This window comes from Rattus norvegicus, chromosome 2 (genome assembly GCF_036323735.1).
Source record: "Rattus norvegicus strain BN/NHsdMcwi chromosome 2, GRCr8, whole genome shotgun sequence".
Taxonomy (NCBI): Eukaryota; Metazoa; Chordata; class Mammalia; order Rodentia; family Muridae; genus Rattus; species Rattus norvegicus.
In genome coordinates this window covers 46,562,017-46,634,105 of record NC_086020.1, presented here as the reverse complement: position 1 = coordinate 46,634,105, position 72,089 = coordinate 46,562,017, and the positions used below count along the sequence as shown (strand labels likewise).

General features: G+C 43.1%; 2 protein-coding genes and 1 long non-coding RNA gene across 4 annotated transcripts; 2 read left to right on the top strand and 1 right to left on the bottom strand.

The window, feature by feature from the left end:
• Positions 1 to 16,114: 16,114 nt before the first annotated feature.
• Positions 16,115 to 24,853, bottom strand: Esm1 (endothelial cell-specific molecule 1). Its single transcript, NM_022604.2, has 3 exons — positions 24,416 to 24,853; positions 20,816 to 20,968; positions 16,115 to 17,608 (listed from the first exon to the last, which is right to left on the bottom strand). The coding sequence occupies exons 1-3, from the start codon at positions 24,714 to 24,716 to the stop codon at positions 17,508 to 17,510; spliced, it is 555 nt and encodes a 184-aa protein (NP_072126.1). The 5' UTR covers positions 24,717 to 24,853; the 3' UTR covers positions 16,115 to 17,507.
• A 576-nt stretch (positions 24,854 to 25,429) lies between these two features.
• On the top strand, positions 25,430 to 28,870 carry LOC134485841 (uncharacterized). 2 transcript variants are annotated; one of them, XR_010064093.1, is made up of 2 exons: positions 25,430 to 25,769; positions 28,365 to 28,870. It is a non-coding gene; the product is annotated as an uncharacterized LOC134485841 (long non-coding RNA). The 2 variants fall into 2 exon arrangements; XR_010064094.1 differs by having other exon boundaries at positions 25,633 to 25,769; positions 28,368 to 28,870.
• A 23,220-nt stretch (positions 28,871 to 52,090) lies between these two features.
• On the top strand, positions 52,091 to 60,109 carry Gzmk (granzyme K). Its single transcript, NM_017119.2, is given in 5 exon segments — positions 52,091 to 52,175; positions 52,413 to 52,560; positions 57,826 to 57,961; positions 58,701 to 58,970; positions 59,867 to 60,109. Coding segments are annotated over 5 exon segments (777 nt in total). The 5' UTR covers positions 52,091 to 52,114; the 3' UTR covers positions 60,029 to 60,109.
• The last annotated feature ends 11,980 nt before the right edge of the window (positions 60,110 to 72,089 follow it).

The window sequence follows — 72,089 nt, the reverse complement described above, 5'->3', positions numbered from 1 at the left end:
AAAAATAAAATCTTTAAAACTGTGAATATCCAAATATTACTCATCATCTTCGCCTTAAATGTATTATTCCTATTCTTAAATTTCATTCTTTTATATAGATTTGCTTTATGACATAACTTTAGAAGGCAAGGAGATTCATCTTTTTGTCAACTATGTAAGTACCTTTTAACTGAAGAATGGATAGTTCTTTTTCATTTATTATAATTACCAAGAAACTAAAATTTATTTCTCTCACTTTTTATTACATATAGGAGTGTGTGGGTATGTGTGTGTGTGTGTGTGTGTGTGTGTGTGTGTGTGTGTGTGTGTGAGAGAGAGAGAGAGAGAGAGAGAGAGAGAGTACATGATAACCTGAATTTGCGCCCCAGAACCCACAAAATGGAGAGAAATGATCCTTGCAATTGTCCTCTGTTCTCTACATGCACTCCCTGGCAAACCCTGCCCCACACAAATACAAAATTAATTAATTAAAAATTTAGTTTTACTTTTAAGATATGTATGCACAAACATGCAATTAATAATGATTTTCATAAAAAATTAATAGTTTCTCAACTTTTTAAAAACTTAATTTTTGTATGATTGGTTTTGTCTTTATTTCCATGTATTTCCTTTTCCTTTTATTGTAGCAGATGCATGGCAGTTCTTTTGCTGAGGATATATGAGAGGTAAGCTCCTTCCATCTTGTATGACTGAAACAGTTAATTTGTTTTCCACTCTTCATTAATAGTTGATCTAGGTATAAAAATGCTCATGGAGCTGGGTGTATTAGCTCACACTTTTAATCTCAGCATTATTCAGCCTGGCATTTAGTTTATAAACAGCATATTGCCAGGCAAGTGCTTTCTTTTGTGTTTAATTTTAAAATAGAAAATATTTATAACATAATGATCAAGACAAAGGCAGCAAGAACTCTTAAGTTCAAGGGCATCCTGATCTACACTGAGATTTGCAGGAAAGCCGGGGCTACAAAGGGAAAGCCTGTCTCAAACAACAACAAGGAAAGTCTTTTAGATTGATGTTTTTCTTGTACACTGATGTTATTTGTTTCTAGTACCATATTCTGTTGCCAGCAAGAAATTTACAACCAAAACAGTAAATATTCTAGATTAGTAACATTTCCATTGATAACATCTTTTACTTTGTAACTATTTTTTTTCCTGTCTGTAGTATTTTGCAGTCTAACCATGAGGTATCTAAATGTAGATTTGTTTTCAAGCCTTAATGTGTATTTTTAACCCGAGAGGTTACATCTTTTTGCTTTAGCCTTTGACTCTTCACTGTTCCTTTTCAATCTTCAACACCAATCAGAGAAAGACAGAATTTGGACACATTCTTTCTTCTCTTTGAGGCTTTATCTCCTTCTGCTTCTTTATTTCTAATTCTCCAAGAACCATCTACGAATCCATACTTCTACATCTAAATCCAGCCTAGACTATTTCCTCTCCTGATACTTTGTTTCAAAATCATCTCTTATATTTCTGGGGTTTTTAGTTTGTTCAATGTCCTAGTTCTTTGCTTTGAACACCCATCTTTTTGTTTGCACACATGTATTGTTTCTGTTTAAAGATTTAAGTCCTCGGTTTCTACCCCCCCTAAAAAAAATCTTATTTTTAGCAGAATTACTCTCCAATTATGCATTTTATTGTATTTTTTCTTGACATGTACTTTAGAAGGGTGTTCAGTCATATTGTTTGAGTGAAAATTGGGGGAAAGACATATTTTGTATTGTCTTCCTTCTCAGCATAACATTCTCGATCAATGGTTTTTCAATTTTCTCCATTAGGTGCCACCTGCTCTGCTTGGCTTCTAGAGTAGGACAGAAATCTTGGACGGGAGTACTTTATGCAGAGGCTACAGATCCAGCCATGTAGCCAAAGACCAGCTTAATTCCCTGGACAATGTTGGCAGTTTCCCTCTAATCCCAAAGCTTTCCTGAAGTTCCTGAGAGAGAGATCTCAACCTCCTTTCACACATGCAGAAGCCTGCCTGTCCTAAGCCTGCCCTGTCCTTTCATTTTGAGTCTGATTCTCGGTCTCTGTTGGGCATGGGTGCCTTGCTCATGATTGTCCTTAAAGAACCAAACCTCTATCTCTAACAGTACTCAACACTCTCGAGACTTCAGGCTTGTGCAGTCCAATTACCTGTCTTCCATTTTTTGTTCACAAGGATATTTATTTTGTCTTTTTTAACCTGACACTTCCTAAGTTTTGTCACGTTATGTGTTTGCAACAAAAAAAAATTACTTAAGACTTATAATATTGAGCTGTTTTGGCAGAAATCTGTTATGACTTCAACAATAAACATGCTTGCAATTTTTCCTAAAAATAAAACAAACAAAACAAAACAACAAAACCCACTTTAAGTCTTGTGGCTATTAAAACCATGAAATGGGAACTTATTTTAATTTGCAGTGAGTAACTTTGTATTAATTTTTTTTGAGTTTTTCTTCTAATAAATTTTTGTTATCTCTGGAGAGTTTTTTTAAAAAATGTTGGTGACATTGTGGTTTGACAATAGCAATTTTGGTTCTTGACTATTATAAATATTTTCTGTTTTTAAATTAAACACAAAAGAAAACACTGGCCTGGTAGAACGCTGTTTATGAACTAAACACCAGGCTGAATATTTTGAGTATAAAGTTAATGACAGGTTTAGAGACCCACAAAAAATTATGCCAAAGATCTTCCATTTAAACTAAACAGAAGGACAGGAAGAGGACATTTAGAATATGTCTGTCCATGGAACATTTGGTCAAACTCCCTCCAGCACTATCATTCTTTTCCAGACACTCCATCAGGTGAAAATTAGCAGTTCTCAAAAGCAATTTTTATCTTAATGGTTGATGTCAAACATATCTCAAAATTCTTTCTGCAATTTTGCTTATTTTGCATTTCTGCAGAGTCTTAAAAAAAAAAAACATTCTAAGCCCAAGTGTTAATGGAACACAGCTCACTTCCTGCACCTCGGGCAGAGGCAGGTGGAATCTCTGGGAGGGTTGGCCAGACGGCTTCTCTGCCTCCGAGACATCCATCTATATAGTTGCCTCTCTGACCCTTCACATGAATCCTTGCAGTCAAACTTCTAGTAAACAATCCTTGTGATTAATTTGGTAGACTTCTGTAGTTTGACCTTCTCAGATCAACTTAGGCAAACAGATGTAAGTGATCATGGGTAGCACAGGCACATTCATCATGACCACAGGTACTGCCATCTTCCCTGGGCATCCATTTTTAAGCAAAGCTAGAACATACTAGCAATGGTAAGGGGGGCAATAACTCTTCTATTAGATTTCCAATGTTTTCACCACTAAAGCGGGGAGAGAATAAGACTAACATCAGACAACAACTCTGCTAGTCATATTGTTCCCAAGCAACAAAGCTGTGCTTCTAACATCTCCATGGCCAATGGGTACTTACTTGTGTCTTAGACAGGAAGTGTATTATTTCATCGGCAGTTCCCAAACACCTTCCTGGCATTCAAATTTAAAGTTCAAATCCATCCTCAGGTTTTTACCCTTCTTTTGCCCCACGTACAACTGTAGTATGTAGTTCCTACCACCCTGCTTTAGGCTCTGGGTGGACCGGATCACACTACCAGCCCCAACGCAGGAGCCACTCTGGATCCATGGATGAAAGACACACACACACACACACACACACACACACACACACACACACACACACACACATACACTGGGTTATTTTTTATATGCTTTAGCTCAATGGCCGGGCTCTTCTAAGCCTTCTTTGGCTTTTGTGCTCTTCTTTTCACTCCCAGCCGAACACCTCTAAATCTACCCTCAGCTTAGGTGCAGTTCTAATCTCCCACTTGCTACCCCAGGTGCAGTAGGGGAGGCGACCAGTGGCCACTCAGCCCCCCAGATCTCACATGGCTGGTGGCTCTTTCTCCCTTTGAAGCATGGCGAGTCTTTCTTTCTCTCCCGCTCTGCTAGCCTGCCTGCAGGAACCTGGAAGTCCCGCCTTGCTGCAAGTACCACTTACTGTGCCCAGCCATTAGCTGCTCGAGTCTTTATTGATTGATCAAGAACCAATTGGGGAACAGGACTTTCAGTGTTCACATGCAGAGTCCCAATTACAGCATCAGAACCACCCCCCCCCCCACATACAACTGGTCACTAAATTCTTGTTGGTTGTGCCGCATAAGCACCTTTAAAATACGTTTTTATTGCGTGAAAGTCACAACAACAGCGTTCAGAGCTAGCCATTCTGTTTCTACTCTTCATCCATTGTATAGGTCATCATCACCAGCGTGTCATCTTTAGCATCTGTTTGCTACAGAAGAAAATTATCAGCCATCACATAACAGCACTAAAGACTTTCTGGAGTCCATATCAAGCCTTCCTCTAGAGCTTCATATTAAATTTTCCTACCTCTTGGATTCATTAGTCATATAAAATTACTTAAATTTCCCTCATGTGCACTGATCTCACAAATTCCCATGCTTTTTTCCTTGTTTCATTGCCTTCTCTCTGGTAGACATTATTCTCAGGTCAACTCTTCTGACTCTCTTCCATGAGTTTGAATCCCTGGAAGACTTGTACGCACCACCATTCTGACTATCCCCCCCCCCCTCTCTCTCTCCCATCTTTGTTTGGTTCACAAAAGGTGTTGATAAATGCAGAGGATCACTCAATCAGTTGGCAGGCAGCTTGTGAAACAAAGCAGGGTGGATCAATTGAGACAAGACTCATTCATTAATTTATCTATTCATAACTACGTAATTACGTGTCTTCTAACATGTAATTCATCAAGGCCAGATTCATCAAGGGGACACACAATGTCCTCCCTATCTTTAAGCTTGCATTCTACTTTCCATGGGAACAAAGAAATGACAATTTGAGGTAATTCTGAAAATAGTTCACTTTCTTAAAATCCTCTTTCCAAAAAAAAAAAAAAAAGTTTCCAATTTTTGCCACTTTGATGTTTTTGATATTCCATCCAGGGTTTCTTTGGTTTCTGATGGAGTTGTACCTTTTCTCTGGCTCATGTCAATCATTCACCCAAAGCTCATGTGTACAGTGGTGAGCTATAGCAATAGTTAGGTGTATGACCCTGGGAAACGCATGTTCATTGTGCCTAAGTTGCAAACAGCAATGGATTTCTTGGCCATTTTCCCATTATCTTAGGCGATACATTTAAATATAAAAGATTATTTCCATTTCACCTCGTTTTCTCTTCAGATTGACTGAAAAACAACAAACAAACAAAACCAAACAAGAACTGGAAGGGCTCAAGTTCTGGTCACTACCTATGGGATTTCCTTTTAGTTTATTTTTCCCCTCAAATTCAAGACACTGTATTTCACTCCCATCTTGTTTTCTTTCCCAGACATATTTTTTATCTCTTTTATAGTTAATCCAAAGTTAAGTGAGGTCTGCTCTCTGGAGATCTAGAGCTTGGGTTGGCAAAAGACACTCTCTGGAGGCTTGATGGTTGTTGCAAAAGAATAACCCAACCACTACACAAATAAATTATCAAGGTGGTTTCTCCCAGCTGATGAATAGCACAAAGGCGCCCCCTGTAGGCAGAAGGGAAAGGTGCAAAAAAGATTCCAGGCAAAGGATCACAGAATGGCAGCACTTGCAGCCCTGTACTTTCTCTACCAAGAGCCTGCATGTCCATTAACCCTCTAGGTTGGGCTCAACCTGCATTCCCTGATATGTAAAACACTATAGTTTGGATCTTGAATAAGCCACAAAAGTTCATCTTTGTTTTGATTCCAAACCAAAGATTTGGTTCCCAAATTATTGTGACATCTTTAAGAGGTGGGGCTTAGTAGAAGGAAGTCAGGTACAACCTTGAAGTGCATACCAAGACATCAGCCATCTTGCTCTTGAGAAACACAGACTTCTTCTATTATGTACTCCTGACCTGATCTAAAAGACTATCACAGACCTAAACAAGAGGGTCAAGAGACTCTGGACTGAAAAAATTCAGAAAACACACACACACACACACACACACACACACACACACACACACACACACACAGACAACAAACAAAAATATCACTCTTTCCTCTCTTTAAGTATCGCTGATATTTTATCGCAGTACTGGAAGGTTGCCTAACACACCCTAATTTGAAATTTGAGAACCAGGTGATTTAATGGGCTTTCCTCTCATTGTACCATATTCGGAATGGAAGGAGAAGGACAAAGGAGAAGCCCATCCATGACTCTCTCCACAATGCCTCAGAGGAACCTGCTGGGAGTCCTAAAGCTGGAAGAACTATCCAGAGCTCTCCAAACCAGGACAAGGGAACTGGCTGTAAAGATTCCTATGTTTGTATGCAGGCAGCTGTACAGAAAGATTGTCTTCAGTAGATATCCCAGTAGGCACAGCTGAGGGCTGGCAGTCCATGCAGCAAATGGACTTCATAGAACACTGGGGCTTCCGGGCCAGCATTGTGGCACCGTATCCATTCTTTTCAGCTTCTGATGGCTCTCCAGCATACCCTGTCAATGTCTCCCACAGCAGCGAGCTCCTCACCTCCCATGACTGTAGCTGAGATGTGTCAACACCCTGCCAAGTACAGAGCAGCTTCAGTGCAAACTTGCTCAATGTTGACCAAATACCAGGGCCCACACGGAGGCAACACTCAGAGAAACCACAAGTGAGTGTGAAGGAACTTGACTTGCAAACTCAAAATAAATAAATCATATTGTACGTCTTGGAAACCAAAGAGAAACGAGAGTCAAACAAAGAGTCTAGTGGAGACAGGATTTCTCAATTTTCTGGTGAGAAAGTAGGCAGAGCCTGTGGTGGTTACTTATTGTGATAAAATAAGTAACAAAGTAACTTAAAGAAAGAGGAATGTATTTCAGCTCCCAGTTGAAGGGGACAGTTCAACGCGAAGTAAATCATGGCCCCAGGAGCTGCAAACAGCTGGCCACATTGTATCTTCAACCAGGGAACAGAGTGTGACAAACTCCGCTTGCTCTCTCCTTTTTATTGACTCTGGGACTCCAGCCATGGAAAAGTGTGACCCAAATTTGGGGCAGGTCTTCCACTTCATTAACATAACGTAAAGGAATCTCCCAGAGAGTGATTCTAAATCCAGTCAAGTTAGTAATGAAGATCAAGCACCACAGAGCCCACGAACTAGAGTCTTTGGGTGAATAGAAAGGGTTCTGCTCATTTACTGAGTTTGGAGTGGCCGAGTGTTAAACTGAGCCCCCAAACGGTAGCAACTCCAACAAAAATAAAACAGAAATCCATTGGCGGTGAATGCTCTCCTGCCAGAGACAGCAGATCTAGACAAGGCTGGGGCACCAGCGTTAACATTCTCTGCCCCTACAGCTCTGCAATTTCCAGTTGTTCTTGGGTGTCCTTCTTTCTGTGGAAAAGTTCATCCCCTCTCTTCAGCCCAGGAAGGGGCTGAGTCTGTCCAGTCATACCACATTCTAGAACATTTCTTCCGCAGTGATCAGAGAAGTTCTGAAGTTATTAGATCAGGTGTCATCCCTGATTTCACCTAGTCCTGAGACACAGAGAGTGCAAGAGATTCTAACCATATATTGTAGCATCTGGATTCAGTCAAACCTGAGCCTGGCTGAACCCACCTATGTTATGTGAGTCAATCCAGATGCCTCTCTCCTTTGACTGGCATCGCATCTCAAATAAATTCATGGTAACTTGAGAATATCATTAAGTTGAGAATAAATATCTTACTTGCTAAACATTGTAGCCTAGCAACAGAGTGCACCATAAAGTATCAGTCATTTCTCCCCATGATCATGGGGCTGGCTGCACACTGCACAGTCGAAGGGAGGCTATTTTACCCATATGTGTCAGTATACCCATCTGAAAAAATGGGTATAAAGACAGCACTTGCCTCATGAGGTCATGAGAATTAACAGACAAAACACATAAAACATTCGGAACATATGTAGATCAAGTGCACAATAATCATTAGTAACTATTTTGAGTAGTATGTGATAATTTATTGCTATTATTTTCATTTTGTGGTGCTGGGGATTGAATCTAAAGCCTCATGTAGTCTAGGCAAACAGTCTAGTACGGAGCTATATTCCAAGCCCTGTCATTATTGTTGTTATTTTTAAGCAGAACTCACTTGATAGGCAGGAGGAGAAAGTGAACATAAAGAAGGTAACAGAAAGGGAGAAGGTAATTGAAGGGCCACAGAGAGTGAGAAAGAAGCAGTCATCTTAGTTCCCATAGGGCGATGCATGTCTTCTCTGCTGTATCTTTATAAAGCCCCTGTAACCTCTATTTTTAGGTGTTCTTAGATGGGTTTCTGTTCTTTGCAATCAATAAATTCAAATAAAAGCATCATGTCCACAAAACACAACGCAGCTCAAACCAGAAGGCCATCCTGTTTCTGTGTGCGCTCCATCCTTCCTTATTTACATTTTTTCTTGTTCATTCTTTCAGTAACTTACAGACAGACATCCATAACCTGAAAATGTTAAATGGAAAATTCCAGAAATACCATGTTCGGAGGTTTTAAAGGGTCTGTTGTTCTAATCCCTGGGACCAAACTCACACCACCCCAATCCCATCCTGGGCATCAGGATGCAAATCACCCCTTGCTCTAGCTTAACCATGCTGCATGCTATCTGCCCATTAATCCCTCAGTAGCTGACTTGATGAGCTGAGCCTAGTGTCCCCATGCTTTGTATTCAAACAATCCTTATTTTATTTAGTAATCGCTCCAAAGTGCAGGAGTTCAGTACTTAGTTGCATTATACTGTTACAGCCATTCTATTTTATCAATTAGTTACTTTTGCTTTCTTATTATGTTTAATTTATAAATCACACATATATCTATATAAAACATTAAAATATGTAGGAGCCAGTACTACCACGGTCTCAGGAATTCTTTAGGGTCACAGAATACCTCTCCTGTAAAGAAGGGGGACTGTACCCTACTTTTCCTCCCTAGAAATCCATCCTGTGCAAGAACAACCCAAAGGCAGATGCATCCATCTCTGCTGACAGCGCCAGCATCATCCCTGACACCCTTGCTAGGTTAAGCAAGGATTCTGGTCCATTAGTGTGTGGGAGGATAGTGGAGAATCCTCTCCACCTCTACCTCCTAACAGCAGGTAAGTCATTTTCTTTCCTTGGATGCTGCTTCGGGATTGCCTTGCAAATGGGAAGAGAGGCTCGGGCTCCCTGCTGTGTTCTATTCATAGAAAACCTTGGCCCTGCTCCAGGTCTGTGTCACATTGTTTGTGCGGAATGAGGATGTGCTTGGCTTTTTCAGAATAACAAGCCCATGTTTTCGAGTCATCAAGGGAGAAACTTTTCCCACAGCCTAAGGAGCGGAGTCCCCTTCATCACACCGAAGGTGTGTCATTCCAAAAGTCACAAAGGAAAACCGTCCCCCAAGAAGAGATTCCCAACGCTTTAACATTCCAGAGTCTTGGTCGTAAACAACTCGGTCTGGGAAGATTTGCCTGATGCCCTGACCCGGGTTCTTCCCCAGGAAGTGGATTCCTGCTTGCACGTTTTCTCTCCTCACTTAAAAACATACAGAGCACCAAGGAAGGCAGCTGATTCTGTATTGCGTACTCAAGGAAAAGAACACACACACACACACACACACACACACACACACACACACACACATTACACACCACACCACACCACACACCACACATGCACAGGCATTGAGGGAAATTTCTAACCCCACTTTTCCCACATGTTATGTTATGAAGGCTCGCCAAGAAATTCACACTTATCCTGAATTTTGAATTTCAGAGTTACAGCTACTGGCGGACACACCTAGGACCCCTCCTCAGTGTAGTTCTCCTTAGGGAAGGCAATAACTTAGCCAGTCCTTCCTAACTCAGCCTTCTTCTACTCCCCACTCCTCTTTTTTTTTTTTTGTTTTTTGTTTTTTGTTTTTTTTAAATCGGCAGGTACAGCTCTCATTGGCTTTGGACACATCCCAAACTGCAATTTACCTACAAGGAAGAGTATTCGTTCCAGTTAAGCTGTTCACTAGATGGGCCACCACACCTGAGGCTACCTTCCTGAGTATCAGAAAGGCTAGGGCACCGAGTAGTGTTTACTGGCTGGCAGCCCCCGGTGAGGGTGGGGGCCATCTGCCCTTCACCTCCTTTCAACCCTGATTTTCCAAGCCAGCCTCTTCAACATGTGGGTTTTTCCATGTTGTGAGGCAGCCCACACCCTACCAATAAATTACGTTTTTGTTTTTTTTGTTTTTGTTTTTGTTTTTTTTTAGAAGTCAGTATTTCCCCTTTCTTGTTTTGTTCTACTTGCTACCAAAGAATCATAAAAATAATAAAATAAAATAAAAAATTAAAAAATTTTTAAAAAACGAAAGAAAATAAAACGACTAAAAGAAGAAAAAGAAAGAAAAAAACCCAACTAAGCGCACTATTGGGATCTCCAGTGTTTCACCTCCTCAGGATCTCTGCAGCGTCAGGGACCATCAGGGCTCACACCATCACCTCCAACTGCCATGTTGTGCACAGTGGATGCTCCTCTGATGGGGTCACCTGCCTCACTACTAAAGATTAAATAGCTTCAGACTCACTAGCCTCTTTCCTTATTTTTAAAGCCGCGGGCTGTTTTGATATAAACCGACTGAAAACGGTTCATTTTCAAATCCCTCCTCTTAGCCACGAAAAAGGCTTTCGGTATCTTCGTATCTCTCGAATCTCTAATCCACGCGGGAGCTCCGGTGCATGAAATAACTAGAAAGTAAAGCAAGGTGCGAGAATTCCTGGGTTATTTTCAAACAACAACAAAAAAAAGTCCCCGTTGCCAAGAGAGGCCAAGGAGTTCCTGAGCAGGCCAGCATTCCTCGGTTTCCTTCAAGACCTGGGACTTTTCTAAACGGAGCTTAAAATGCATTATATTAGGAAGAACCCTCTGAATAAGCTAAGGGGAAGCCACAAAGGAAGCGAGCCAAGTCCCAAAATAAAAGGCAGGAATAGAAAACTAAAAATAACGCACAGGGACCTGGGCCACATCTGCAGGGCTCCTTCACATTCCCCGAAGCATTGTCCTTTTTTTTTTTTTTTTTTTTTTGGTTCTGTTTTAAGAGGCATATGCTAATAATTGTTCAGAGAACTAAATAAAACACTATTATTTGTCTTTAAAAATAGTCACCCCTTTGTAGAATTGTGAGCGTTTCTAACGATATTAACTGAATTTCGACTTGGGGCTATTAACCTTTAATGGGTAGCTTTAATTTTGTTTTGAAGTCAGTTTTCTATTTATTGTAAATGGGGGTCACTTTGAATGTTTCAGTCTTGCAGCAATGAATACATTGAATTTAAAGGAAGTAATGAGATTGGCTTGGATAATGACACCAATGCCCATCTGCTCCTGGGAGATTTGCTCTAAGGAAGGCGCCGTGGTGGGAGCCACGGTGGGAGCCACTGGATTGTGTAGAGCGTGCGTAGTGGTTGTTGCAACACTGACATAAGTCATTGTCCACACCTCTCACAGAGGACATGGAGGGGATGAAGTTTGAACAGCTTACCCGAGGTCACCAAGTGACACAGCCCTGACTCACTCTGATGCAAAACTTTCAGCCCTCTTGCCCTCCAGAAGAACTTTAAGATGTTAATTGTCCTTTTAAAAGTGTGCTAACTATGTGGTTAGCAAAGAGCTACAGGCAGGGTGCACAGTGCGTCCTGGCTCCATCAGTCTGTTGGCTTTCTGGGTAGATCCCATACACTGATAGGTGCCACTCCCCTGTAGATAACGCTTCCCTTCTGCCGTTCAGTTCCATGGATTATTCTAACAATGGTTTCTCTCTCTAGCGAAATCATTAGGGTAGATTTGAAGAAATCGAGTGTCTCACGCTGAAAACTGCCCATGTAGAGGTCATCCACAATGGCTGTTTGATGAGCACTTCCAAGTTGTTAATTCCTGTTTTCTCTAGACACAACAAAAACAGGAAATATTTACCAACTCCACAGGTGTCAGGAAATACTTTTAAAACCCTGGTGGCCCGAACCACCTGCTTGAAGCAGATAGCATAGGTACAGAAGGTGGATTGTGATTTTAAAAGTGCCCTTTGGTCTAAAGACCTTTATTTGCGCTTTCTGAGGATCCCCAAGTTTGCTTCTGTTGAGACAATATCAGCTCCCACCGAAAGCTACGGGATGTGCAGGGTCTGTGTGAACGCCTCCATCCATTTGGATTGAAGTTATTGTTTTCACAGCCCAGTGCCCAGGTGATTAAATATATCTCAAAACTCTTGAAGGATCAAATCTTAATAATCGAAAATAGAAATGATCTTATTCTTTTTCCCAATTTAAATGAAAAAAAAACTACATAAAAATACAAAGAATAAAACAAACATCACTGGTCTCATGAGTGGTCCATGCACATATTTTTGTGCAACATTTAGGGGTACTGGTAACATGAGCTTTTTCAACAAATATACAACAACAATGCTCTTTTGGATTCTTTTTGTGTTACTCTGTAGCTCTCACCATCTTCAAAATTGTGACCATCCCCCTGACCTAGCCCACCAAGGACCCTGATTCCAGTTGTGCACCGCCACACGCAGCTCCTCGGTGGTCCCCTCCAGCAGACTCCACTGAATTGTCTCACCCAAATCACCACACTCTGGCTTCACACTGTCCCGAGTTCACGGGGAAGTTGGTGACTACCCTTACTATCGCTTCTCACTGATGATCCTGCACACTGAACCCCAGCTCTCAGTTAAGGAGTGCGTAGGACAGAAAGAAACAAACTGCTACTAAGTAAAGTTGCCGTCCTGCTGTAGGCTTATTGCCTTCTGACCTTCCCAGACAGTCTTCTGGAAAAAGTGCTCATCTGTCATGCATTCCCGTGGTTCAGACAGAACTCCACCTCCTGCCCTCCAGTTCCCTGAGACCATTTCACATTCAGCTGTTTCTATGGGGGACAAATAACATGGCTGGCCATTCTTCTTCAGTGTCTTTCTTTCCATAAGAAAACAACTTATAGCTTCCTGAGTCTTTGTCTTCCACCCCATCATCTTTGATGATCTCCTATCTGTCCTTACAAAGCCCCCAAGTATCTCTGGTATCATCTCTTGTTTACTTTCTGAGACATTGCCTCAAACTTGAGATCCTCCTGCCTTAGCCTCTTTAAGCCTCTAGAGTTTAAAATTACTTGGACATTTTTTACTCCCTTTTTAAAAATAGTAAACCAAACAAACAAAACACTCCGCAGGTTTTTAATTGGGTACACCTTGCCAGAAGGAGTGCTTGATGCATGCTTTCAGTCCCGGCACTTGAGGGACAGAGGCAGGAGGATTTCTGTGGATTCAAGGCTAACCTTGTCAACCTAGAGAGTCCCAGGACAGACAGAGATACATAGTCAGACCCTGCTTTGAAAACAAAACACAAAAATTAGGTATACCAACTGCTTAGAAAATACAGCAACCTCTGAATGGGTGTTCCTTCTGCCTCTGTTTTAATCTTTGCCTCTCTATTCCCTGCCAAGGGTTTTCTTGTTCCCCTTTTAAAGAAGGAGTGAAGCATTCACATTTTGATCATCCGTCTTGAGTTTCATTTGTTCTAGGCATCTAGGGTAATTCAAGCATTTGGGCTAATAGCCACTTATCAATGAGTGCATACCATGTGTGTTTTCTGTGATTGGGTTACCTCACTCAGGATGATATTTTCCAGTTCCATCTATTTGCCTATGAATTTCATAAAGTCATTGTTTTTGATAGCTGAATAACATTCCATTATGTGGCCCATACATATACAGCCATCCAATTAGATAAGATGGATGAAGCAAAGAAGTGCAGGCTGACAGGAGCCGAATGTAGATCTCTTCTGAGAGACACACCCAGAATACAGCAAATACATAGGCGAATGCCAGCAGCAAAACACTGAACTGAGAACGGGACCCCCGTTGAAGGAATCAGAGAAAGAACTGGAAGAGCTTGAAGGGACTCGAGACCCCATATGTACAACAATGCCAAGCAACCAGAGCTTCCAGGGACTAAGCCACTACCTAAAGACTATACATGGACTGACCCTGGACTCTGACCTCATAGGTAGCAATGAATAGCCTAGTAAGAGCACCAGTGGAAGGGGAAGCCCTTGGTCCTGCCAAGACTGAACCCCCAGTGAAAGTGATTGTTGGGGGAGGGTGGTTATGGGGGGAGGATGGGGAGGGGAAGCCCATATAGAAGGGGAGACAGAAGGGTTAGGGGGATGTTGGCCCGGAAACCGGGAATCGGAATAACAATTGAAATGTAAATAAGAAATACTCAAGTTAATAAAGATAAAAAAAGGAAAATACAGCAACCAATTCACTTTTGACTTGAGTTATAGCTTATTTCATTTCTAAGCATCTAAATGATCCTCTATCAGTCATTCTCATACTATGGTTTCTAGAATCTTGAATCACCTAGGAGTGATTGAAATGGGCCCCATCCCAAATCCTACTGAACCAGCAACATGTGGTCTACTGAAGGCTCCAGAAGGTTCCAGAGACGCTAACTTTTGAGAGTCATTACTCTATACTTAAAATTACTTGGACAATTTTCACCCCCTCTTTTTAAAAATAGTAAGTCAAACAAACAAAGCACTCCACAGATTTTAAAATTGGTTATACCTTGCCAGGAGGAGTAGTTCTCTACATAATGCACCCTTTTAAAGTGGGATATGAGGTAAATGATTAGGGTAACCAAAATGAGGTAGCTGCGTGCTGTTGGATTGCATTTGTGGGTCCTCCACCTCCATGTAAACGTCCATGTAGAAGGAAGAATAAAACAGGAGAAGCAGAAGCCCTTCCGAATTGCCTTTTATAAGAAGTGGCAGTCTAATCAGGCTAACGCCAGCGTTGTCCTGAAATTATTGCTTGCACCTGGTGAGGTTCTCAGTGACAGGGAGGCGAGGCCTGGATTCCATGAATCTGAAAATTTCAGAGACCCTACAATCAGAATTAGTCAAAAGACTACAGGGCAACTTAGGATGCATGAATTCTAGCACCCGGGGTAAAGGTCACGACTCTGGGACCTTAGAAGGTGTGGGTGAAGTTAGAGTTGACAAGTCCACTCTTCATTTTGTTATCTATGGTCACGCTGAAGGCAGTGAACTCAGGGCTTAGATTTGAAGCCGAAAGTCACCTGAGTCACTTCACTCCCTAAGGGAATATCGTGAAACAGGGGGAGATAGCATAGGCTTTCACTTTTTAAATGTAAACTTAGTAAGAATATAAATATCTTTTTAAAATGCGACTTTGTATCTAACTCTCATCTAATTTCCACTATTTAGGAAAACTCAGGTAAGCTGGATCTCTAAAATATACAGATATTTCCCTACTATTGAATCGGCGTGCTTCGAATGCTTCTGTAACGAGAGGCAGAGTCACCAGTTCCTTCTGGTTCCGGTGTGGTCCTCACAGCCTTCACCGTGTAGGTCTCCTTCTCTCTTCTTCCAGAGGTACTGAAAGATCTGCCTTTGTCCTCATTTTTAAAAGGCGCAACTACTTTGAAAACCATTAGGAAGCAAATGAAAATAAAATGCTAATGTCGATTATGAGTAAGAGCACCAGCCGACGCTGACACTCAGACCTGCGACCTTCAGGAGTTAACAGGTGAACGGGACGGTTATTTGGGATTTTCTCAGTGAACCTGGAGCTAGGTGTAGTGGTAGTTCCATGGCAGTTTTCTACTTTTCAAAAAGGAACAAAATACAAAACAAGGATTTTGGCTGAGGTCGGTGAGTCACCGCTTATCAACCTCGATAATACTGGTACAGCGATCTACTCTATATGCTACATATACTGCAGCAGACACTACGTGTGCCACACGCCATGTGGCTAACGACTTACCAAGGTGTGGATTTCGTTGGTTTTGAATTAAAAGAGAGACAGACAGACAGAGCTTGAGATAGAAACATAAGCTTAAGAAAAGAAAAACAACCCAGAAGTGAATAAAACTATAAAAATGTCTGCATATATAGGGACCCACTTTTCAGGAGGATCACAGTCTGAATCAACCAAAGACAGAGATGTTCTACCCCTTGTGTTGGCTCAGAGATGCATCTGCAGCATAAAATTCAATTAAAGGGCCTGTCCTCTAATGTGAATTAGCTTTCTTACTGATCGAGTAAAATTTAAAAGAAAAACCAGTCAACTCGGAACAGCTGTGCCATTTTTATTGAACAACAATACACTGTCCTTTTGAAATAAAACCCAACAACCGGTTGTGCTTACATTCAAGGATCTTCCCACAAGTACATTCACAACTCTGTTGGCAAAGTTTGAGACTAAAATATAAGTAAATAATGAAATACTTCTTAAATAAGTTCTTCAGTCCAAATAAAACACTCAGGCAAATATCCCCCAGCCTCGGCCAGTACAACAGTTCTTCTTGCGCTAAGGTCCTTCAGGTGGAACCTCGGTTCCATTCATCAGTCAAGTGTGAAAGAATAAAAAATGAAAATGAACTATGCCTTAAAGCTGACACATTTCCAATGAAAACTAACTTTCCTTTCTCAAACTGTCTAAAAAGTTATATTCTGATTTATCACTTGAGATATAGTGGTTTTTAAAATTTCCAACATTTTATAAACCTAGAGTAACTACATTTTTATTAATATTAGTGCAATTGTTAATAACAACATTTCCATGTAGGAGTGTTTGAGAACCCATTTTAAACAAATAACATTTGGGCAATTTCTCTAAGACGGTGAGACATATAGGTGCTAGAGAAGCATTTAAATTATGAGATTTGTTTATAAAAATACATAAATATTCATCTTCATCCTGTTCTGTTTCTCAGGAGGCAAACTACTTCCCAGATCTTTCTCAAGGCCCACAGTGTTTAAACCATTGATGGGAAGTGATGGGAATATATATAATACATATAACATATATATATATGTATTCATTCCCCTGTCCACCTCCTCTACCCACCCCCACTCCCATCAGATATATGTAGCTATAATAATAGAATTTCCAATCAAAGTAGTTGTTTAGACTCCCATAAGCTTCCAATATCTCACTTCCTTCAAGGCTTTTCTGGACTTGTTTATTTCCTACAATTAAAACAAAATAATGACTTTTAATCTACTACAAGGAGGAGCCAAATATGATAGCCCCTACTTTCGCTACCATCTCCACAGTCCCTTACTCCAAACTCTTCTTCAGCCTGTATCTCAATAAGAACGTACACGCAAGTCAACAAACCCACAGTTTCCTCAGCTTTGATTGGATTACTCCTTGACAGTAAGACCATCTCAATTGCATATCAAGTTCCTTGGTGATGACACACACACACACACACACACACACACACACACACACACACACACACACCAAAACCATGAATTTAAATATTTGACAAATATCTAAATTGTTCAGTCATATGTGTCTCATGGGTTGTGTATAGCCTACATTTTTTTTTCTGAATCACACTTGATCTCCATAAATTACATGTCCACAGTCTTTGTTCTAGACGGTTCTTAGAATGTTGGCTGAAAGTTGGTCACTAAAGTGGAGCCTCCTCTTGGCAAATCTCAGCCAGGATCAGCGCGGATTTAACCATTTCATTACAGAGGGCCGGGCAGCGTTCCGGTCTCCAATCTCTTCTCTCACAGCATTGCCATCTCCAGAGGCTGCATCGCGCTCTGAAATTAGAAGGCACACAAATCATGTCCAAACATCTGTAAGTTAGAGGTCAAGGGTAGACTTGTCTTATTTTGGTTTTGTCTTTTAGTTGAATGTCTTTGATTCAAAATCCTCTGTTATCTCTACTGAACAGCTCCAGACCACTCTTCAACAAAGATAACGCCCTCACATCGTTTCTCTATGGACACCTAGCATCACCTCCCCTTATGGTTCACCTGTAGCCCAACCCTTCTTACTCTATCCCTAAACCGCTAACTTAACAAAAGCAGGACTTCTTTCCTTCGCTGTCTCTTCCACATGCTCACCTGTATCCTCAGCATGGATACCAATGCTCACAACGTGATAGTGTTCAATGTGCACTCAGGAAATGATCGGATGCTGCACAAAGATCTCTAACGGAGATCGTGTAAGAGATGAATTCACTTCTTGGTATCGCTCCAGAAGGCAGCTATCTTTCCTAAAGGTAGATCCTCCTGTTCCTCATATGGGAAAGGTTTATAACATTTAGAATTCTTTTTTAGAGTGAAATCTGCTCCTAAGAGGAGTGAGGCTGTGTTCACAGTGCACGTCACGCAAGACAATGGAGCAAGATTAGCATGGCGTGGTGGACAAATGGATTTGGAGCATTCCTAGCTTGAAACAACAGGACTTATGAATTTCCATGCTTGGACACTGGCTGCCAAAAAAAGGAATAAAATTTAAAACTGAGATGGAGAGGACCCGGAATCACACCAGCCAAGAGGACAATAGCTAGCAGCAGGTAGCAATTTGAAGAAGTTCCCATGCAACTGGTAGACCTAGGATGGTAGACTTGGGAGTTATTTGATCTGTCCTCAAAGGGTGGACTCTGATGGGTTAGTGAGGTGCTAATGGGAAGCCTGTGGCAGGACTGAGGAGACACACTCCTCCCTGCAGACTCTGGCACACAGAGAATTGTCCCAGGTGGACGAGGCATAGGCAAACAGGGTAGCCTGTCCTTATCTTTCAGACGCTGCTCCCTTCCTCCTGAACCTGAGCTTCACTAAGATTACACGAATAAAGGATTTTTTAAGTAGCATGGATCCAAAGCGAAAGAAAACCAACTGATTTCCTCTTCCATTTCTAGTAAGAACCTCCATTCCTCGCTTTTAATATAAATATTTTGGGGTCACAGTATATAATGATTATCTCGTAATACGTCTAACATTCTAGAATTTGTATAAAGCAGCCAAGACATCAGCGTCATTCGTAAGCAACCTGAAGAGAGTGGCAAACTTATATGAAGGAGGCTGCACAACCAAAGGGAGACTGCCAATGGGTCATAGCAGGAGGGACTTAGGTCTGCCAATCAAGAGTCCCCATCAGGGAGACTGTTGCAAGGAGCCATCGTCGCCTCCCAGACACTCCATCCCAAGTACCACCAAAGGGTCACAACAAAGTGCTGGAGATGTAATTGATAGTAGAACACTCATCCAGTGTATACCACGCCTTGGCCTCCGTCTCCAAGACTACAAAAATCAACCAACCAAAACAAAGCCAGCAAAGATCTGCAATATGGTAAGATGCTGCCCTTCAGAAAGAATTAGGTGCAAACCTCAATGACTGAAGGTTCAATGGTTATTTCTTCACAGCTTTTTATAACTATGGTCTTAATAGAGCAAAACAACTGTTGGAAATGGTGGCACACGCCCAACTCCCAGCGTTCAGGAGGGAGAGGCATGTGTTGCTGTGAGATTGATGCCAGCCTGGTTTACACAGTAAGTTCCAGATCAACCAAGGTTACATGGTGAGTAATTTTTAAAAAGCCTAAATTTTTAAAAAGAAAAAGAAAAGATAAAGGAAACTGAAAATGCTTGAGTCTGCAGGGTAAATTGAGAACACAGATCTCAAATCTCTTTCGTAAACAATTGCTTCAGAGCCCTCCCAGAACTGAGAGAGAGAGAGAGAGAGAGAGAGAGAGAGAGAGAGAGAGAGAGAGAGCAATTGGTATTTTCCATTGATAGTTTCCAGGTACTGGGAAGAATGTGAGGAAGAGGAAACCACTGAGTGAGTCCTGGCTTACTCAGAAGGTTCTAGAACTAGCTGGAGGTGGTGAATATGAAACACTAGATACACTGATGACCCTAAAGGATTTGTCTTCATGTCTTATATAAAACTCAGATAAAAGGCTATTCAAGGGGCAGGGAAAAAAGACAAAAAAGCTATTCAAGTCTTAAATCCCCTTTTTACTTTGTCAAAGATGACAAAGATAAATCACATGATTTAATCTGTTTATAATGTCCCAATTTCCAGACTCAATGTCCACGAAGATATTCATCTAGTAAGTTAAAATTTGGTGTATAAGACCACAGTCATACTTAAAACTATGAATTGACATAAAAGCACCATATCCAAAGATGGTAACAGAAAAAAAATAAGTGCATTTGCTGAATTTCATATGCAAAGGGGCAGAAGCACAACCTAAATAAAATGGACTTGAGGGCCTGTTTTCCACCTGGAGGAGGTATAGTTTATTGCTATCAGTGGGCAGTTGTTGTGGCTAAATGTTGAGAGTTTAAGAGTGAATTTCATTTTCTCCAAATGACCCTTTATAACTGTACGATCTTGAGCCTTGCTTTTTATTTTATTGTTAGTTATGGAGGGAGGGTTATGTGTACAACCAAACAGCCCGGACCTGTCAACCGCATGTAAGCATTGCTACAGTTTTATTATTCCCTGGATCTCACCACAGGGATTAATTCTTACCCGCTCCAAAATCCATAAACCCACAATTATTCCATTTTATTGCTTCCATTTGATGAAGGAGGAGGAGGGAGGGGAGGGGACGTAAAGGAGGAGGCAGAAGGAGGAGAAATGTTCTGTATCATTTACTCTTGCTCTTAAGGCTGATCCAACAAATACCTCACTGCTCTCTTTCTGTGTAGAGTTGGGAAAGAGATAGTTTTGTCTAGTGAGTCAACAGATCACTAAAGCGTTCAAAGAACTCTGCCTATCTTGGATGGATACTTTTCTTAAATGGCAGATTTGCCTTTGCTAATTCATTAAAGCTTTATGAGAATCCATGGTCTCCTCAGAATTATCAATGAGATTTGTTTTGAAAATAGCAAAGGCTACCAAACTCAAAGGCTGCCTGCCTTTCCCCTGAGGAAAACCAAAACGAGCTCATTTAGACCGATACCATATTCTACTCATAGTTTTTACTGAGGCCAAGGCCCCGCTTGACTTACCTGTTTGGGAGGCAGAGGTCCTGCTGGGCGACTTGGCTGCTGCATACTGGAAGAAGGGGAAGTCCAGACACCTCCCGGTCACCCTGTCACATATGCCCGACTGGCAATTGCAAGTCTCCTTGCAATCCATCCCGAACGTGCCGTAGGGACAGTCTGAGGGTAGAGAGAAGTTGCTTGTCAGGCACAGGGCTCCATCCTCCCAGCACTGGTGATAACTTTAGGATTTGAATCAGTCTCCTGGACTTGACTGATGAGTGGAAATCACTCCTCAAATCAACCCTCAAAAGGGTTTGAAAGTTGAAAGTTGGAGCCATAAATGTGAAACCGTACAGGACAACCAGATAACGCCTGCCTCAGGTTTTATTAATTAAAATCACAATTCGAAGCTTAAGTCAGTTATACAGAACAAATCTCCTTAGACCAGTCTTTAAAAATACTTCCCTCTCTTTTGTCCTTCCTTCCTTCTTTAAGTTTTCAGTGTGTGTGTGTGTGTGTGTGTGTGTGTGTGTACAGGCATATGTGTATGTATTTGCATATGCATGTGTTTATGGGCCTCTTTGTGTGTGTGTTTGTGTGTGTGCAAGCATGTGTGCAGTCATATCTGTGCACATATGCCAGTGGGCCTCTGTGTGTGTGTGTGTGTGTGTGTGTGTGTGTGTGTGTGTGTAACACACTCATGGAAGCCAGAGCACAACGTACTGAATTGGTTCCTTCCAGTGTGGGTTCTTTCTCTGGATTGACAACAGGTGCCTTTCCCCACCGGGGCTTTTTGCCAGCCCCGCCCTTGGACCAGTCTTTACTCTATTTGCTTTCTGTACAGATGACACAGATTCTCACAGGTTTTCTTGGGCATGGCTCAGTGAAGATGGGAAATTAAAGAGATATAAGCATTACCTCCTCAACTATTTTGATTGGTGTGAGTATGTCCTTAATCTACACTAGAGCTAAGAGGCCTGCCAGCTCACCTGACCATGAAATAGTCAGTCCGAAATCTGCTTTCGAGCTTGTAAAATTCCTAATCTCTCAGAGTACTAGGCCTTCACTAACTTGCCCAGCTGCTAAGAGAGTCACTGACCAAGCTCTCTGCAAAGATACGATGCTAAGGGAGCAAGAAACCTCAGGATGGACACACCTGAGGATTTGCACACCTACCAAGGACGAAGAGCTCTTTCAGAGCCTAATACTTCATAGCCAGTGTTTAATTCTTAGGCTAACACATGTTGCAATGAAGTAAAGAGGCCTGTCTGTTATTGTAAGATTGAGTTTGTAGCATAACAGTTTCTTAGTAGGATAACTCAGCAGACTCTGTAAAGAACCGTGGTTCCCAACCTGTGGGTCGTGACCCCTTTGGCAACCCCCTCTACCTCCAAAAATATTTGCCATACAATTCATAACAGCAGCAAAATTACAGTTGTGAAGTATAAAAAAAATAATCTTGTAGATGGGGATCACCACAACATGAGGAACTGTACTAAAGGTTTGCAGCAGAAGGGAGGTTGAGAAGCACTGGTAGAAGATGCATTCTTTTGCTACCATATAATCACACCCATTGTCAGACATAGAGGAGTTTTAGCCACCCCACAGAACACCGAATGACCGTGCCAAATGTGTGTGTATCAAGTAAGTCTTTAAGGAGACTCAGCACTGTCACTCAAATGATAGGGCAATCTGATATCAGCCTGGGAAGAAAAGTCCTTAAGACAGATTTGGGAAAACTCTCTGGTAGAAAAGCACAGGGTTAGGATGTGGCAGTCTTCAGAGAAGCTCAAAATGGAAATCTTAGCCCACTTCCCAGATTCAGGTCCGAGGTGGCCCCTATTGTGCTGAGTGCTGATCAGAATTTATTCCATAAACAAGTGCTGGCTGCCCAATTTCTAGCAAGCAACACAGGAATCGAACATTGAAATTTAGTTTCAAACATTGAAACTAAAAAAAAAAAAAAAACCCAAACAAACAAACCCCAGTCATCTGGATGTACAAGCGGAAGTGCTCGGTTGTCACGTGGCCGAGGAGGGAATTCACCTGCAGCAGGGGCGAGAACTCCACGAGGCTGCCGAGGTGGTGAATACACCCTATTATTTCCAGCAGCAAGAAAACGGTTCAAAGCTGACCTCACTAGCTATACGGAGAGTGCCAGAAAGAGCAAATCAAAATAGATTCTTAATAGTTCAGTTCACTAACCACTGCCTCACCGCTGGATTCTTTACCCCGCTCACTGTCCATTCATAACCGCACTTACAAAGGTGTTTTTATGCCAGAGGAAAATCGGTTCCCCCACATGCGCTCGCTGGCTGTTTCATAGGACAGGGCTGCATTAACCACTTCCTCCCTAATTTCCTTATGTGAGGTGCTTTTTTTCTTGGCAGATAAGCCTTGTGATTTCCAGAAAATACAAAGCCCATTCAGTTGAAAGAAACATATATGTGTGTGTTCAGCAAAGAAAAGGTCCTTACTAGCCCACCTCTTGTTGTTCTTGATCAAAAAATAATCTGTGCAAAGAACATCTCCAGATTTTTTCTAGAATTTACTTCTGAATTTACTTTCGCTAGTTTTGTAGACTTCAAGATGGCTAATTTATGAACTGATTTCTAAAGTGACAATCAGTAAGATTATCTTAGTTCTTGATGAATGTCATCCAGGAAGGACTGTCATTGCATAGAGTCTGAGTTATTTAGAAATTTCTCAGAACCTGGCTCTCCAATTTTGGCAGCTTCTTTGTATTACACAACTGTATTACATGCAGGAATGGACACACTGTCTTTTAATCACAACAGCATATTGTGATGAGATTATATATCTATGGGCTTCTATGTATGCAGACTTTTAAATAACCTTTTCTTTTCTTTTGATACATTTAAAAATATTAATTTAGTCACCAAGTATATCAATGCACCATTTACTCTGTTTCTGACTTAATTATAATTTCATTTCTTTTCTTTAAATCTATAAAACAGCCACCTTAAAAAAAAGACTTTTAGGTTACTATTATTTCTGCTTATTTTACATCTCCTACTTTCTGCTCAACTGAAAATTTTTAAAAGTAAAACTAGATTTATTTTATACTTCAGGGGACTCTCTTGCAAGAACATGAGTTATTTTGTGGGCTGATTTAAGCCCACCTTATGCCATAAAGCACACCAGTGTTCATCAGAAATGCTTAAGCCTGAGTAAGGCGCTCCTCCCGCTGAACTCTTTCAAGATCAAAGGCTGGTAAAGTCTCAGGGGCTAGAAACCACTTTAAGAGGTTATCTCAAGAGGGCTTCTGCAATCATTAACTTTCAGAGGACCAGACACCAAACCATTTGTAACAGGCTACCCGTCAAGTTTCTAAAGCCTCTCAGAAAAAGAAGGCATACCAGCTACCGCCGCAACTTTTCCTTCTCAAATCTGAATGCACGCAGTGAACGGGATGCTGCAGCCCTCGGGGTTCCTGCACGCTGCGTTCCAAACCTCCCTGCCAATATCCTCTTCTCTCTATCAAACCCACCACCTGCATCCACGCATCCTCCCAGCAGTTTAGAGGAAGGAACACACCTCCCCAGGCCGACTAAATGCCCTCCGGGAGCCCTGCACAGTGGGAAGCAAGGAGTTGCTCCTTACCTTTACAGACACCAAACTCGTCACCGAAATCATCTTCCTCGCTGTAAAAGTGACACTTCAGTCCCGGACCACACTTGACACCGTCCATGCCTGAGACTGTACGGTAGCAGGTTTCCCCAGGCCCCGCAGCGCACACTTGGCAGCAGCCACAGTCATCCAGCACTGTCCTCTTGCAACGCAGGCTGCTTCTGCACTCAGTATTGTCACAATGTTCCGGGCAATCCACCGCATACTTGGCGCTCCAGGCCATGCCCAGGTGCAGAGGAATCAGGAGCGTGGTCAGTAGCAAGAGGCTCTTCATGTCTCAGCAGCTGGCCCCTGCCGTCGTGGTCTTTGCTGGCGGGAAGCAGCCGTCCAAAGTAGTAGCTGAGCTTCTGCCTACACGTTTTTGAGTTTTATACACTGTGTTGCCCGCATGCTTCCCCGTCATCAATTTCCTCAACCCAGCAGCAGCGCTGTGCTCTTGCCAGCCTCTCTTGTTTTAGTTTATGAAATCCAGGATGAAGGCTGGATTAACACGCCGCTGCCATCCAGGAATTGAAAAGCCCAAGCTGATGTCATCTGTTATGTTTAGATGGTTGTTTTGCATGAGGGCTGAAAAACTCCACGCACATCCGTCTCAGGGACTCAAGGACATCTGAGAAGGGGGAATAACGAAGGTTGCATAGCATAGCCCCCTTCTGCACAGGAATTGCTCTGACAGCAACATAACACTTACGATGTAGCTTTGTCTCAGAGTCCCTTAGCACAGAGGAGGCTGATACAGACAAGAAGCAAAACAGAAGCGTCTAACAAGTAGATGATGATGATGATGATGATGATGATGATGATGACACACATTTGGAGTTTTTCCTCAATAAATAGCTATGAGATCACTTGGAAGCAGAAATAGTTATATTGTGCTTTTATGAGACTTAGAAGAAGGAAAATATTTGGATAGAGGCCTTTTAAAGACTTCCTCCTTCCTCAAACATTCCTCCTCGGTTGATATTTCTAAAGCACTTTATGCAATCCATGTTCAAGCCCGTCCTTGCTGTTGCTGTGTTTAGTCAGACATGCTGCAGCTAAGTATTTTCTTTAATCAATACAAAAGAGAGAGATGAGGTTGTCCTGGCGCTGTTTCTGAATTACTCAGTTCTGGTAAAACTTATCAGTTGGACTGCTCCTGACCCAGCCCCCCTGGGGAGAAGGCTCATCCATCACCGTGTCTGTGTGTCCAGTGACTGCATCCATCCGGTCCTTCCTCTCACCTCCTGGCATCTATCAGAGCTCTTGGTTCAAACTTCCCAAACAAGGCAGTAAGCCCAAAGAAACAAGTGAGCCAGCGGGGAAATCGGAACACTGCTCCAGAGAGGTAAGTCATGGGGAAGGGAAAACATTACCCACCAGGGAACCAGGTCTTAGTGCTATGGAGGGACACAGAGTGTGGCCCCACCAAGGAAAACAATAGTCCTCTCAAAGTATTGGCTGGCCCAGGACCTTGTATAATAAGACTTGTGCAAGGAGGAGATGCTAGATGTCAGAGAAGACAGGAAAGTCCTCACACTAACTGTACACTCCATTTTAAGCTCCCGACCCAATTGTCAACATAAAAATAAAGTCGCTACCACTTGGTAAAGAAATGCACTGGTGAAGTGGGTAACTCCTCTCTGTCACAGACTACAGAGCTCTTCGCCCTCTGTGGAGAGCCCATGGTGTCAGAGTGTTTGACCTCTGAAAGTTCTGTAACATGATCTCTAGGCTTTACCAGGGTCCATTTTGGGGAAGTGTGAAATAAAGGCAAGGCTTTTTGCTTCCCAAATTTCCCCAAAATTTCATGACGCTCTAACTTGAAATATCCTGTATTCATCTCTCCAGGAGCAAACATGTCTGTAGCAGGTGGGACCCTCATCGTTTATGATAGTTTTAAGGTCTACTGAGTACATAGCATGTGCCTAGTGCTGTTCTCTGTGGATATTAATTGCATAAAATCATCCATTATGTAGTTCATACACAAAGTGATCCATTTTGACATTCCCATACGTGGGATATACTTTGCTTATATGAAGTCCTCCGATTTCCCAATCTTTTAAAAATATATTTTTATTAATTCACCCCTCATTCCTCCCTGTAACTCCTCTCTACCCCTCACATACCCAATGCCTCCCAAATTCTGTTTTTTGTTTATTTGTTTGATTGATTTTTGGTTTTTTTTGTTTTGTTTTGTTTTGTTTTTTTTAGCAAGTCTCTGACCCAACTCATGCTTCCCATGTACTCATAGGTATGGGAGCATTCCCTGGACTCAGGCCAACCTAGCAGGAGCCATATCCTTAAAGGAAACTAACCCTCATTCTACCAGACATCAGCAATTGTCAGTAGCTCCTCAGCTACAGGGGTGGGGGAGGAACTCATGTGCCTCCTCCCTCCATACTGTAATATTGGCTGGCTTGATCTTGTACAGGCAGCCATAGCTTCCATGACTCCAGTGTCTGTCTCACTCCAATCCTCTCTGACCCCTGACTCCTACAACCATTCTGTCCCCTCTTCCACAGTGGTCCCTGAGCCTTGGAGGACAGGGATGTGGTATAAATGTCAGTTTTGTGGCTGAACTCTGCTCTTTTACTGTTTGTGAGTTTCTGCATTACCACTACACTAAGAGAATCTCTGAGTGGTGTGGGAATCTATGGATTCTATTATTTTTGCTTTTTCCTCCTTCCAGTCTCCCTTTTCCATACCCAGATACCCAATACCAATAGTCTTCCACTTGCTTTCACGTCTTTGTTTTCTGCATTTCACATACCTGGGAAAACAGGGATTTGTCTTTGGGAAACTGTCAAAGTGTTGTTCTTAATTTTTTTATTAACTCCCATGAGCCCTCACCAAGTATTAGGAATCCACTTCACTCACGTTTCAGATGAAGAGACAGAATTAAAAAGAGATTTAAGAATCTGGTCATGACTTCTGTGGTGAGTTGAACAAGTATGGCTCCATAGATTCACAGGTGTGAATGGCTGAGCATAAGGAGCAGTGCTGTTAGGAGATGTGGCCTTGTTGGAGTAGGTGTGTCTTACTGTAAGCCAGCCCCGATTCAGTGTTTTCCATTGTAAGAGTCGCCATGGTCATGGAGTCTCTTCACAGCAATGAAACCCTAGCTAGGACAGACTACCATACTGTTTGAGATTGACTAGAATTATCTCAGTCTAAGATCAGAGCTCCCCAACCCCCGTTGTTCATTGCAACTCAATTACAAGACGGTGAATAATGATGCCAGTTGTACGGTTCATGATTTAAGCTGTTTCCTGTTCAGATTTTGTTGAGCATCACCTTCTGAGAAATGGTTAACTGGGAGTGAGGCAATAATAATAGTTTTTATAAAGATTTAACTTATGGGGCAAACACCAAGCTAAGCGCATTACACAGGTTAGCATATGAAAACTTCAAAACAACAGGAGAACTAGATATTAGTCACATGTCCATCATCTGAGGAGAAAAAAGTTACTTAGAGAGGTTTGATAACTGGTCTAATATCACATAGTAAATAATTTAAGTTAGGACTTCAAGCCATGAGAATTCAGCTCTGGATAATAGAATACAGATTCCAGAATCAAATACATAGAGGTGACAAGTGACCTGGGGGAGTGAAGCACTGAACTGTGCCAGAAGAGGTCACAAAATAAACTTTTTCACTGTGCAGGACAAGTAAAGACTCCCAGGATAAATGCACTGGACAGAGAGAAAGTGCACATTAAGGGCGCCAAATCTGTATCACTAAACCGAACAGTCCACAGAGGATAGCAGAAGATAGGATGCACAGAGCTCATCAACGACGACACTATCTCGAGACATTAATAGCTAAAAATTTATCTGGGGAGGACTCATCACTACTTCTGTCTAAGATCCCACAATACCCCCTTTTCCCAGTAATGCTGACAGAATTGTTTTATATGTCTAATTTCTCCAACTTTTCAAGTAGGAAAATTATCAATGAACCCAAAGGCAATTGGGAGATCACCGCATCGCTTGTCAAGATGCCACCTTTAATCATCAGCCAGCAAAGAAAAATTAAGGCAAGGACAAATCTACTGTTGAGTGTCTAAGGTCTGCCTGGCTGACTAACTTTGTGCTGGAATCTGCCACATCCTAACCCTGCTCCTCCTGTGCGTCATTCAGCTGTCAAAGAGCAAGCAAGGAGATGCTCTCACAGCTCTAAAAATGCAAGTTCAAGTTCAAGTGTGTCAGTCCAAATCACCTCTAGATCCAAGGGTTATAGGAAGCGGTCTTCCAGAAGCAAACAGAGAGCTTCTCAGCCCAGGACATCCTGTACACTCCAAGAGTCACTGTGATTCTTTCCTTGAACCCGTGGTGCTAACTAAGAAAATAAGTTGATGTAGTGTGCGGCGATAATCTGTGTTTTGTTTTACACGTCATGATTACTTGTAATAAAATACCAAGGATTTATTTCTGGAAAAAAACCAACATCTAGTGGGAATTGTCCTGTGTGGCTTCCAAACTCAAGAGATAGTTCATGGTCAAGTCCAATGTACCCTCATAATAAACTATCTCTACAGCATAGTGTCGATTTAATTTATATTACACTTAAAGAAAAGTGTTGCCAAGGAGAAAGTGGAAATACTCATAAATAGATCTTGAGTATATTAGAATTGCTTTTATTTGTGTGTGTGTGTGTGTGTGTGTGTGTGTGTGTGTGTGTGTGTGTCTGTGTCTGTGTGTGCGAGCACACGCACATGCCATGCGTAGACTGGGGACATCTGAAAGTCTCCCTGTTTTGATACAAGCTATAGCATTCCTACAAGTGCCTAGTGCAAGGCCTACCACATAGTAAAACCGACTTAGCACATAGTAGAAACTACTAAGTATGTAAACGCAGACACCTAGTTCACCCTTTTCATTTATTTCTACCGAGAGATGCAAATTGAGGTTCTTAATCAGTCTGAGCTGACCCACAGAACAAAGCTCTTCCCCCAAAAGGAAGGAGAGAGAGGCTTCAAGAAAGAAGCCATTGGGGCTTAAATGGAGTCAGACTAGATTGTGATCCAATCATGTCAGCTCCTGTGTAACTTCCTCGACCTTTTCCTCTTGACATTCCAGTCTTAGAAGTTCATGAGAGCTCTCATGAAGAATACCTGCCAAACAGCCGAGAATCATGGCAGCCAGTTCAGTTGTGTAAGTCAAAGGCATGGGAACAGCTTATGGGGGTTCTAGAAATATCCTAAGTCCTACCAAACTGTTTGATAAGAAGCAAGTCACATGCCAGATGATTTAGATCTCACTTCACTTCCCCAACAAAGAGCTAAGAAGACTAAGCAGTAGCAGGAGCCATGAAAATGTATGACCATTATAATCGAATCTAGTTTCTGAAGATTTGCTTAATTCTTTTTGGGTGATTATGCATGTGCATGTATGAATATGCATGTGCTATGTGTAGTAGTTTATGTGTACACAAGTGCATTTTTATGCAAATGCATATAAAGATCAGATGATAACTTCGATTACCACATCTCAGGACTGCCTACCTTATGTTTTGAGATGAGGTCTCTCACTGGCTGGGCTGGCTAACCGGTGGGCCACCAAGAATTTTCTGCCTCCAATCCCCAATACTGGGATTACAATCCTATACCACCATAGGATCATTTTCATCTGAGTGCTGGGATCAAACTCAGGTCCCCATGAATATGTGGCAAGCACTGACTAAGCTATCTTCCCAGCCCAAGCTTTGCTTCATTCATCAAAAGTGAACTTATGTACTGGAGCAAATATTTTCTGAAAGATGATCTCCAGTCAACAGGTTTTGATTTTTGAGAAATGCATTTTTCAAGACTATGTGCAATTTTCAGACTATTCTCAATAATGACGTCTGCCTACATAGAAGACTCAAGTGAAGTGAAGCATCTTGATTAGGCTTCTTGCCAGAATTCTGGCTCTCTGATTGGTCCTAATGGGTTGGTCATTACTGTAGACAGCTGAATCACAGTGACTTAGGGCAATCAGCCCTTCAAGAACCATAAGCATGAAGGTCTATGAATGAACACGGGAAAATAAGAATTTTCAATCTATTGGACTTAAATATTTCGATGTGGTGGCAAAGAGCTCAGAGATCCCTGGTTGAGTTTTGTAGTAGGTGTTCACTCTACCAGGGATCTCTGGATACAACCACATCCAGATAACTAAATCCAATGAAATCTCTGGAAACAGCAAGGAAAGCAAGCTGTTCATTTTTCAACCCCCGAACAGTCTAGAAACTTAACTTTTCTCACAAGGTTCTTTCAGGGGCACATGGTCTAGACCTAGAAGCATATAAAGAGCTGTAACTGTTCACAAAATCCTATTTTTGTTCCCAATTCTGACAGATTCTAATCTAAAGACTTAGGGTACATTTCTCCAGTAACTAGTTCTTTTTCCGACTTTGAGTGTTAAGTTCTTTCTCAGTGGTAAAATACCCGAGAAAATCAACTTGAAAGAGGAAGGATTGCTTTGACTCATGGTTTCAGCCCCCAGCAACTTGGCTGTGTTGTTCCTGGGCTGTGGTGAGTCAAAACATGATGACAACAAGCTATGGTGAGACAGAGATGTTCAACCCTTGACAGCCAGGAAGCAGAGGACAGAGGTATCAGGAGCAAAATACACAGTTTAAGAGCAAAGCTTATTTTTTTCCAAGTAGGTCTCATCTTTCGAGTTTCTGCAACTTTCCAATATTCCACTTACCTACAGGGAGTGTCAGTGTCACCAAGCCCCTCGCTTCCCAAAAGTCACAACTCTGAGTACAGCTATGGTAGGAAGCAAATATTCAACACAGCTTTTGGGGGACAGATGCAATCCAGTCCTTGATACATCTGGGCTTATCTTATAAAAGATTCCAGTCACATAGTGACCCTGCACATCCAAATATGGACCCATATCCAGAAATCACAAATGCTGCTCTAACACACAGAAAAGATGTGATATCAACAGCCGTGTATCTCTGAATGACCGTGTGGCTCTGACCTTAGACACCCGAGTCCAAATGTCAGTTCTTCCACTTGTCTGCATAGGACATCAACCAGCTTTGCTGATAGACATGAAGTCTCCTTCCTTTTTCTCAGTAAAACATAAGACATAGGAATTTCCTCCCCTTTCACAAAGAGATAATGGGAAGACAAAGGGAAAGTGTAGAAGTACAGTTCAACTCTAATTTATTATATTTTTCTTACAAATCACACGGTACTGTGAAAGGCAATGAGCATACACCCAGGCCCATCCAGTCCTCCATTTATCTCAGTCCCTGTAAGATCACTCCCTCGTCTAAGAGTTCACAGAGGACCACGGTGACCTGTTCAGGATTCCCCCTCAGGAAGACTCAACCACCTCCTAGAGGCCCACCTCACCTCGTTCAAACACAGCTCACCCAACCTCTGTGTTAGTTTAAGAGAGTTTGTTTTGTTTTGCTTTGCTTTTAATACCACCATTTCCCTAAATGACTGAAGCATTAGTTTAGGCTCTGGAAGTCAGCTCAACATTAGAACCATCTGACACAATAAAATACAGCCTTCATGAGTCACGTTAGAGGCTGCTGCTAAGATATTTGGAATGTTTGCTAGGAATTTTGGAAAGACTGAGAGTTCTGATTAACCCAAGTATCATAGGAAACAGTTAGGCTATTTGTCTCTCTAATAATGTGGCACTTCCTTTGCTCAGCTTTGAACCGACCCCTTTACAGTATAGTAAAATCAGGGCCACCTTGAGTAGATTGGTCAGCTTCTTTTGTGACAAGGGTCTTGGCCTTTTATATGACATGGGCAAAATAAATGATTGATGTAAAAAAAAACTTAAAAAAAAACCCCCAAGGTCTAAAGCCAACCACTTGGAAAAAGAGGAATAAAAATAACTTCTAAGCCCTTTACTTAGGATGAACTGGCAGCTTCAGACTCATGCTTTAATCTAATGTCAAATTATCTTGGCTCCTTTGCTCCTGGGATGTTTATAATGAAGGACCAAGGACCATGTTGTGGCTTTAAGAGAAAAAAAGAGGGGAGGGGAGGAGGAAAAGAAAAAAGGCAATTTTTTTTTCTGTCAGCTGCCATGGTTGTTGTGAAATTTGCACGACTATAATCTCAAATCCTGGTCAACACAGCACCCAAGGGTGTTCCAGGGCACTGTGTCTCGGCCAGCAGGCTGTCCACATCACAGCAAGCTGGGGAACTTGTCAGAAACAGCCAAGGATTCCAGCTTGGCATGCCTGCTCTAGGATTGGGGATTGAAGTTTTTAAATAAATAAACCAATTAATTCTTAGAAACTCAAAACTTTGAGAAACCTCCAAACTAATCATTTTTTTTTTTTTACCAATCATACTTCATCCTTTTAGGAGGACCAATTCAGGGATCACTCCGGGGATTTCTGACAGAAAAACAATCTGTCTATAAGAGACCCACTTAGGATTTCTAATTATATTATGCTCACGATATTTTGACATGTCACTGACTCTGTGGTACATTTTCACACTTCCACTGGCAATACGTGCACGTTTAAAACCATCAAGATGGGTGTCAAGTACTCAGAGGAGTCTCAAAGGGACCAATGGAATTCCCACTTACGGAGTGCTCTGACCTTGTAGCCAGGGCATCATCTACTTAAACATAAGTAAGTAAATCAATGAGACATTCATTCAGAAGGCTGGATACGAAAGCTAATCACCTCAGGAACGTTCGACCTGTTGCTAAATTTATGTTTCATCTTATGAGTTTACAAATGTCACAGAAATAATAAAGAAAATCTTTGTCAAAATAAGACAAAAAAAGTGTTATTGCTGTTGTTTTTGTTGGTTTTTTTTTTAAGATCCAGCAATATGAAAGTATTATGTCAGAGTGCAGTTGGGTGACTATTTTCCTTCCTTAACAGATACACGGAATAATAACATACACCTTAGGGTCAATGAAATACGGTAGTTATTGGCTTGCTTAGCAGTAGAATGCATTCCATTCTATCCATCTCTAATCTCTTCCTACTACATTGTGAAATCTAAGACCTTACTCTTGCAAGCTGCCTGAAAACCATCATCCTAACTTGATCTGACTAGAAGTATTTTGGGGTTAAGATGCATGTGCTGTAAAACTCAACTTTAATAGCCCACTCTCGGTTCCAAAGCTCGCGCACACATGCCAGCTTACGTCTCTATCAGTAGACCAGGAGCCTGAGTCCACGCCGCCATTTCCCAGACAGCATGCTGAGCCTGCCTTCCTCTGTAAATATATTTAGGAAGTACTCTCCAAATAAAACACCAAACAGTGCTCTTAGGAGTGAATGGAATCCAGTAGTTCTCAAGGTGGCAAATCAAAATTCCGACTTGTATGTGGTCTAGTTTAGAAAGCTGATCTGCCGGAGACCAGCCATTTCTGCACAGGATTGCCTTGTTGAGTACTGAATCTTGCTATTTTTCAATACTACTGGTTTATTTTTTTTTTAATTTAACATGACAAAACCTTAAGGCTATGAGTGACACCTTCCAGGTTACCTCCTCCCCTTTTCTGTACCCAAAACAAAAAAATTAGGGTACATGACCCTGCCAGGGAATACCTGAAGGGAACTTTAAAGAGGCTGGAGAGAAAGCCACTGCGCAGCACTGTTTAAAAGGGTGATAAGTGGGAGGGGCTCAAGGCATCAAAGTTGTCCATTGGATCCATCTGTGACCAGAAATAATTCTGATTTCTTTCTCCTTAATAGACAGAATGCCTCCAAGGGAGGGTGGTTGAATCTTTCTCAGAGGGGGAAATAAACTAGATATTGGAAGTGGATGGAGAGAAGGAACTGGATGAAAGAGAGGGGGAGGGGAGCTGAGTCAGTGGAAAGATCAGGTGTAAGAATAGCAGCAGGGAGAGGATGGAAATTGGTGTGTGTGTGGGGTGCATCTCTAGGACAGGCCAGAGACCTGGGACAGACGAGGCTCCAGGGTGTCTATGGGGCAACTCTAGCTGAGACTCCTAGAAGTGGGGTATGTAGATCTTAAAGTGGCCACCTCCAGTAACCCGGCAGGACTCCCAGTGGAGGGATAAAGACAGCAAACCGCCCACAAAACCTTTGGCACAAAATGTGTCCTGTCTACAAGATGTGCAAGGACAAAGATAGAGTAAAGACAGAGGGAATGGTCAGCTAATGACTGCCCCAAACTAAGATCCACCCCATGGGTCAGAACCAACCCCTGACGCTATTATTGGAATTCTGTTATGCTGCAAACAGGAGTCAGCATAATGGTCCTATGAGAGGCTCCACCCAGCAGCCAATGGAAACAGATACAAAGACCCACAGAGCTCTGGGAGTCTGTGGAAGAGTTGGGGAAACTACTGAGGGAACCAAAGAGGACAAGGACTCCACAGGAAGACCAACAGAGTCAACTAACTTGGACCCTTGGTGGCTCACAAGAGACTGAACCACCAACCAAAGAGTGAGCATGGGCTGGACCTTGCTCCCTCCCCCTGTACATATGTAGCAGAAGTGCAACTTGGCCTTCATGCAGGGTCCCCAATAACTGGAGCGGGGGCTGTCCCTGAATCCATTTATCTATCTGTGGATACCATTTCCCCAACTGGGCTACCTTATTCTGGCCTCTATGAGAGAGGATGTCTTTAGTCCTGCAGTGACTTGATAAGCTGGGGAAAAGGGTGTATGGACGGATGCTCAGAAGGTCCCCTTTCTCAGAGGAGAAGGGGAGAATGGGGGAAGGATCTGCCGAGGGACTACTGAGAGCCTGGCAGTCATTCACACTCAATAAGAAGAGCTGGCGACTTCAGGGTATCAAGTGATGCTTTCTTCCACGTACATTGCCACACTGAGGGCGGTTAGAATAAGCAGCTAATAAAAACCTTTAGTACCTGAAGAGAGGACACAGGAAGCAGAAAAGCTAGACCTACATCATCCTTAGCCCTAAATTACCCTAGCTAGAGTATATTCAACTCATAAAAACTGTCGTAAGAAAAGCCTCAGGGATTCAACTGACAAAAAGAAACCAGAGTGTGTGTTTGCTTGCTTGTTTGTTTGTTAATCGACAACTTGAAACTTTTACATTCATCTTTTTAAAATATATAACTTATTTTTATGTAAAACAAACCCTTTACACATAAAATCATGTACATCTAAAATAAATATTTTCTTTCTTTTTTTTTTTATTAACTTGAGTATTTCTTATTTACATTTCGAATGTTATTCTCTTTCCCGGTTTCCGGGCATAAATAAATATTTTCTAAAGCTCTTAAGTTTTTCTTACTCTTGCTCTGCAGTGGTCACACAGCACTTATACATACAGTGTAAGAACACTGACAGTGTAAGATTTGCTTCCACAGACAACAATTAGGACATGCTGTGAGTCAATGAGTCCGAATTGCAGCCATTTTGGAGGCCTATAAGAAAGTGCTACAGACCAGGTTTTATAAGCAAAACTTTCTATCACACAGTTCTGGAGACTAACATTTCCAAGTTCAGCATGTCTGGGTTTTCATGAGTCTCTCTTCTGACTTGTTCATTCAATGCCCTCGTGTTTCAGTAATACCAACGACTTCCCCCAGGCCAGATCTCATCCCTCAGCATTACCTCACCAACCTTGCATGACATCTCTGCCCACCTTACATAGCCTCTCTGTGGCAGGTTCCTTCTGTTTCCCACTAAGAGAAGCCACTTTTGTGATAAATGTCATGGTCCTCGAAATGCCTGGCTCAGAACTTACGTACCCCAGAAGGTCATGGCACAGCATAGCCTTTAGGGGAAAAATATATGCAACTGTCAGAGGGTAGCATGAAAACCTCAGCCTTCCGTGTGACAGGGAAAGAGCTGTTGGCACCCCAACTTTCATGCAGCAGCACAGGGGTTCCGGGAATGGTGTGTCAGGAATGCTCTCTCCCTCTGTGGGGCTGTGCACCTGGGGCTTTTCAAAGGAGATCTCTGGTCCTGCTAGGTGCTTTGGTTCTGGTGAAGGGGGAGAGAACTCAGGCAGGGAGGGGGGACTGCTTCCACCTCCCCCACTGTTGGTACTGCTTCTTTCCACCGCTGCCTCTTAGGTTGCTTGGGCCAGGCTGAGCCAGCAGGAGACTGACTAGCCATCAAGGGGTACAGGGGAGCTTCTAGTGGTGATTTCGGGAGAGCAGATCTCTTCACCAAGTGACAGTGTTACAGCTCTTAAGCATGATTCTTAAATGCAGTTTTTTGGATGGATGGGTCAGTGTCTGATAGCAGGTACTTCCTATTGCTTTGGCCTGAGAGCTTGGGAAGACCTCGTCTACATAGTCGGGTATGTGGTCCTGCTTCTATGACCAATCTGTCTTGAGTTTACATGACCTGTGGTCACCACCTTACCTGTGGAGGAGGGGCTTGGGGCGTTGCCCAATGTGATCTGTCTCAAACCTTTCTACAGGGGTCTGTGGGAGCTGAGAAGGCCCTGATCTCCTGGAAGACTGGGAATGTGCTTGCCATCCCTTTTAGGGTCCCCGAGAATTCGACCTATCTCAACCAGGAATCAGGGTACTTTTCACACCCGCTGCCCTCCATCCCTCCATCCCTTTTCAAACAAAAATGCTAAAGGCCACCGCAATGCCATATTGTTGCACATTCCTGAAAGCTGACACATGTACTATCTGTGTATTCTTATTCTTCCTCCCCACTGCACTGAGACCGTCACTCAGGGAAACAGGAGCAACTGATTTGTCTCACCGTATAAAATACATGCCTTGGAGCCAAGACTACTCAAGTGTGAACCCTGGGTGCACAGTTGTTAATAGTATTGTTTGTATCTGAACCTAGATCTCCCAGCTGCATAAAGGGACACATGAGTGCACCTGCTTCCTAGAGTTGATCTCACAGTTCAGCGTCTGGCAAGTAGTAATCACTCAAAATATACTGATGACAATGTGGGCTCTGGCTAGGACTCAAAGAGACTTCCCTGATGTTCTGGTTCCTTATAAGCCCATGATTCTTGGTGTCCTTAAGGTACCAAAGTGGATGGACATTGAGAAAGAAAGAAGAAGCAGAGAAAGTCCTTGGATGTGACAGATGCTCAGTCTGTGTCCTCATCCACTAAACCTCATCCACTAACAAATTTTCTGGGGCAGGAGAGGGTGGACAGAGCTCAGTCCACACACAAAAGCTTGGTGTTATCTCAAGCCACTGCGATGGTTTATTTTAATAGACTCAGCATACATATATGGAAGCTTCAGTATTGCCCCAGGGTTTGGGGGGTTGGGGAGACTACAGAACCCAGCTGAGAGCCTGAAGGCCAAGAGTGGGCTTTATTTACAACACCCCAACAGTTTCCAAGGGAGCAGAATAACAAGAGCTTGTGTGAGATTGGTCACACAGATTCACAGGATCAGTGAAGTCAGTGAGGATCAAAGGACGGATGAGCCTTCCAGCTCACTGCCCCTCAGAAACGAAAAGACTCATTTCACGGAGATTTCTCTAATCTGTCCCAACTAATTTTTCAAGGATTGAATCAAGAAGAAGATTCAACAGGAGACTTAGTTGCTAAAGCCACTTGGATTTTAGACAATGGGGATTTCAGTAGCATAATAAAGTGCCCTGTTTTATAATACCTTCCCCCAAACAAAATGAATGAAAGTCGAAGCCCCCCCTTAGGAGGGAGGGATGAAAGACACAGTTGAACAATTTCCAAAGCGTACAGAAATAAATATAGACATCGCTAAGCATCACAAGGAACTAATCTAGTCAAATGGAGTTGCATAACTATGTGTCTCGTGGGCATGTCTGTTTGCTTTTTCTGTTTGTCTGGCCCATGATGACATCTGCCCACAGAGATCCAATTAGATGTGATGTTGATGTCAAATGTGGTGGTCATAACTTTCAACGTTTGTCTCACTCATTGCCTTCCATGCAATGAAGGGAAATAAGGTTCAGTGGGAGTGGCCTCATGAACCGACAAGCAAGATGATCACTGAGACTGTAGAGAGCGGGTTGAGGAAGAGAGAACTATCTGTGTCTTCCCCTCCTCTACGTCTCAGATCTTGTAGTCAGTAAAGCTAGTATAAAGGGAAGTACACCTCGTACAGACCAGATCTGACAGGTCAGGATTGGCTGAGAAGACAGATGGCTTCCCCAGGACACATCAAAAGCAGTATAGAAGCCAAACAAAACTAGAGTTGGGACTTCACAGCCTTCCAGCAATTTCCATGGTGTGAGAAGAGACTGGACACAGGGTTAGACAGTCTGTCAATACCTCAAATCCAGCCCAATCCATCAATGCAGCAACCTGTTCTTGGGAGACGCTGACCTTCCCTGATGTGATGGGAGCTGAAGACTGAGTCTTGTGGCTCTAGGGTGCCCCAGCCAGCTGCAGAATCCCCATGTCAGCATTCTTGCTAGGGGAACATCAGCCCTCTGCTGGTATAATCACAATAGGCCAGGATCGATCCCCCAAAACATTGAGAAATCCACTGGTCACCTTTGCTCTGGGGGTGGGAGGGGCTGGCAGCTTCACTTCTCCAGGGTGAGCTACTTTTACATACAGTCATGTACTGTCCACGAGAACTGTCCACCTGCTCCCTCTCTGTAGTCAGATCAAGAATTTATAGTGTCCCGTCTAAGTGTAAAGTATGGCTTTCTTATGTGCTGCAACGGGTTTTTTCCACTTGACATGTCCCCATCCTAAACATAGTCTCTCTTCTTTCCTGTCCTGTTCTGTGCCTTGTATGTAGCATTTTTACCCAGAATCCCTTGCCTTCCAGATTTTTGGTAGCTTGGCATGGGAAGAAATTGAGAAAATATAAGGAGGAAAGAGAAAGCCCATGATAGTTCTTTTCTGGCTTTAATCTTCTTCGTCCTGTTCTGCAGCCCCTCCTTTTGGTGGGAAAGCAGCAGCAACAATAGCCTCCTTTTACCCTGTGTCCCTGAGTGCCTGCGTCACTATATCTTCTGGGACAGAGCCCTTCATGAACTTGTATCCATTTGAAACACCTGAGTGAGATCAGTGTCTTGATAAGAATTTATTGAAGTAGGCACTGTTCCTTGTCAAGATCCTGCTAATTCTAGACTTGTGATCCAAGAAGGATGTTAAAACATCCTGAAAGAAATATAAACATTAAAATTAGGTGAGAAATTCTGCTTCCTGCTCCCCAAAAATCATCCATGAGTTATTTCCTTAACTCAGGAATTTAGAGTATAAAAAGATCTGTGAAAAATTAATTGAATCTATTTATATCAAATTAACTAAACAGTTACCTTGAAAAACTTATATGCTTTGAATAAAACAATATGATTTGGGTTTGGGTGAGAACATTGCATTCACTCATTAAGTGGTGGTAACAGAATATGATTATCACGTCAACTGTCTGGGTCTTTTTCTTACACTGTCTACATTCAGGTACTCCTTGCATGTGTGTATGTGTGCATGTGTGCATGTGTGCATGTGTGCATGTGTGCATGCATGTGTGCATGTGCGTATGTATTCTCTGCTGATACTGATTCACAACCAGGACTCCATTCTCCATCTATAAAATGTACTTTAACAAGGACTAAGCCTTCATTACTAAATTACTAAAGAGACTTGTATTCACTCTAATCCACTTGGCAAAATGTCGCCTGCCTGCTGTTTTTGTCTCTTGCTTTCCCACGGGAATAGTAATCTCATTTAGTAATTTCAATACATAATTCACAATGTCAGCTGTGGCCAACAGTTAGTGTTGCTGCTTTTAAAATTGAGAATTAAGATATCTGTCCCAGAAAAAAAATATTTTTAAATAAAATACCATTTTACATGGTATTAGTTTTTGACCCACAGATTTTTCCATCAATTTTCTAAGCCTTTCCTCTAAGGAAGAGGCATATAATCCCTCTCATAGTCTCCCCTAGTTCCTGATTACTTCTGGCATATTCACAAAACAACATCCTGGGGATCAAAGGCTTAAGACTACACAGTGAAGAACGTTCTAGATGTCTGGAAATGGAAAGCCTACATCCCTCTTGGAGAGTTTCCCTTCTAACTGAATCCTGACTTGCTAAGCCCTCCTGGCCTTCTGGAATGTTGAACCTTCTCATCTGGATTCTACAAGCTTCTGTGGCTTGGACTTAGGCTGACTTCTTAGCATGAATAGTTGGTTACCTGGTGCTGCTGCCTACTTGTGTGTGTCCCGAGGCCGCTCCTCTCAGACTCATGGCTCAAAGACATATGGCTTGCTTCTGAAACCAATCTAAGGTCACAAAGGCAATGCCACTGAGCGGTGGTCTTTCTTCCTAATCTGATTCTGTGTTATTATGCAACTTCTTATAGTTTTCTTGTTTATTATCCCCATAATTACATGTATGTGTATGTGTACGTGTGTGTGTGCAGTGTTATCTGTAGAATAGAAGCCCCATACTGTCTCTGTGATTTTTGCTTCTTTACAGAGATATTTAGCATAAACAGTACTCCCTGAATAAAGACTACTTTCACAATCACCTCCCCATAAAGCAAGCACATATTAAACAGAAACCCATCTGCTTTAGCATCTCTAGTGTGACCATTTTTTAAACATCCTCCTAGCTAGAGCAGCTCAAAGCCTTCTGCCTTATCTGCAACCCGACAGTGTGCATAATCAGAACATCATTCTGCATCCAGCCTATGTATGTGACAAATATTTCCCAAACTTCCCAAAACTTTCCCTTCCCAAACTTTCTCCATCTGTACCACCACAGCAGACACCTCATCTCAGAGGCTTCCTCTACATCTTCGAAGGAAGTTTTCAATGCTAAGAAACACCAAGAGGACTTTAAATGAGAATTCACTGGAGCGTCAACACTTCAGCATGTTCTCTGGCCTAGGTGGTATTGTCTAACAATAAATCCTTGGAGACGGGAACAGGATGGCAGCTAAGAAGAACAAGAACCTTGAAACTAGAAGAAGAAAGTTCCCTATAACCAACTTTTCACCTGCTTCAGAACTTGATGTTGACTGGCCTTTATGAGTTTGTGCTTTTTGTCAAAATCCAGAAAATGTAGAGGGAGTTAAAGATATATACCAAGCTTCACTCTGTTTATTAAGCAAGGAACGAACAGAAGTAGATTTTGAAACAGTCTTTCCTGTTGACACATGTTCAAAGAATGTCTGAAGGAAATACTAAATTAAAATGCAGACGGATTCAACTATTGGCATCACATCTCTCACAGTGAAATATGGCTGCTATCTTGAACAAAACGGGAAAGAAAAGAAGGTTCTCCACATCAAATTTTTGTTGACTGAAACAATGAAGACCTTAATTTAGCATAATTTTTTTAAATGTTATTTGGATTTTATCTCTGTGAATTCCCTTGGAAACATTTACTCAAAATGACTCTAGTATGTCTCTGGTTCCTGATATTATGGGCGTAAAGAAATAAAAGACTAATATTTAAAGTTGAGAAGCAAATGCTCTAAATAAACAACTATGAATATTATTATAGTGTATTTTTAATTTTCTTCATAGATTCAGGAAGGGTAGTAGACATTATAATTTGTAATCTCTTGATTAAAGGTCTAATTTGGCATAATTGTCTTACCATCCTTTTATTCTCTTGCAAATTTATAGAGGAAAAGATGAAGTATTCTCTTGGGAATTTTCTAAGATATTGGGGTGTAGTGTACACACTCCAACTTCACTAGGAGATCCACAGTTCTGCTCAGGCGAAGAGCTTTTCTACAATTTGTCTGCATCCTGCCACTTTGCATGATGGTAGATTTAAAGGCGGTGCGGTAACTCAATATAGGAGGACATTTCAAGGCAGTCCAGCATTTGGACTATAAAGTGGGCCTTGATGGCTGCTTTTACCCAGAATCGCATTGAGAACTATGAGGGAAAAATGGAACAGAAAGGTTTGAGACATTTGTAGTTTACACAGGAATAAAAGGTGTGCACAGAGATGGGATCAAGTAAAGCGTGACTGCTAAGAGATACTAAAGTTACCATAAAGCCAAAGGTTTTAAATCAGGACAGTAGAAAAGATGGCCTATGGGCGTCCCAGGAATTGGCCAGACCCCATCCACTGTAGGCTCAAGGATATGGAGTAAACTCCTTGAAAAGATGCTACCTGTAGAAAGAGCACCTCTAGCCTCTAGAGATCTAGGGTGTCTTACTTCACTGGGCTGGTCATGAAGTGCCCTCTCCAGGATATATTTCCCTATCTTCAGTTGTCCAAGCATGTGGAGGTCAATGTGTCTTTGGTCCCAGGAGTCCCAGATTTCACTCAAGCCAGCAACTGACTGGTGGTTTCCATGTGATGCTGGTTTTAAATGCATGTTGTTCTGGTTAGGTGGGTGGCTGCTGCTGCTACTGCTGCTGTTGTTGTTGTTAATTTGACACAAGTAGAGTTAAATCTGAACAGGAATTGATTTTTTTAAAAGGCATTTATCAGACTTAGAGGCTCGTCTATAGGCAAGCCTGGGGCATTTGATTGCTAATTGATAGAGGAGAGCCCAGTCCACTGGGGGGCAGTGGCACTCCTGGGCAGTGGCACTCCTGGGCAGGGCTTCCTGCGTTGTAAGAAAAGCCAGCTGAGCGAGCCAGGAGAAGCAAGTCAATATGCAGTTTTCCTCCTCTATGGCCTCTGCTTCAGTCCCTGCTCCCAGGTGCCTCCCTCCAGGTTCCAACCAAATTCCTGCTGACTTCCCTTCAAGGACTACAAGCTATGAGGTGAAATAAACCCTCTCCTCGCCCTTAGATGCTTTTGGTCAAGGTATTTTATCATGGCAATAGAAATCTAAATAAGACACAAAAAGGACGCAAGAGTTGCAAAGTCTGGGAGTTTCCACACAGATTTCAAACAAAAGGACATCTAGAGGCCTGGCATGGCAAACTCAGAATCACTGCCCTGAAGATAGCAAGACCTCCCGGATTGTCTTTATTATTGGAAGAAAATACTGTTCCTTTGTTCTGTGAGTGCCTGTATGTGATTCATTTCTGTCACCTGCAGCTTGAGACATTCCTTTCTGGTACGATACACAGATGCTCATGATGGCTAATGTCAGTGGTCGACTGGATTACAACAGGAAACAAGGAAAACCCGAGCTTCTAGGCACTCCTTTGAGGGCAGTGACTGGAGAACACTGTCAAAGTCTCTGTGTTCCATAACTGAATAATTTGTACAAGAGCGGAAAACTTTATGCATACAGAATTACCACCACAATTCAAAACACTTCAGACTTGAGCGAGTGGAGGTGTTGTAGGCAGGGTTCCTTGGCTCTGTGCGCCAGGGTGGCATGCTTGGTTCAAAGCACACATAGCCCAGGCTGCATTGTGGTCCAGTGCTGCCGGAAACAGCTCCTCTCACCTCATGGTTGACTTTTGAGTTAATTATCTTGGTTGTTGCCTCTCTCCAGGCACCCTCTAGGACTCAAGAACCGAATTTTAACGCATCTAGCCTTGTGGGCGGAAGGCCTAGCAGGTTTTTGGCTTTTCCAGGCTGAGACAGACATTGTTCAGGCAGAGAAATACTGCCATCTCCCAGTATTTAAGTGGAAAATTAGTCTATTTTTCAGATGTACTGGGCTTGATTTTTGAACTTGCTGTTTGAGTTTCCAACTTGAGATTCATAAACACGTGACGTTTGGATTGAGATTAAGATAGAATTTCCATTAATTTCTAGATTAACCCTACATGGACTTCTGTCAGCTCGTACTACGTATTTGTGTGCAGTGGCCTTCTCAGGACTGAAAATTATAAAACCAAACTATCTGCAACTCTGAAAATACACAAGACACTCATATTAAATATTCAGCTGATATTAAAATCTTTATGTAAAGAAAAAATTACATCAATCTCCTTAATATGACAATTTTCTTTAGATCAAATCACAAATATGCTAAAGAATTGTTTTAAAATCTTTTCTTTCTTTTTTTTTTTAAAGATTTATCATCAGGGCTGGAGAGATGGCTCAGCGGTTAAGAGCACTGACTGCTCTTCCAGAGGTCCTGAGTTCAATTCCCAGCAACCACATGGTGGCTCACAACCATCTGTAATAGGGTCTGATGCCCCCTTCTGGTGTGTCTGAAGACAGCAACAGTGTACTCGTATACATAAAGTAAGTTTTTAAACATTTTTAAAAAGATTTATCATCAGTAAGTTTTATAAAAGTTCTACTTTAAAACCTAGTGTCAGATGAATTTTCTCTAGCAAAAAGGGGTTGCATATTTACTTTTAAAATGTGGGAGCTGTGAACTGAACTCAGGTCCTCTCCATGAACAGTAAATGGTTTTAATTGTCGAGCCATCTCTCAAGCCAGGAGAAAAGTTCTACAGTACAATGATTACCTTGCTCTCACCCTAATAGGATAAGCCTATGGCTTCCAGCAACTACGTGCTTTCAAGTAAAATCTGAGGAAAAAAAATAGCAAAGTGATTTAGAATTAGCTCTAGGTAGAAGGTTCAGAGATGGGAGAGTTGAAGCTGGGTCGTGCTATGACTGGGAAGGGTGAAAAGCATAACCCCATTGGTCCAGTCTCCGTGAGCTCCTATGACCCCAGGTTAGTTAAACATTGCTTTCGGTTTACCATTTCACTTAACATCTATAATGAGTTAATTCCTTCATAGAAAGTATTCAGCCTATCCAGAACTATCTGTGATAAAGAGCAGGGTAGGGGGGCTGGGGATTTAGCTCAGTGGTAGAGCGCTTACCTAGGAAGCGCAAGGCCCTGGGTTCGGTCCCCAGCTCCGAAAAAAAGAACAAAAAAAAAAAAAAAAAAAAGAGCAGGGTAGGGCTCAGTGCCGTGACCTATGCATGTGATTCCAGATTCAGGAGGAGGGAAAGGAAAAAGAACAAGTTGAAAGCTAGCTTGTATGTGGGAAGTTGAACGTTAGCCTGTGTGTGTGTGTGTGTGTGTGTGTGTGTGTGTGTGTGTGTGTGTGCGTGTGTGTTAGCAAACACACTAATCTGTGTGTGCACTCACATGTGCATTTGTGTTACTTGGCTAGCCAACAGCCTTTGGGAATGTATGTCCATCTCACATGTTCCTTACATTAATAGACAAGTGCTCTCCTATAGCGCCGTACTCCACAGTTCTGCCAACTATAATTAGAATTGCTTGGCAGTTTCTAGATTAATTAATTCCCAGTGAAAGTGATGAAATGCTAAATGAGTGAATGAATAATATTTATTGAGTTTTGGCTTGACTATAGTAATTACTATGTTTCCCTCGGTGGTAAACTTATCACCTTACTCGCTCCTTTTACTATACCTGTTCCTGTTATGAAATGTCACCATATTTTGTATGTGAAATATGGGACATATCTCACATGTCTGAGCTGTTCAACTATAAGTGGAATTTATTCATTATAAGCTCTGCTATCTTTGATTGTTTCCTTCTTTCATTGATAATGTGCTTATTCCTTTCCTCCCTCTTAATGCCTGTGCTATCTTCTGTTTTTCTTTTCTATTATATCAATTTTCAAATTATATATACGCATATATACATACATATATGTATATATACATCATATTTACCTCATTCCCTCCTCCCCATCCTCCTTCTACCCTTTCCATACCACCCTTATGTCCTCTCAAATTCATGGCCTATTTTTCTTTTCTTTATTTCTCCATTAATTTGTTTATCTATTCACTTTACAGCCTGATCGCAGCCCTGTTCCTCTTCCCCTTCTCCCCACGGGCCCAGGTTAGTTGACTCTGTAGGTCTTCTGTGGTGCCCTTGACTCCTCCAGCTCCCTCATTCCTTCCCCTGACTCTGCCACAAGATTCCAAGCTCAGCCTATGGTTTGGCTGTGGGTCTCTGAATCTGTTTTCAGCAGCAGCAGTTGGATGAAGTCTCTCAGAAGACAGTTGTGCTCGGCTCCTGTCTGCAAGCGCAGCAGAGTATCATTAATAGTGTAAGGGGCTGGCTCTTTCCCATAAGATGGGTCTCAAGTTGGGCCAGTTATTGGTTGGCCATTCCTTTAATGCCTGCTCTGTATTTATCCCTGTACTTCTTGTAGGCAGAACAAATTGTGGGTTGAAGGCTCTGTGTTTAGGTAGGTGACCCCCTCCCTTCACTGGAAGTCCTGTCTGGCTACAGGATGTGGCCAGAGGATATCTCCATATCCCCAGCTGCTAGGAGTCTCAGGGTTACTCACAAAAACTCCAGAAGAAGCTGAGTAGCATGACTTATTTTATTATTTATACATATATAATATAATATATTATATTAATATATACATATAAATACAATATACTGAGTTCATTTAGTGATGCTCATATGTATATGGTTTAAGCATGATCACTTTGTATTTGAATAACCAATTAGAGGACTCAGCCAGGTGAAAACAAATTCTCCATCTCCCATCAGTTGTTAATTTCTCTTTATCTGGGGGCAGCACCCAGTGAGATTTCCCTCACCTGAATTGGTGCGTCAACTGATATTGGCATTGTTTGGGTCTTATTTAGTTAAGCATATTCTTGAAATTTCAGTATGTAGTAGTTTCCCTGTCAATATGGAAGACTCAATCTCATGACTGAGTTCCTGGTCGTCTGGCTCCTAAAATCTTTTCACCCCCTTTTCCATCATGTTCCCTCAGCCTTATGAGTAAGGGTTGTGTAGTAGATGTATCATTTAGGACTGGCACCATGTGGTTGTTCTCTGAATTTGACCAGTTTTAGGTTTCTGTAATGGTCTCCATCTGCTGAGAAAGAAAGAAAGAAAGAAAGAGAGGGAGAGAGAGAGAGAGGAAAGGAAGAAGGTGAAGAGGAGGAGGAAGAGGAAGAAGAGGAGGAGGAAGAGAAGGAGGAGGAAGAGGAGGAGGAAGAAGAGGAGGAAGAGGAAGAAGAAGAGGAGGAGGAAGAGAAGGAGGAGGAAGAAGAAGAGGAGGAAGAGGAAGAAGAAGAGGGGGAGGAAGAAGAAGAGGAGGAAGAGAAGGAAGAGGAAGAGGAGGAGGAAGAGGAGAGGAAGAGGAAGAGGAGGAGGAGAAAGCTTTTTTGATGAGGTGTGATAGCTACACTTCCCTATGAGTATAAGTGTTCCATATGTACACACACACACACACACACACACACACACACACACACACACACAATTAGTTTTTCTTACATCTTGACCCCAGTTTTCTCCCCAACACTCTGCTATGCCCAAATAATGTTCACTTTCCTCAGTGCAAGGCCTGTGTTCCAATAAAACCGGAGTTTGGATGAGAGGTCAAGGCTGCAGACCTTCTTTGGCAGTCATCCCTACTGACAGGATTCTCACATGTGTAAATCTTTTAAGAAAAACATTGCAGACAGTGTGAGCGACCTGCCTTGGGTCCAGTGACATCATAGGGACCACCCTCTGTGGGACTTTTCCCCATCTCTTTCACAACATTTGAACTCAGACAATGGAATTCAAGGCCACCCTGAAGAAGAACAGGAGGACGTATCATAAAGCAGCAGCTTGAAGGCTGGAGGAAGAAGTAGGCAGATGAGGAGAACCAGGCAGGCCGTTCCAACAGACATCCCACTGGCCAGGCCCTTGAGGTGTTCGCCTGTGGCTTCTGCTTAGGTCAAGACCTTCTCAGGGCAGGCAGTGTCTGTCCTCTTCCCGTTTAGTTCACAAGTGACTCGGAAAGGTCCAAGAGTGGAGGGTGTTAAAGTGTTCCTTGTATTTCTGAAGCAGTGGTGGAGGTTAGAAAATAATCCTTAATATTAAATAAAGATAATAGTGCAGAAATACGTTCTGCCTAAATGACGAAGTAGAGGAGGATAAAACAAGTTTCATCACCATGACTATCCAAGAGAGGACACACGGCAGCCTTCTAAAGCAGCGTAGGAAACGCCTTAACCCAGCCTCCAGCCTCTCAGCCCGATTTATACCAAAGTGCAGCTCTGACACTCAGGGCACACTTGTTTGTTCACCTTGATACGTTTTGTTTTTGTTCTTAAGGTCACTCATGTCAAGACCCTTGTGGGCAAGACGGCTTTTACCCGCTATAGGATTTACATTTTCTTAGGTCCTTTGAACATTGTATTGTAATATAGCACCCAGTGTTCTTCCCAAGTTCAATCGCCAAACCACAGTTTCACTATAATTGCTAACAGATTAATTAGACTATTGCCAAGTGAATTAATTAAACTGTAAGTTTAACTAATAAACAAATTAGTTAAACCACTACCAGACAGAGATCAACTCCGCCCCCCGCCACACACATACACAATGGAGGTCTCTAAGAGGGGGATGCAGTAAAATTCTACTAGCGCTATTCTCAAGAATCTGAGGCTGGGGAGGGCTGCAGAGTCGGGGACATGATGAGAGATTCTTTTAAAAGATTCTGAAGTATGTGTGTGCGTGGCGTGAAAAATGGCTAGTGGGTAAAGGCTTTTGCTACCAGTCCTGATACCAAGAGTCAACGTCTGGGTCCACATGGTGAAAGGAGAGAATCCACTCCCATAAGTTGTCCTTTCCACATATGCCATAGTGTGTGCAGACACACACACACACACACACACACACACCTTAATAAATAAATGGAATTTAAAGTAATTTTAAAAATGGGGCTCAAGAGATGGCTTAACAATTAAGAGAGCTTTCTGCTCCTCCAGAGGACCCAAGTTGAGTTCCCAGCACCCACGTCAGATGGCTCACAACCTCCTGTAACTCCAGCTCCAGGGCATCCGGTGCCCTTTGACCTCCTCTGACACCTGCATGCCCTGACCTCCCACATAGACAGAGCAGCTTTAAAAGGACACAGACAGGAAATCACCAGGAAGTTTTGACACTCATCTATTTCCAAGTCATGTCTTCAGAGCTTCTTCGTCCTATACTGGGGCAGGCCAGCAGTGTGTGTTGTAACTTGTTTTGACCTTTAGTCCATCATGGACTGACACTCTTGTTCAATACAAATGAGTATAACAATTAATTAAACAACAAAGGCATACAAAAGACATGCCTAACTTTTTAATATCATTGAGTAAACTATGTTTCATTTAAAAATCAATGTAAGGCCTTGTTGAATTGCTGGAACTGTTCAAATGCTGGCTTTCAGTTTCTGTCTTTGTCTAGCTCCTAATGAATCATAAACAGGTCTCGAACTGGCAAGTTTATCAGCCACACCTCAAGAGGTACAGTCCCTATATAGTGTGGCTTATGACTCAGCACACAGGTGACTGAGCCACAAAAGACATCCCCCAAGGGACAAACATGTGGTGTTGGAAGCATCAGGACAGCTGGTTTGTCAGGTAAAATACAGAATCGTCACAAACGTCTCTCAGAGCAGCTAACGGTGACAGCTAAACAACACAGCAGAGGACCGCAAGGCCCGGATGCGATGTGCGGATCCGGTCACAGGCTGAGCACCGTGCACTTGCTCTGACGAGTACAGCTGCCGTAAAAGCCATCCAAAGCAAACATAGCTCTCCCCACAGCAGACTCAACAGAATAAAAAAACCAACACCCAGAAATCAATGAGATGACCCAGTTCATCGTGTTACAGTCTTCAAATCCAGGATCCCAAATACAATCGCAGACGATACTATTAACTAGCACAGGGGTCTAGAGCCAAAACCCAGTAACTCATTATTAAAGACCTACACAATTCTCAGAATTTTCCAGGTCAGCAACAAAAAGAAGAGTTACAAGCCTCTCCTCTCAACTGAACTAAATCTCACCCATGTCTAATTGCAGTGTCCAAAGCTAAATCCTTTTTCCCTTCGGCACAGCCAGCTTACCTCCTGAAGTGTGTAAGCCAGGGGCTTCTTAGAGGGAACGGGGCAGACAGTGTAGTCAGGTTGAAGGAAACATGAAGTCTGGAGCCAGCGCATACGGGTTTAGGGGCTATCTGCTAGCTGGGTGATCTAGACCGTCTTAGCTTCAGTTTCTCCACCCATAAAACAAGGTGAAGGGGCAGCCACCTCCCTGGAAATCCAGATGAAACGTTTAGCCATCTGTAACAAAAGCTATGCAGGTGCGAGTCCTTACTGTAAAGAAGTAAGCTGGCAGAGATGTTTCAACCACGCCATGCTGAAACCATTCTTTACAGTTCACATCTTACTTGCATCCCAATCATTTTTACAAATCAACCAACCTTGTCTGTTCCCGGCATCAAGAAGATATGGTTAAGAACAGCTACAATCATGCCCACCTGGCAACTTGGGGAAAAGGCTCACTAGGGATCAGTAGAGGGAATGTCAGTAATACTGGAGGTCGGTTGACAGTTCGAGGGACATTTGGGTGGTGCTAACAGGTTTGGTTTGGTAAGCCTGTGGCTTTTCTCAAGCTCCCTCCCGCCATCTCACCTTTTTCTCTCTGAGTGTAGTAGGAAGTCACTGCCCTGGGTGTGCTCCTTTGGCTCAGTGTTTGGAAAGTTTTGCAGGGTTGCATGGGATACTACTTACCCAGTACTGACATTAGATTATTAATTTCCATGCAACTGCAGGCAATACAGGAGATTTGGCCCAGTTCCAACACTGTGGCCTTGGGCAAATGAACCTCTAGCAGTTTGCCTTTTCAAGTGTAGCGGACGTACAATTGCTGTCCCGTCTTCTTCACGCAGAGAGAGACAGGAAGATACAAATGAAAGAGAATTTTGAACATCCGCTTAAGGCATTCAACTTACCTATCATTAAATTATGCTATGTAATGTATCGATAATATTAACTTTCAATCTTATTTTCTTGTCAAACGAGAACAATTTTATAGGCTTCTCTTGCCATCTACAAAGCATAACAGTCTTGGTTTTAATACTTTTTTTTTGAAATCTTTAAATCTTAAAAAGAAAAGGCTAGGGCTCTCGTGCTTAATCTATGTAAGTACGCTTGAACCTACATTATAATGTATGAACTTGCATACTAAGTATGAAAATAATTCCGCAGAACCCTGAGTCTGATGGATAGAATGTTCATGAAGAGACCCAGCTTTGCATTGTCCTCTGTTCCTGGGAAGAACGAGGAAATGCAGTTCTTTTTAAAGAATTATTAAGGCCCTGGGTAAACATGTGGTCATTTTCAATTAAAATTGAGTCAAAGAGAGTTTGAATTAAAATATGTTACCAATATTCCTCTTTAATAACATTATTAAATCTCCAGAAAAAAATGTAACTAAAATTTAACCAAATCTGGTCACATTTAAAGGAAATGTGCATGCTACGAAACACATGGGTTTCCCTGGATGATAGTCACATGACAACTGAGTCACACCGGAAGCCATGAGGATCTGTGCAAGGCTCTGCCTTTCTCCATCACAAACCCGTGCCCAAGTGAGAAGCAGAGAGGAACTAAACCTGATAGGCGCCATTTCATGCTGAGGAGAAGAAGGCTTTAGAGCACTGGCTCTCCACCTCCTTGAGGCTGTGACCCTTTAATACAGTTCCTCATGTTGTGGTGACCTCCACCCATAAAATTATTCTATTGATAATTCACAGCTTTATTGTGCTGCTACTGTAGGAACTCATAATGCAAATATCTGACATGCGGGATATCTGATATGAGTCTCTCAAAGGTGTCATGACCCACAGGTTGAGAACCACGGCTTTAGAGCAAAGGATAGCTTTGGACTGTCAACAACTCGCTGGGGTCTCATAGCTTGAGTAGATTTTATACCTTCACCATTTGTACCAGGAACCCTCATCCACCACACACTGACAGCAACTAAAACTCCCCACCCCCAAACCGATAGATGCTTTGAAACCTGGGGTGTGAAAAGGCTCACGTCTGGGGACGTGAGGTGAGAAACTTGCAAGAACAACAAGAACCAAAACCCGTCTTCAGAATCTCCTTCATCAACCACGAAGCAGGCAGTTCTTCGGTGCTCCTCGACACCGAGGCCCTGTAATTATGAGCTTTTCTTCATCTGCTCTGGTTTTCCTTGTGGCCGGGATTTATATGTCTTCAGAGAGTAAGTATCTCATATCCCCGGCTCGTGTGCACACGATGTGAGTCTTCAGTGATTATGTTGTAAACAGTGTTGTCCCTGTCTCGGTTTATACAACTGCTAACCAGGAGAAGTAGAGTGTTGAGTACCACCGCTGTTTTATTGGTCTTGGAACGGAATATAAGGATAATGCTGTCTCCTATCAGAGGAACTAGATGCCATTGCTGGATCATGTAAAAATCTTCTGGCTAACTTTTGCAGGTTTCCATACTGAAATTATTGGAGGGAGAGAAGTACAGCCACATTCCAGGCCTTTTATGGCTTCCATCCAGTACCGCGGCAAGCATATTTGTGGAGGAGTCCTGATCCATCCGCAGTGGGTGCTAACAGCCGCCCACTGCTACTCTCGGTGAGTCCCCTGTGCTTTTCCATGTATGTGGTGGTCCATGTCCAGGATAAATGACACGCATAAGATAAAGTCTAGTCAAGGAACTGAGTACAGTAAGATTAACAATGGCGATAAAAGGACAATTAAATCAGTCTACTCTAATATGTAATTTTAAATGCATGTATCATTTGTCTCTGGAATATTTCATGTAATCTTTCAACAGCAGTTGACCACAAGCAACTGAAATTGCTGAAAGGAAGCCTGGGTGCAAGGGAAAGTTACTGTCTCTTTCTTGGTGCGGTTTTGAGACTTGGTGTTTTTATTTTTTAAGGTATTTCAGAATAACTGACACATTTAGTAAGCACAGATATGTTGCAGAGGACACTCTGCGTGTGTGCACTCACGATGGATTTGCAGATTCCTTACTTCCCCAGCCTTACCCTTCACCCTAGAATTCCTAGATTGGAAATCACAGCAGTAAGAGACAGCCGCTTCCTGAGGTTGGGGGAGCGCCACTTCAGAGGCTTTATAAAAAGCAGAGCAGATTATTGGGCTTGGGGGTATTTAAAGGGAAGCTTTTCAGACCATGGAGGACAACCTCCAAGTCCCTCTCAGCTTAAGATGCAGTATAAAATCTACCTTGCTGCAAAGGTAAGACAGTAGACCCCCCTGATGTGGCGACCCCTTGAGTATTCTGCTTTTGTTTCTTCTGTTTCCATTTGCTTTTTAAAGCTTGGATCCCGGATCTCACTTCTCTTTTCCTTACAACAGTGTAGCCCTTCACTTAAAAACTTATCTTAGGGACCGGAGAGATAGCTCATTGCTTAAGAGCACAGGTTGCTCTTATAGAAAATGAGGGTTTCATTCCCAGAATCCGAAAGGTGGCTCACAACCATCTGTTAACTCAGTCACAGGTATCCAATGCCCTCTTCTGATCAGTGCACACGTGCACGTGGTGCACAAGCATACATAAAGCAAAACACTCACACAAAATAACGTGGATAAAATCAGTAAGAAGTGAGCAGGCATGGCTTCATATGCCTTTAATCCTAGTTCTCAGAAAGCAGAGGCAGGCAATCTGTGTGAGTTCAATGCCAGCCTGGTCTGAAAACTGAACTCCAGACTAGCCAAGGATCGATAGGCACTGTCAAATATATATACATGGCTTCCAAAGATTGTTATATATAGACATCAATAGCATCTAAAGAAAACAACTGACTCTGATTCCCCCTGCTTTGGATAGTGTATGGTTGTCCCATTTTAATGGAACCATGTTGGAAGCTCAGACAACTGAAAATAAGGGAAAGACGCCCTTTCTGTTTCTACAAAGTTGTTGGATCCCACCATATCCTCACTCACCTTGCACCCCCTCCCCCGCCCACACAGACTTCTGTCTTTCTCTCTGCAGCACTAGAAAATTTCATTCAAGGCAAAGGTCTCTCCAGATGTGCGACCACTCACAGCTCCCCAGACAAGGAGCTAAACGTAGATATGTTCAACAAATGCAGCAGGCAGCATAAACAAAGGAGAGGGTTCAGGGTGGGGCTAAGTGTGAAATGTGGCACATGGTGTATGAAGTCCCAGCAGGAAGGCGATGATATTATTAAAAATCTGTCTAGAAGGGGTTGGGGACTTAGCTCAGTGGTAGAGCGCTTGCCTAGCAAGCACAAGGCCCTGGGTTCGGTCCCCAGCTCCGGAAAAAAAAAAAGAAAAAAGAAAAGAAAAAAGAAAAGAAAAAAAAGAAAAATCTGTCTAGAAGATTCAACTCAAGAAAAGCATATTCCCAAATTGAGGGAAGGAAATAGTTTAAAACATCATGATGATGATGATGATGATGATGATGATGATGGTGATGATGGTGATGATGGTGATGATGATGATAAAGGAAAGAGAAGAGAAAAAAGAAGGGAAGGAGGGAGGGAGGGAAGGAAAGAGAGAGAGGGGAAGGAGGGAGGGAGGGAGGAATAGAGGGAGGAAGAACTGAAATGTGGTCTTGGACCTTTTAAAAAAGGGTTTTGTTTTTGTTTTTGTTTTTTTTTTTTGAAAAAAAAACTTGCTAAATATTATTTTAAATGGCTGGCATATAAACAACTCCAAAATATGTGGATCGAATTTCCTCCAAGGGACATTTGGGTGTAAAAATGTAGGCAGATCACTGCTTGGAAAAATATTAAGCCTTATGAAATTCAAAATATTTATGAAACAGTTCAATGGTGGCTTCCCACAAATGTACTCAAAGGCTCCCAAGGGAACAGTTTACCCAGCCAGGCCTCCCTTTCAGCACAGTGACAGAGTGAGCCAAATTTGGGAGAAAGGCTCTCTCTCTCTCTCTCTCTCTCTCTCTCTCCACCACCCATGTGCTCTATTCCTCCCTCAGTGTCTTGCCAGTTATCCATGGTAGCACTCCGAAGACCAGGCAGGATGATTTCTGGTTCGAGGCTGGCCTGGAACACCTATGGAGACCCTGTCTACAAGAAAGAAAGGCAGAGGAAATACATTAAGAGAAAAGTGCTTTTGCATACTTTACGTTAACAGATCAAAAGCAAACCTCTTATCCTGGTGCTGTCCTACTACATCCCCTGCCCAAATCAGGGGCTCTTATCCTGCCTGGATGAACATCCCAGAGCCTCCACCTATTACATTCTTGGGTTCAATTTACCTGAATCTCTGCTTCCTCCTCTGTAAAATGAGGATCATCTTCACAGGACCTCACTAGGCTGCTGCTTTAGTGAAGGAAATGTATGAAAAGCAGTGGGCAAAGCCCAAGACCTTAGCAAACGTTATCACCTATTGTCATTGTGGCCTTTCGTGGCAATGAATGTGATGGTCCTCTTGTATGGATGATGGGACAAGACTGGGAGTATTTTGCTTTCTGACAGCCAGCCACGTTTCTCTGTCTGAGAGATCCGAAGACACCGGAACCCGGCCTTTGATGCCAGACCTCAGGAACGGCTTTAACCAGGAGCTCTGCTCAACATCAAGACAGACTGGCCAGAGAAGCAAGATGCTAGAGAAGTTTGATACAGGGAAAAGAGTGAGAGAGGCTGGCAGCATGGAAACAACACTATCCTACTATCCTTGGTGTACAAACCCAGGGTTTGGCTCCTGTGCCCTCTCTGTGTGGGATGGGTCGCTTTGAAGCAATTAGAGGTCTAATGAGACAAATGCAACCCAGTGACTTTCACCGGGGTTAGAGCATTGTTGGGCTCCATTGAGGCAGTATTGACAGTCATCTACAGCAGACAGTGAAGGATAAAACATGCTATAAGCAATAGTGTGCTTCTACTCAGCATGTAATTCTATTACAGGACAGTCAGGGTGGGACTCGGGGAACTCCATACGAATCCCTCCGCATGCTTAAGGCTACTCCTAGAAATACTGTGTGATGTACAGATCAATGAGCCTGGCACAGTTACTTCTCTTCTGTGCGAATTCATAGCTAGACTCAAATAAAGAGATGGAGTTCTGGGAGAGGAGTCATTAAGTAAAGGAGCTGACCGCCAAGCTGCCTGATGACCTAAGGTATGACTCCTGAAAGTTGTCCTCTGACCTCTGTGCACACACCATGGTACATGTGTGCGTGTGTGTGTGTGTGCGTGTGTGTGTGTGTGTGAGTGTGTGTGTTTAAAGAAAAAGGGGTTGTTGTTGTTGTTTTAAAGAGGTAGAATCAGTCAAGTGGTGGTGACCACTCCTTTAATTCCAGCACTCAGGAGTCAGAGGTAGGTGAATGTCTGTGAGTTCAAGGCCAGCCTGGTCTACAAAGTGAGTTCTAAGACTTACACAGAGAAGCCCTGTCTCGGGGGCTCGGGGGATAGGGAGGGGAAGAGCTCTGTCTCCAAACAAATAAACAACAAAATAAAACAAAAAAAGAGAATTCTGTAATTCAGGTAATTATATTTACTCCACAGGCAGAAAGCTTGACCATGGTAGGACAGTTGAAAATCAATGATCTGCTTGGGCTAGTTAGCCTGTAACAAAGGAGACAAAATTAATCAAAACATCTCAAAGTCAATAGCTAGTCGAGGAACTGCGTGACAGCCGAAGGAGGCCTAGAGGTCTTGGTCATCTCCCTTCGTCCAAATCTACCTTTCCCAGCAGGGTTTGGACTTCACATCTGTCTGTCTGTCTGTCTGTCCATGGGAGAGCTGTTCCAGACACGCACACTTTCCTGTTAGCCTGTCGATCCTGGGGGTTTTGTATCTTCCTAGCCCTCCAGAGCTTTGGGTTAGTGGGCATGTTGGATTTGAATTTGAATCAATCCTAGGAAATCCAATCTGCATCCCCTGAGAAATTCCATCCGCATTCTGATTTTGCAATAGGCAAACTTTTCAACAAATAGAGCTGGAATTTTCAAAATAAGCCCTTCTGGTAGAAACCAAGAAGTGGTAATTCCAGGCAGTCACAGGTCTGCCATGTGCACAACCTCCCACAGCAGGCCTGGGCACGGTCTCTGAACTCGAAACAAAATCCCTTCCTTTGCTTTACATTCCCGTGTCCCCTTTTAATTTTAAGAACACAGATCTGTGTGTGTGAGTGCATGTGTGTCTGCTGTGCCCTGCCTCGATTTTTTTTTCCAGTAGCAAAACATAAGAGTTTCCTTTTAAGGAAAGGCTATGTAACCAGTTGAGTTACAGAAAAATTTGTAGTAATCCTGCCTTAGTCTTTTATGATGGGAACGGCATTGGCATATTTCTTTCTTTTTTTTTCTTGTTCCTGTGTGTGTGTGTGTGTGTGTGTGTGTGTGTGTGTGTGTGTGTGTGTTGAGTACAGGACCTTGAGCATGGTGCATGGCAGAGGAGCCTTCTAACCACTAGGCTATATCTTGGTCATTTTTAGCACCTTTGTACCCAGAAATTATTTGAAGTGGCTTTTGGAAATACACTACAACAGGAAATAATCTGCAACCCACAAATGGTCCCAACACATTGCCAAAACTCCCCAGAGCAAAACCATTCCTATTCCCACCTCTGGCTATGAATGTACTCCAGTGTCCTTGGTTGCTATGTAACAGGCCCCATGCTACCTAAAAGGAATCGCCTCAGACAGATGAGCCGGTGTAATCGTGTCCGCGCCTTAGTCATCTAAACATCTAACACTGTTGGAAAGTACTAGTAATGGAGCCCACGGACAGGATACCAGTGATCCATGATGGGATACTGGGGCCTACATCATGGAGTCTATCCTTGGTCCTTCATGCATTTGGCTCTCTGTCATCTCCTGCTCTGACTGGAAGGTTTGGCCACCACTGTGTTGCCTCCATTGTCTTTGCCCTTTCATGTTTTCCAGAGGCCACTCTCCCACGGTTGTTTTAGGAGCACATTCTCTTTCAAAGAATGAGCCCATGAAACAGACATTTGAGATTAAGGAATTCATCCCATTCTCAGGATTTAAGTCTGGAACGAATGACATCATGCTGATAAAGGTAGGTAGATTTGCCTCCCTCTATCCCTTCAACATTCTCACATGGGGTCGCTCAGTTAATTGACCACATGAAGGCATTTCGGCAGCACCCTCCCATGTTTGTGGTGACTGAAATAGTCTATGAAGGCTCACGTTATCCCATATCCTCTCCTGAAAGAAAAAAATCATGAATGCATCAAAGGTGTGTTTGTACAATAGAAGCCAACACTACCACTCACCGTACAGAAGAGCAACATGTCAGCAGACCCAGGGATTCACAGGAAATGCTTTCCCACAAATGCTTTTTACATTAGCAACTGAAAACTACAACGGTTGTTTATGTAACAGAGCCAACCAAGTAACTTCGGGGAATCAGAAATAAGTTAAAACTCAGTCTAGACCACGCTTTGTCCAGTCCAAATGTAGTCTAGACCATACTCTGGGGCCCTCTCCAGCAGGAAGCAGCCCAGCCCACAAAGTCACGACCTATACATGTCATTCCGCAGAAAACCATCCAATGCAGGGCAAAGGCCAGTTTGCTCCAGACGGGGTGGAACTCATACTCCGTGTAAGCTCCCCCACCCAAACACCAGTGTTCTCCATGGAGAATGGAAAGCACATTCAGAAAAAAACAGTCAAAACTACAGCGTCAGACTCATTGGGTGTGTGGGAGGGACCACACACCCAATGCACAGTCAAATGAGATCTAATTGCAGAAAATGGCTGGGGAAGAATAATTGACTCATTTTTCTGTCGGTCAGCTTCGCACGGCTGCAGAACTGAACAAGCATGTCCAACTGCTTCACCTGAGATCCAAAAACTATATTAGAGATGGAACTAAATGCCAGGTTACTGGCTGGGGATCCACCAAGCCAGATGTGTTAACCACCTCTGATACACTGCAGGAAGTCACTGTTACCATCATAAGTAGAAAACGCTGCAACAGCCAGAGCTACTACAACCATAAACCTGTTATAACCAAGGACATGATCTGTGCAGGGGATGCCAGAGGCCAAAAGGATTCCTGCAAGGTAAGCATCCTTAGCTGGTCCTCATATCTGAAAGCCAACTCTTTGACCAAAAGGCCACAGCACTCCTCTGTGGGTGCTTCACTTGTGACAGGATTCGGTTGTGTGATCTGTTAAAGTGGGTCCTCTCTAACCACCCCAGGCACCAAGTGGTCACATGCACAACGCCATCTTCAAATGTGCAAGAGTGACAAAATCAAACAAAAGGGGGGAGAACTAAGGTGAAGTACATCTTCTTCCATCCTGACATTTAATGTTCTCTGCTTTTCTTTTCTGCCGGCTCAATGATAATTTGATTCCAAGCCCACTAGTGTCAAACTGAAATTCACAACTTTGAGATTTTCTTTAGTTCCGGTGGATAATTTAAAACTTTATGCCTACCTGCTTTTTAACTAGCAAAGCTCCGAACTCACCGATTGCCAAAGGGGCTGTGTACATGGACACAGGGCAGAGAGAACAGAGCATAAAATGAACAGAGAGACAAATTCGTAGTTACAGACAGAGTGGCAAACACAAAGAGAGGCATTCATAGACAGACAGACAGACACAGCCATGAGAGCCTTTTCTGAATAAGAGGCTATTGCTAGGCACTCTGAGTCACAAAGAAATCAAAGGCTGGGGCTGGAGAGATGGCTCAGCAGTTAAGGACACTGACTGCTCTTCCAGAGGTCCTGAGTTCAAATCCCAGCAACCGCACGGTGGCTCACAACCATCTGTAATGGGATCTGATGCCCTCTGCTGGTGTGTCTGAAGACAGTGACAGTGTACTCATATGTAAAGTAAATAAATATTAAAAAAAGAGAAATCAAAGACTGTTAAAAACACTTGAAAACAACGGTGGCTTTAGGGAACTTTACCTTCAGATTGTGGTTAAGTATCTGCCCGTTTTCCTTTTCCAGGGTGACTCTGGTGGTCCTTTGATCTGCAAAGGTGTCTTCCATGCCCTAGTCTCTGGGGGCTATAAATGTGGCATCTCCAACAAACCTGGAGTCTACACCCTGTTGACTAAGAAATATCAGACCTGGATCAAAAGCAAGCTTGCCCCGTCGAGTGCACATTGAGATGACAAGTGGTTTTCTTGGATCTGCCAGTCACTTGCTTCTTTTTCCAGGACAAGCTTGCAGACTGGCTTTCTCTTCGGGGGTAGCTGGTTATAGGGAGAGCATGGCACAGCTGGGGTATATTTCTGTTCCTTAGAAATTCATTTTGTTAGGGAGCCATATTCTTTTCTCACTTGTATTAATGATTTCTTTTTATCACTCTGGTTTCATTCCAAATAAAACGTGGAAGTCTGTGTTTGTCTTTATGGATATCAAGAAATATCTCCCCTCCCTCCATCCATACTCCTCAAAGGGCAATAAGGTATCCACACAAGGCAGTAATGGTACCTCATCCAGGTATCCACACTCTGACAAGTCACTCCAAACTATTAGGATGTTTTAAGTTATAGTAAGAATTTTTAAGGTGTTTTTAATGTGTAAAGTGCTTTTAAAAATACTTAGTTATCCAATAAAGTATTATCAACTATAGGTACTCAGATGTAGGGGTTATGGGGTTCCTTGTCTGCTCCGACACAGGGCACAAGCCAATCAGGAGGCAGGACGAGGGAAGTTGACTGCACTTACCCCGGGCCATCACCTTGCCGGTGTCAGGCCTAGGGAAGCTGCAGGGGACACCGCTTCAGGGGTAGGGAAGCACATTTTGAGGCACAGGGCAGCCTGAGCTGGCTCAGGGATCCCCAGGCCTGCAAGGAGGTTGCGCCGTCTGGTTCTCAGGCTCTTGGACACCCAGGTGCTGCTGAGAGCCACGGAAATGCTGACAGAGGGAATCTTTGGCTTGCAGGTGGTGGGCTGCAGGCTTGGTGATGGTAGTGGCTGGGGGAGCACAGAGACCTTCTGTGGGAGATTAGACAGCAGCTCTGTAGGCAAAGGCCTTCTCCACAGCTCCCCACTGCAGATCCCGATAAAAAGAGGCAGTCATGGTTTTGAGGCATTTATTGTGGATGAGTAAAACCATATTCTCCTTCTCAGGGTAGGCCTGAGATTAAGTACCTTTTGCAGGGAGGAGTGTCTGGGAAGGAAAAGTTATTGGCTAAGCCTCCAGGCCTTGAGGTATCTCATTATAATGGAGATCTGTCTTGAGCCTAAATGACCTGTGGTCACATCCTCTGCCTGTTGCGAGGCTTGAGGCTTTGTCCTTATGTGACTGATGGCCACAAATCTATGGAGGGCTGCGGCTAGGGCCTGGTTCCCCCAGAGTCAGGCAAGAAGCCTAGCATCCCTTCAGGGTCACCGGGGTTTCTAGCCTTGGCTCAACCAGGAACCAGGCTGCCTTTCACGGTCCTACACTCATATACAATAGATCTTCAGGATTTATTCATCTTGGAAATTGAAATTTTATACTCTGATGAATGTGTGTGATTTTTGGATGTTAATAAAAAAGAATGAAATAAGATAGTAAAAATATTTTAAGACGATACTCCACCATATTTCCCATACTCTACCAACTGTATCAGTGTCATAAACCATGAAATTATTTGTAATATAGATTGTATTGACCTTTTGCCCCCAAATTCTGTTTGAATAGACTTAAATTGGGTCTGGAAATTAGAAGTAAAGGTAAATCAGTTAGCCAGGCATGGTGACACATGCCTATAATCCCAGCACAGGGCAGGTTTCAGCAAAAGTAGCTAGAAATTGAGGCCAGCTTGGACTTCAAACAATGATCATGTCTATAAAATAGAAAATAAATCGGTTGGTTCTGATAAATTAAACAATCTAGAAGAAACTGGTAATATGTAACCTTCATAACATCTTACAATAAAGCAACAGTAAGTGTTGAATATTAAAAAAAAATAAAAAAACAACAACAACAAAAAAAAAAACATGGTCGAACTCCTGTGCCCCTGTGTGGGATACGAGTCTCGACCCCAGTGCACTGGTTCCTATCGATAAACCTCATGTGATTACAGCAAGGATGGTCTTGTGTGAGTTCTTGGGGGGTCTCGTCATCCCAAGACTTGAGTGAGGGTCTCCCGGCTCCGGGATCTTTCATCTGGGGGCTCGTCCGGGATCGGCGACCACCCTCGTCTCCAAAGACCCACTTGGAGGTGAGATAGCATCTGTGTCTTTGTCTGTGTCCTTGTGTTTTGTGCCGGCTAAACTCTGGGTCTGTTATTTGCTACTCTGGGTCTGTATTTGCTCTCGAGTTCTAGAGTTGTGGTTTTGCAGTCGCTCCCGTCTCGGGCTGAGAGGGAGGCTCGTGTCTCAGGAGAGATGCGAGTGTGAGCGGTAGACCTGCCAGGGGCTCACTGATTGCGCTGCCCTGGGAGACGTCCCAGGAGGTCTGGGGGAACCCCAGGGGACACCTGGGAGATTCCCATCTGGGTGCTGGTGAGGATTCGGTGATTCTCCTGGATTGGAGAAGAGATCCGCCCTCCCGGCTGTCTGTATTTCTTTTCCAGAGTGGTCTTTGTCTGTGTGTCTTAAGTCTTTGTTTTGTGTTACTTGTGACTTTGGTGACTGCTAGAACAAACAATTTGTACTGTGGCAGACTTTTTGCTCCATTGAGTGGCTGGTGTTTGATATTGGCTGGCCTCCAGAAAGCACCTTTGCTTAACCATTATTTTTGATCTGCTCTCCTTCATTTGTCTTTGGTGTCCCCTTGGGAAGGAGGAGTGAAGTGGAATCCGCTCCCCTTCATCTGTCTGTGGTTGAGAAGGAAGAGTGATATGGAATCCACTCTCCTTCATCTGTCGTTGGTGAGCTCACAGAAGCTCCCTTCTAAATCAGTTCAGTTTTGTGGTGATCTCATGGCGGCCGCTTGTTTTTTGTTTTTGTGCGCACTTCTGTTTTTTTGTCTGTTAATCTTTTGATTGTCTTTCTGTGTGACTGAATGCTATTTGTCCTCTTCAGCGGACCTCTATTTTCTGGACTCTTGTTTTCTCGCCATCCCACTTGAGATGCTTGTTAGTAGCTGTTACAGGAAATACAGAATCCTAGAGGCCAGGAAAAAATGTTCCAGACACGGATGGAAGGCCCTCACTTCTGCCTTTTGACTTCAGTATGCCTGAAGGTAGGGAGCGCCAGGTCTACTGTCAGACTCCAATGGTGGGTCTCTGAGGGGCTGAAAAAACGCCCCACCAATTTGGCTAAAGTAAGGAAAAGATATGAAGAAAAAGTTGCAGAAACTTGAAGGGTTAAGCTAAGTAGCTGAGAGAGTTAGTGTAAGTTGCAGAGAAAATAAGGTTATAACCACATTATGTGTAGTTCAGGGTCTATGCCCAAAAGTGGACAGCACCTAGTAGCTGTAAGATGCAGACAGAGAGACTGAGAAAAAAGAAGGAAAGAAAGAAGACAAAAAGAGTAAAAAGCTAGGGAAGAAATGAGACAGAAAGAAGAGGAAGCTAGAGAGCTAAAGAGAGATAAAAGACAGGAGAAAAACTTATACTGGCCACAGTAGTTAGAGAGACTAGGAAGACAGTACCTGGCAACAGAAGAGAATTCCCGGCTAAAGATCAGTGTGCCTATTGTAAGAAAAAGGACACTGGGTCAGGGACTATCCCAGGAAGAACAAGAGGGGCCCCTCCAGCAGCCCCGAAGGCAAGCCTCTCAGTCCTAGAGTGCTGGCTATGCACAAGATAGAAGGGAAGCCCAATCAGTGTTTTGTGGATACAGGGACCCAACACTCCATGCTCCTATGCCCCAGTGGGCCAGTGTCCATCAAAAGACCTTGGCTACAGGGGGCTACCGGCAACAAGCAATACTTATGGAGTACCCGAAGAGCAGTGGACCTTGGCGTGGGCCAGGTAACCCACTAGTTCATGGTCATCCCTGACTGCCCCTATCCCTTGCTCATGAGAAATTTGCTCTCCAAAACGGCTTGCGTGGGCTGAAATGGCTGGGTGAGGCCATGTGTATGCATATCTGCAGACTGTGTATGTGGAGCTTAAGACCTGTCTTAGTGCACCAGTACCTGATGCTGGGAGATGTGTGGCTTAGTGCTGTTCTGCCTGAAACACATCGCTCCTGCCAGCCAGGCACTAACACTTACCACCCAATCCAGGACTTAAAACTGTGGTAGAATGGCTGATGTTTTGCCTTTGAATAAAATGTCCCAGAGGATGGGACCACTAGTCAGCTGACATGGACTAGATTCTCCACCGGTTGGAGGCAATCTGGTCACCTTGCTGCCCAATCCTGACCTGGAGCCACACACAGCAGTGTCAAGCACTGGCAGAAGCCCATGGGTGGAGGGAAGACCTCTGCGACTGACCAATCGACCCCTGCTGAAAGCCAAGGCTACCTTGTCCATAGACGGGAACAGTTCTCTTCATGAAGGTCAGAGATAAGTGGGTGCTGCCATGGTGGACAACACAATGTCATCTGGGATGGCTGAACCTCAACCCCCACAGCACATCAGCGCCACACATGCCTTTGCCATCTCTTCTTGGATGCCCTGATGAAGCCAGCAACTGTGAGTATTATTCATTGCCCAGGACATCAGGAGGGAAGAGATTCAGTGGCATGGGGCAGTAACAAAGCAGATCAAGTGGCTCGAGAAATGGCCATGCAGGAGCCTATCCTGGTTACAGGCCTGCAAGAGACAGCCACTGGGAACTGGGAGCGGACTAAGGGATGGCCTCACTTAGAATGTACAACAGAAGAAAAGGCCCAAATTGCTTAAATGAAAAAAAGACAATGGCATACTTGAGGGAAAACTATATTCCTCAGAGAACAAACAAAAGACTCACTTTGCCAAATACAGAAATGGACTCATTTAGCAGATAAGAAGTTTGTCCAAGTAGTTAAGGTGTACGTAATAGACTTCAAGATTTTAGCCAAGAGAGGCAGTAAAAAAAATATAAGGTATGTCAGTAAGTGAATGCTTAGCAAGCAAACAGGGCAAAGAGACCTAGAGAGTTTAGTGAAAAGTCGAAGTGAACTTCACTGAGATAAAACCAGGAAAATATGATCACAAGTATCTCCTAGTGCTTGTAGATACCTTTTCAGGAATAGACAGAAGCTTTCCTCACCAAGCAAGAGACGGCCTCGGTAGTCATCAAGAAGATACTGGAAGAAATCTTCTCCCTGGTCTGGAGTGCCCAATGTAATCTGATCAGGCAACGGCCCTACTTTCATTGCCAAGGTAAGCCAGGGTGTGGCCAAGTATTTAGAGGTCGATTAGAAATTATGTTGTATTTACAGACCTCAAAGTTCAGGACAGGTAGAGTAAATAAATAAAACTCTAAAAGAGACCCTGACCAAATTGCCATGGAGACTGGCACAGACTGGGTGGCACTCCTTCCCTCTTGCTCTCTTCAGAGCAAGAAATACCCCTTCAAGATTCAGCCTTACCCCCTTTGAGATCTTATATGGAACCTCAGCTCCTCTGACTGTATTAGATGATGTTACTGAACCAACATGTCATAGTAATAATGATTTGTATGCCAGGCTAAAAGACCTACAGGTGATACAGAAAGAAATCTGTGTCACAGCTGGCAGCAGCCTATGCCCTGGGGACCCCCGAGACATTTCATCAGTTCCAGGTTGGAGACTCGACTACATACAACGACATCGAGCCCAGACACTCAAGCCTCTCTGGAAAGGATCATACCTGGTGCTGCTGACCACCCTGACAGCCGTCAAGTCTCAGCCCTCACCAGCTGTGTACTAGAAGTTGGGGCTGAGAGCTAGGACCTAGAGGGACACTCAGATCTTCAAAAAAGCTCCCTAGACTTGCACATCAGGTAAGTGGATACATCAGAGACATGACTGGGAGGTTGCTATAATGCTCACTTGAGGAGTGTGCTTTAGAAACAAGAATTTCCTGTTTGCCCTGGGTTCCATCAGCATAGGTGTAGGGATAGGCTTGATTTCTATTGCAAGTGATGTAACATCCCCTTACTATGAAGGCATTACGTGCGTTAGTACTTCTAACACTTCTTGGGACTGTGCCTCAGGGATCACAACCTGTATAAGTTTAGAAGTTCTAAAAGACAGTCATGACCTTGGTGTGTAGGTTTAGATAGTGTCCAGATTGGAATCCTGATGCTAAAGACTTAGTAAGACACAAAAAAAAAAAAGAGTTGAGAATTACTTAGGTCTATCTTAAGGCTGAGTCCAGGTGCTGCAAGGGCAGCTACAAGGACATCTGCTGTTGCCCTGCAACACAAGGCTTATAGAGAATTCAGAACTGCCATTGACTTAGATATAGAAAGAGTAAAAAAGACTTTTTAGCTGACCTCCAAGAATCCCTAACCTCCCTCTCAGAGGTAGTCCTTCAGAATAAGAGAAAATTAGACCTGATATTCCTTAAAGAAGGAGGTCTGTGTGCTACACTAAAGAAAAGAATGTTGCTTCTATGTAGACCATTCAGGAGTAATTAAAGACTCCATGAGTAAACTTAGAGAAAGGTTAGACAAAAGACAGAGAGTGAGAAACACATCAGGGATGGTTCGAGAGCTGGTTTAGTAGCTCTCCTTGGATGACTACTCTGATATCTTCCCTTATGGGACCCTTCTTAGTTTTGCTTCTGCTTCTGATTATAGGTCCATGTGTGTTAAATAAACTAGTTACCTTCATTAGAGAAAGAGTGAGTACTATTCAGATTTTGATGTTATGCCAACAGTATCATGCTTTAGGAGGACAAGAAAGCCAATATTATAAAGATACTAAAATTTAGTTCTATGATCAGAACTAGCCAGTAGAAGAAGTGGGGAATGAAAGAATAAAAAAATACAGCCAAGGGGTTGGGGATTTAGCTCAGTGGCAGAGCGCTTGCCTAGCAAGCACAAGGCCCTGGGTTTGGTCCCCAGCTCTGGAAAAAAAAAAAAGAAAGAAAAAAGAAAAAAAATACAGCCAAAAAGTCAGAAGTTTAGGAATGCTGTTTCACCCCTAAGAAGCCCTAAATACCTCAAATTCCAGACCCTGCCCTCTACCTGTAAGTAAGTAAAGGGTCACATTTCTTGAGCCTGCTCCCCCAGGATCCAGATAAAAGGGTTTAAGATAAGGCCCTTAGATAGGTGATCCCAACCTAGTAAAGATAAGAGGAAGCTTCTCCCAGGAACTAGCTGACCATAAAGTTAGATTAAAATCTTAGAGAACAACCTTGAGAAGCAGGAAGCTTCTCCTAGGAACTAGCGGACCATAAAGTTAAGCAGTCTTGAGAGACAGGAAGCTTCTTGTGATTTTCCAATGACACCACCCCTGACCCCTTGGGTTGTGGTTTCTCCCTTTAAATACCCTTTCTCCCAGCCTCTTGGGGTCGAACTCCTGTGCCCCTGCGTGGGATACGAGTCTCGACCCCAGTGCACTGATTCCTACTGATAAACCTCATGTGACTACAGCAAATAAATAAATAGATAAATAAATAAATAAATAAATAAATAAATAAATAAATAAATAAAAACATATAAATTCTGCATTGTAAACTAGTGGCTTACACCCAAGGTTCAATTCACGGGACAACCTTGACTGTGTTGGGTAGTTTGTTTCTGGCTTTTGCCATTGTTCTTAGAAGTCACTAGCCAGCCCCACCATGTACTATGGAGAATTACCAGGGCTGGGAGATGGCTCCGCTTGGTAGGAGAAGTTGCTGAGCTCCCAAGGGCCTGAGATACACATATAAATACATATGGTACACATATAAACAGTTGGCCATAACCTTGTGGGCCTGTAATTCCAGCACTGGTGGGACAGAGACAAGATCATTGGGGATTACTGGCCAAAGGCCTAGTCAAGAACAAGTGAAAAACAGTGAGTTCTAGATTGAATGAGAGATCTGTCTCAGGAGGGAAAGTTGAGTGGTAGGAAAGGGTAGTGAAGTCTTCCCAACCTCTGTGTTTCTGTGCATGTGCCCATATTTGCATATGCACACCTCTCTCTCTCTGTCTCTCTCTCTCATGAATATGTGTGTGCATGCACACAGACACATATAGACACACACACACACACACACACACACACACACACACACACACAGTCGTAGGGGGCCTTGATTGGGAATCTGTGGGTGAACAATGAAGGTCCTGTTCCCAACTGGTTCTTGATCTAGCAATAAAGATGTAAGTGGCCAATGAGCTGAGCAGAATAGGTGGAACTTCCACTTTTCCCTCAGGCAGGCTAGCCTACCAGACTCATGACTACACACACACACACACACACACACACACACACACACACACACAAATTCAACACCCAGGGAAATAAAAAAGTGAACTAAATAAAATTTAAGGATAAAACACAAAAGCAACTTGTTTAGTATTCCGGTTTATATCATCTAGATTCACTAACAGCTAGATAGGAAAGTACTGACTGCTAAGTAATAGGCTATACTGTACAGCAAATGGAAACAATGGAGGTTCTATGCACTCATCTTTAGAATAATAATAGTTCTGTGTCTATTTCCTCTAAAGCTTGAAAGTGTATCATCATATATCTATAACCGTGAAGACTGATTTCCCTTGATGAGAATCCTGAGAAACTAGCCCTGAAAACCACCAATTGCGTTTTATTCCAGGTTTCATGCTGCTAACATATGCTGACAGCACGTCAAAACAGACCAGACTGATAAAAACCAAGTTTCTTTTAACAGCCATGGGACCAACGGTGGGTTATGACAAGTAGCTGATGATGGTGTCCATTGGTCACCCACTGTCAGAGGCATCCTTTATCCCTTACGGGAAGGAGTATTTTGTTAAACACAACCAATGTTTTCCCCAACATAGTCTAAAATAATATGTAGTGTTTTTATTTGGTGGGTAGGTTGTACTTCTATCTAAGGCCACCAAAGGAAGTCAAGAATCGATTTGAGGCAAACGCTCAGATTTAAAAAGTGCTCATGGATGTTAGGGAAGGGGGGTTTGCCAGAGTCATTCCGTTTTCTCCCCTTTTTTGAAGCGTGTGACTTCCCCACTGAGAGAAGACAGCCTTGTCTTCATCCACCCTAAAGGACAACACTAAAACTGCTTAAATCCAAGCACAATTTGTGAAACAGCCAATACTGATTCGGATAGGTCGTGAATCCAGCCCAGGGGCAGGGAGTGGAATCAGCCCTTCCTCCCAACTCTGTTTCCACAGTTTCACTCATTCTGAAAGGCTGTGGAGAACGGTGCTTAGAGCTGCACTGCTTTAAGACCTATCTGATGAAAGGGTCATCCAGGGTCGATCTGAACAGTTCTCTGATGAGACATGCACAGCTTGGTCCCAGAAACCTGACTGGGGTGGTGAGGGGATGATGAAAGGTTGAACAGATGTGCCGAAAGACTGGGAATGGGTGAACAGTGCACACGGGGACAGAATCACACCAATTGCAACAACTCAGCACTTCAGCATGCGTCTTTGTACAGCACATGAGCTGGGCACAGCGGGCAGACTATGCCGGGGAGCAGGCTCTGGCACTGAACATTCAGGTGGACGAAGCTTTGGTTGCTAGTTTTTGCACACACCATCAGCCTTTGCTCTTGGGCTAAAGGAAGGCTTTGCCATCCCTCTGAGCCTCACCCTGGGGCTCACCTTGTCAAACTCCCAATGGTCTGAGACGTTGCTGCTTGATGTGGCTGTGTCAATGTCGACAATACACATTAACTCTGTACTCTGTCCACTCTTCATACATCCACACAAGACTGCCTCTGCTCCCCAAAGCTCTCCCTCTGATTCGGCTCTGACTTCAGGAAATAGTACTGCCATGCACTCCAAATTCAACCCTGTGGGCTGATGTCCCAATTGTCTGTGGTTGTATATGGAGAAAGAGCCTCCACAGAGGTAAATGGGGTCAAATAAGGGTGGGAGCCTAATAGAGACAATGGATATTAGAGAGTTAATTCTCCCTTGAGGCCATATGGGGACACAATGACAAGGTGACCATATAGATGCCGGGAAGAGGGTCCTCCCCAGAAAATAAATCAATCTTGAACTTCCTAAACTCCAGAACTTGAAAAGCAAATTTCATCATTTAAGATATCTGGACATAAGAACCACATCTCATTTTAAATAGAATAAGAGATAGTTTATTCTGGAGCCATTATGAGTGACCATGGGCAGGAACACAGAGTTAGATCACCCCAAATTCCATGGGTACAAGCGAGAAGTGAGCACAACGAGATGGGGTGTGACTTATAGGCCCAGGGATGGAGTCTACAGGCACAGGGTAGGAGGTTTATAAACCCAGGGGTGGGGTTTACAGGCACAGGGGTGGGATTTATAGGCACAGGGGTGGGGTTTACAGGCCCAGGGGTGGGGTTTACAGGCCCAGGGGTGGGGCTTATAGGCTCAGGGGTGGGGTTTACAGGAATGGGGTGGGGCTTATAGGACCAGGGGTGGGGCTTACAGGTCCAGGGATGTTACAGGCACAGAGGTGGGGTTTGCAAGCCCATGGGTGGTGTTTTCAGACTCAGGGGTGGAATTTACAGGCCCAAGATGCTTTCTGATGACAGTCTTAGCTCTTGGATTGCTGGAAGCTGCTGTTCTGCCAAGTTAATCGATTCTAAGAGGTTTATATTTATTAACACGAGGTGTTAGTTTAGATACAGAATGTGCCAACTAATTAGTTCCAGAAGCTAAAACTAGCCCAAGAAAAGGGAATAAGCCTCTGAACCTATAAAACTCCCATCTCTCCACAGCACTGAGATTCCAGTCAGTCCATCAGTCGCTGCAGAAACCAATCCTCCCAGGAGTTTATTGTCCGCAGCTAGACACAACTTCTGTTCAGGAATTTTCGTTCACAGCCATCCAACTTGAAGTATGTCTTTCAGTCAGTCCAAGCTGACTACAACAGTTCATATGTGAGGAGGGTGTGAGGGCAGCGTGATCAATCTGTCCCAGGGCAAAGGGTCCAGATGTCCCCCAAAGTGCAGACTTTCCCAGAGTGCTAAGATATACCTCAGACATGCCAGCACGCTCTGTGATGAGCACCAAGAACATCCTGGGTGATAGGGGGCTCCCACAGTCTTGAAATACTCAGCCCTTGGTTTAAGTGTTAACGGCTTGACTTCCTGTTTGGAAAAAAACAAAAAAAACAAAAAAACAACCAAACCCATTTGACTGCCAATTTCTTTGGGTCCTTTTGCTGAGTCATTTCTTACCAATTTGTGACTACAGTTTCTTTTTGTTTTTGTTTTTGTTTTTGTTTTCCTTTCTCCCTCAGAATGCTAAATTGTCTGGTACACAGGAAATGGAAGTTAATTCTTTCGTTTAAAAAAATTAAAAGTCTCAATTATGGGAGAGGGTGTGAGTGCAGGTGCCAAGTGTCAGGTCCTCCTGGAGCCACAGTTACACATGGTTGTGAGACACCCAACGTGGTTTCTGGGAATAGAACTCAGGTTGTCTGCCTTGCCTCCTGCCCCCAGAGAATAGGTAGAAGCTAAGAGAAATGACTCACGACTGTTCATATTGATATTAACATTGGTGTCTCACCCAAACAAAGGAGGTGGTCCTTTTGGGGCCTTTTGTGCAAGGCATAGGGGACCGATTATGACCCCTATGGAGAAGGGATGGCTAGCAGATCTGCATGGATCCTTTATGGCTGCCCAATTTCATCCTACCTGTGGGTTTTGTCATTTGGTTTTTTTGTCACTGTTGTTATTTTACTTTGTAGTGTGTGCCGGTGTGTGTGTGTGTGTGTGTGTGTGTGTGTGTGTGTGTGTGTGTCTTTGTGTGTGTGTGTCTGTGTGTGTCTGTATGTGTGTCTGTGTGTGTGTCTGTGTGTGTCTGTGTGTGTGTGTGTCTGTGTGTCTGTGTGTGTGTGTCTGTGTGTGTGTCTGTGTCTGTGTGTGTGTCTGTGTGTATGTCTGTGTGTGTCTGTGTGTGTGTCTGTGTGTGTCTGTGTCTGTGTGTGTGTCTGTGTCTGTGTCTGTGTCTGTGTGTGTCTCTGTGTGTGTCTGTGTCTGTGTGTGTGTGTGTGTGTATGTCTGTGTGTGTCTGTGTGTGTGTCTGTGTGTGTGTCTGTGTCTGTGTGTGTCTCTGTGTGTGTCTGTGTCTGTGTGTGTGTCTGTGTGTGTGTCTGTGTGTGTGTGTCTGTGTGTGTGTCTGTGTGTGTGTATGTGTGTGAATTTCACATCATGCACCTAAATCCAACTCATCTCTTATCCCTCCATATCTGCTCTCTGCCCTTGCAACCTCCCCA

Excerpts from the sequence above, each read along its gene's own strand:
- Esm1 (NM_022604.2), bottom strand. The coding sequence starts at position 24,716 with ATGAAGAGCCTCTTGCTACTGACCACGCTCCTGATTCCTCTGCACCTG. Across the intron at positions 20,969-24,415 it reads CGAGTTTGGTGTCTGTAAAG|ACTGTCCCTACGGCACGTTC; the intron begins GTAAGGAGCAAC and ends CTCTACCCTCAG. Across the intron at positions 17,609-20,815 it reads GACCTCTGCCTCCCAAACAG|AGCGCGATGCAGCCTCTGGA; the intron begins GTAAGTCAAGCG and ends TTCTAATTTCAG.